We start from the raw sequence: 72,089 nt of genomic DNA on the forward strand, positions 1-72,089 counted from the left end.
GGTGGGCGGGCGCCCAGCTCCTGTTCCCCCTCGGTCCCGACTTTCTCTATTATGGAAAATGCACTTATGGTAATCCGAATAACCCCTCAGATGGAAAGTTTCGCACGCACATCGACGGGAGCAACCCGAACAACCCATAGAGGCACTCTTTGACCCCTATATATAAACAGACCCCTGACATCAGTTTTCAAACACCAAGCCACCAAGCCTTCTCTTCTTCTTCAATTAGAGCTTGATTAGTTCCTTGCTGCTCCAATGGCCGAGAAGTACCACGATGATTGGGAAGTCGTCCCCTTCAACCTCAACATGGAGCCTGTGGAAGACCCCGATGCCCGTGCTCTCGTCCCGGCCAACACAGAGCGACAGCTAGAAGCCATGCCATTACGCCAGCGCAGCTCCGCCCAATCCTACCATGCTCAACCAGTTCTCACCGCACCGCCACAACCCCTACTCCTTATGAGATCATCATCCAAGACGAAGACCACTATCAAGGTGCCAATCGGCACGAGGATCCTTCCACCAAGACCCAATGAGAGGGTCGTTGGAGTCAAGACCAACCGGAGCGGCGAGATCAGCAGCGTTCGCTACACTACGGAGGAGGAAAGACCTTACTTTGAAGGGATTAGAGCAGCCAAAGTCCGTTTCATCCCTCCAAAGGCAGCCCCGAAGCACGCTCTCAATGCTTTTGAGACACCTCCCAAGCGTCGCAAGACTATAATGGATATTGATGAGGACGTTCGCAGACTAGACAGAATTATCATAGACCTCCAGTCCTCGATTAATTCCCTCACTAGGCAGCTCTCTAACCACAACACCATTATACTAGGCCTTAGGCAGGATCTTGCTAGTGCCAACAAGAAGATTAAGGAATTAGAGCGCCGCTAAGTTATCTAGATTAGAACTTGAGGCAATGCATCTTAGTTATTTATCTTTAAATTCGGTTTAGGTTTACTATTATCATCAGTTTGCTACTAGTTATTTGTAGTAAATGCCTCAAGATTAATAAAGAGTATTATTATTATTATGTCTTGTGTGTCTCTACTTTATTTTTGTGCAAGAAAGCAGAAAACAAGTATGGGGGAGATCCCTCAACATGCCAAACACACTCCGACTACACCACTCCACGATTCAGGTACACACTCTGCACACTTTACTTTACACCTACACATATCTTAGACTATGCAGAATACTGTTTCCGACATGATAAATTAAAAAGATTAAAATATTTCTAATCATGATTAATCTCACTCTGTTATATTTCCTGAAAACTTGCAATTATTATAAAATCATTTTAAAACCTTGTGTTACTTAAGTCAATATGGAATATGTGATGGTAGAATATGAGTTTCTTATTCTTGATATCATTGCTACTTGGAGAATTTATTTCAAAATATTCAAAATTCTAGCTACCATCCTCAGTGTTTTATATGCCTGATAAAACTAAAAATATTAATTATGATTATAAAAGCTATCTACTCTGTATTGAGTTTGTTCAAAATGAGTTAGACCCTTGTTGAGAGATTTATCATGCTCCTAAGATCAAGACATTTATTCAGAAAGATTCACTCTTCCGAAGTATTATTGCATTAGAGGCATGGGCTATGCAAAAATAGAAATATTTTGAGGAAATAAAAAGGAGCAAGTGCTCGACAACCTCGCAGAAAAAATGGACAAGTGTCCAACAGTAGAATTAGGGATACCTCGGTATCCACTTAAAAAAAAGAAGAAGAAAAAGAGAAAATGATAGCCCATGGTCCCTCTAATAAGCAATATGCCAGCAAGAGTTGACAAAGATTTTAATTTCCAAGGTATTTGATCTAAGAGTATGACATTCCCTTCCTCGGATCCCGTTTTGATCAGGCAATAAATGCAAAGTAAGTATGCTTGAGAATTTTTGCAAATTAAAACAGCCTCAGTGAGATATATAAAAGATAATGAGTGATCTGAGAGAACCTATGAGGATAAAAAGGTATGCTAACTTTCTTTCAAAAATATACAAAAAACTCCAAGTAACAGGATTGAGAAGAAAGGATCTTTACTCTTAATCATATACTTCCCTGACTACAGTACACAGTAAATTTTAATACCCTACAAATATAAAGAATGTTTTAAATGATTACCCCAGATATTTTTCTTAACCATCCTTTTCTCGAGGACGAGTAAAAGCCTAAGTATGGGGGTATTTGTTGACGGTTCTTAAGTATCAATTTTAATTATCAAATAAACAAGGGAAAGGACCAATATGCAACCAACACCGAGAATTAGGGTTTGATCTGACAGAATTCCACGAGTTTTGTTGTTTATCTATTTCTGCAGGGGGTTATCAGGAAATAAGGAAGAAAGGCCCACATGTCGGGATTACATAGAGATATCAACGCACCGCACGATTTTCTACCATCTAGAGGACTCCAAAAGCCACGCGAAGAAAACAGAGGCCGAAAGGGGCCAGGCCTAGGGCGCCCGCCCTGGTGACCTGGGCGCCCGCCCCCCTCTGGAAGCCTTTCGGGACTCTCTTCGCACGGGATATTCCACCAACCTATTGGATCAAGAAAAACATAGTACCACCTCGCCTACCAACCCAAAAACGCATAGAGGAGGAGGACTATATAAGGAGACCCCCCTGGCCCTTGGAGAAGACATGAAGAAATTATCATAGAGATTGAGGGGTGCCCTCGAAGGAAAACCTCTTCGATAATTAATATTTCTTTTTAGGCTTAGCAACCAATGTAAAGTAGAAATAGATCTTCTAGTTTCTACTAGATTGAGAGATATAGAGTGGAGGTGTAGATCGGAGGAAGGCCGGCCTGTCAGTGTCTACTCCAAACTTGTACCTCCGGGATCAAGTTCTCCTAACCCGAAGCTTGCTCCTAGGATTCTTCAGTATTTCGACTTCTAAATTCTAGTAAGTTCTTGTTTTATTGTTCTTCTAGTTTATGAGTTTACTTTAATCTCTTCGCATAGAGTTTAGAGTAATCATTGCTGGCGTAAACGTGGTGTTTAGGCTGGGGTACTCATAGATATTCCTTGACTAGCTGGACCGTGGTAGTAGTGAGGAACGTGACAATTCCGAGTTACCTTTGCAGACCATATCTCGTTAGCAGGAAGGATAGGGTTTATAGGTGCAGGTTGAACATCCTTTGTGGTGTCTAGATTCCGTTAGCCTCTCCAATAGAACAGTAGATCATCCTTACCAAGGTTAGAAGGAGACTACGGTTGCAGTCTTCTCTATTTATCACTCACATCGAAAGACATTCTTTGTGCCTAAAGGGTTAGTAGTAATAGACCGGTTAGTCAGATGCACTCTTTCTCCTAGTGGTAAAAAAATAAATACGATACTCTGGATAATTTCCCGGGTGAAGTGCTCACCGATATCCGTACGCTTGCGGATCAATTCCTTATTGCGTTCCCAAATATCAACAATCTGCTTCAACCACCAAGAACTGGAGAAATGAGGGACGTCGCTCCAGCGGCCGGCCGCCGCCCGTCACACCCCAGCGCGCCTGAGCCGTCCAATCGAGGATCAACGCTCTAGATTAAAACATACCTTTTCGTTGAAAAACTTCATTAAGAGTCCCTGCAACTTTTCTATATTTACTCCGCAATCCTTGGCGTTTTGGGCGGTTTGCGCTTCTCAGTTTTGAAAGTGTAATCTAGACGGCTGGTTTCAAAATACGCTTTCCAATATTCGCATATTTGTATTTTGCTCATAATATATTCGTTTTAACTCCGTTTTTGTCCATCCAAATTTCGTTAGATTCATCTTAACGAGCTCTATATGTTAGAATTATTATTTCTCTGTTTTGAAACTTTTTATTTCTGCAGTAGCATTTAATTAATTATTTTTCTATAGGAAATCTTGGAAAATTCATAACTTCTACGTTTTAATTCTGATTTTCGTGAACTTTACGTTTGTGTGATCGTAGCGCTGCGTAGAATATTTTGATAAACTTTTATATTTGTTTTACCACTGTTTGGTGTATTGTTCTAATTATAGCTTGTTTGCTTCGTGTATGATTGTCTACATTGGATTGTGTGTGTGATCGATGATCGAGTTTAGACGGAGAGCAGTTTTTGGTGATCAAGATCAAAGCTTTGGCAATAAGCAAGACTAGTAGAACCAAGAGGATCAGCAAGAGCAATTGGATTAAGGCAAGTATAGCATTTGGGTTTTAATTCTATGACCATGATCGTGTGATTAGATTAATGTTAAGTAATAAATGATAAAAATGACTTTTTAGCCACTTGATGATTTATCTGTAAGTGATAACCGGGACAACAGTGCAACCATGAGGGCTATAATGGCTCTGGCTTTAGCTCAGTATGAAGCCCATTTCTAGCTTGTTAGAGGTTACCCGAAAGGGCGGAGGGGTTGAACTGTTTTGGGTATAGTGTGGCCTCTGTCTGTATGTGTATAGGCTGCGCGTCATTGTGCCATCGAAAGGAGGGTTCTATATCTACGCGCAAAGGAAACCTTGCGGCTCTAACAGGTTAGATGGACTTTTAAAAGGCTTCATAGTGATCCCTGCCGACCTTCCTTGGAAGTGGGTTAAGAGGCTGATCACCTCGGGCGAAAGGGTAAATCATGACTCATGGGTAAAGATGTACAACCTCTGTAGAGTGTTAAAAACTGGTATATTAGCCGTGCTCACGGTCAAGAGCGGCCTTGGGGATTCTTGCATCGACGATGATGATTTTTGTGTATTAAATATGCCCATTATTATTATTTAATGCTCTACATTATTTATGTCACATTGATCATGAGACTGTGGGATCTATACAATCTTGTTGCTATACTTATGGAGTTCGACATGGACTCACTCTTGCTATTACCCCCACACTTCAGGAGATGGTTTAGGCTTGTGATCAACCAGTCAGTTGGATCCTGTTGAGAGAAGTTAATACCCAAAGTTGGAGTTGTCTATCCGCTGTTTGCTATCAAAGGTTATCCCTTTTATACTAAGTACGTTATATTTATGCATTGTTTTTTTTATATTACCTCTTATTTATAGTTATATGTGAGATTTGACTTCTAAAACTCACATATGGTGCATGTCTGGTTTTGATCTTAAAATCGGGTATAACATATAGTTACTGTGTACATGTAACACATACACAGAACTCTTCCAATACTTTCTTATCAGTTGATACCCCAGTTATGGTAGTCCTCTTGAAATCTTCCCATGTTAGCACTGGCTTCTTCCTATTTGGTGTATCAACAAAGTCAGGATATGTGGGGGTATAAACCCCTATACCCTTACGGCATGACTTGGGCCAGGAGGCTTGGCCCATTACGAGACAAGTTCGAGGCTTGATCCGACTGCTCGGAGTTTCGCGCAAGGAAACAGGACGTGGAGATCAAACATGATTCTAGTCGGTTAGAATAGGAATTGATATCGTAGTATCTATGGCAATTGTAACTGACTAGGATTAGTTTCCAGATCTGTAACCCTGCCCTCTGGACTATATAAGGAGAGGCAAGGGACCCCCATAGGACACATTATTCTCTCGACACAAATCAATACAACAAGACGCAGGACGTAGGTATTACGCCCACACGACGGCCGAACCTGGATAAAGACCTTGTCTGTGTCTTGCGTCACCATCAAGTTCGTAGCTTGCGCACCGTCTACCGATAAACTACTACCGTGGGTATACCCCAAGGTAGACTGCCGACTTGCTTTCGTCGACAGTGGCGCGCCAGGTAGGGGGTGTGCGTACAGCTCTCCCGACGAACAAGATGGTCATCGTTCCAGCTTCCGCGGCCGTGCCCGAAGGCCTCACGCTCACCGTCGGCCAGATCACGTGGACGACTCGTGGCGACGGCCTCACGACCACGACTTCAGAAGAAACCCAGATCCAATCTGGGGCGACAACGGCGTCGACTCCGATCACGCCGACACCGACCACTCGACCACTGCTCCCTCGCTACAGGGGAAAGAAGGTCGACAGCTCAGATCTTTTCCGAGCCCTTGATCGCCTCGATCTCAGGCTCCTCGAAGCTTCCCGACTGATAGATGGGATCTCGTGCCAGTCTAATCGAATCGTGTCAATAGATTTTTTTGACTCCTGCCAGCCAACTCGTGTCATCACGCACGAACAGCTGGAGACGTCTCTGGCGATAACATCCACCCCCGCAGGGCGGTCCGTCAAGCTTAGGGCGGACCCGGATCAGAGTCCTCCTTACGGGCTAAACAACTCAGCCGTTTACTACTCACGGCACATCCAATCCCTTTTCAACAGGGCGGGTTGGGTGCCAAAATGGAACAGTCGACCGGCTCGTCACTACGTCAACATGGTGACAATCCGAGAACTACCAAACGACCAGGCTTCCAGCACAAACTCCAGCACTGGATCCGTCCCCACCGAGGTTATAAACTCTGAGGACGAAGATTACGACCTGGAATTACCACAGTACCCTCCGGGTTTCTCTCGCTTCCCGGTCTTTCCGCCCCGGCGGGGAGATCTCGTCTTCAATGTCAGCAACGACGAACCGGTTGTCGATGGAGAGATAGACGATCAGAGGCACTCCGTGAACAGCGCAATGCCGACCGTGCTCGGCGACGTGCGGACGAGGAGCGACAACTCCCGCCGCATAACCTTGGTGACGCTTTCGACATGGTCGGAGATCAACAAGTCTACAAAACGCCAAGTGCTAACGTGGCTGTTGCTATGGCAAACCTAGACCGACTCCCTGATACCCACGAGTGCCAGGGCGTCCGATCCAGCGTACGCGCGCATCTGATCGTCGTGATGGGACAGACAGCAACCTTACTCAAAAGGGTCCAAGCTATCTCCTACACAGAGGTCTCCTCCGACCAGACTCATCGTAGTCGGACCTCACCACAACCCAGCGAGCACCACCGCAGCCGCTCCCCCAATAATCGTCGGAAGAATTCACGGCGTGGCAACGGTGGTTGGGCCGCCGGCGGCAACCGCGAGCAGAACCGCGGGCGTGGTCAGGAGGTAAACCAGGACAGGGATCTACGATACAATATCCCTCCCAAAGACGCCCGGGACCACATCAACAGGCGCGCTACGGAAAGAGCGGTGCACGAGAACCTGCGGCATATTGAGTACGACGCCACGCACGGTCCTCCCGGCCTGAGACAGTTTTCCTCACACCTTCGCCAAGTCGTATGGCCCCGCAACTTCAAACTCGAGAAGCTCAAAAAATACGACGGCAAGGAAAACCTAGAAAACTTGATCACTCTCTATGAGATTGCAGTCCGTCCAGCAGCAGACAATGAGCACGTCATGGCCAACTACTTCCTAGTCGTCCTCGACCAGGCTGGTCATCAGTGGCTCCTGGGCCTGCCCGAGGACTCCTTCGATTCCTGGGAAGAATTGCGCCAAGCATTTATTGACAATTTTATCTCTACCTGCGAGCAGCCCGAGAACAAATACGACCTCGAGAGAATAAGGGACAGGAAAAACGAGCCTTTGCGCAATTACATCCGACGATTCTCAGATATGCGCCTTAAAATCCCGAAAATCTCTCACGACGAGGCCATATCCGCCTTCATCAAAGGACTACGCTTCCACGAGGCACTAAGAAACAAGCTACTGTGCAGAAGGCCAACCACGGTGGCTGAGCTCCTTGCCACAGCAAAAAACTATGCCGACGCCGACGACGCAGAAAAACTCATCCGAGAGGATGCTAGAGGTCCCGACCAGCCTCCTCGACGGGACGACAGTCGTGGTCGTTTCGATAACAGAAACCACCGTCGCCCCGACAACCGCGACCAAAGAGAAGGTTGGGATAGGCAGCGTGATAATCATGATGATTTCAGGAGCAAGCGCCCTCGAGACCACGACCACGAGGTGAATATAGTCAAACGCCCCAACGGACAGCGGGACTACCAGGAAGATTACAACAAGACGTTGAAGGGACCGTGCCAACTCCACCCCAAGTCTAACCACACGATGGAAGAATGTCGTGTCCTCAAAAGCATCTACACGCGGCGGGCCGCTCAAGATGATTCCGCCAAGAAAAACGGAAAGCAGGACGGGCGCGATCACGAAGACGAAGACGAGGACCTGGATAGGGACCCACGACACCAGTATGTCAACCCTACCGACGTGGTCCACTCTATCTTCGGAGGCAAAGTTTCCATCGAATCCAAGCACGAAAGAAAGCTCCTAAAGAGAGCCTACCTCAATGTGGACAGCACAGACGGTTTGATCGCCGATCCGAAATTTCCTTCCTGGTCGCATAGGGAGATCTCCTTTAGCAGGAAGGATCAGTGGGCCGCCATCCCGGAGCCAGGACGTTTCCCTCTGATCCTGGATCCTTGCATCAACAGCATCAGATCCAAGCGCGTCCTTGTCGACGGGGGAAGCTCCATTGACATCCTCTTTTGCAACAGTTTGCCTGCTCTCAAGATAACCCCAGCACAACTAAAGCCATATGACGCACAATTCTGGGGAGTCCTGCCAGGTCAAAGTTGAGTACCCCTCGGACAGATAACGCTGCCTATCCAGTTCGGAACGCGCGACCACTTCCGAACAGAGTTCGTCAACTTCGTGGTCGCCGACTTTGACAGAACTTATCATGCCATCTTGGGCCGACCATCGCTGACAAAGTTCATGGCCGTTCCGCACTATTCATACCTGGTCCTTAAAATGCCAACAGAGAAAGGCGTCCTAACTGTCAGAGGCAACGTTTATACCGCATACACTTGCGAGGAGGAAAGTTTCAAGATCACTGAGGAGCGCTCTTCAGGTTTCTCAGGGACAATGTAAGCGTTTTCACGTGGAAACCCGCGGACATGCCCGGCGTCCCGCGAAACCTGATCGAGCACTCCTTAAACGTCTCGAAGACCACAAGATCTATCAAGCAGAAACTACGACGGTTCGCTCGTGACAAAAAGGAGGCTATTAGGACAGAAATAACTCGGCTTCTAGCAGCCGGATTCATTAAAGAAGTGTATCATCCCGATTGGATCGCCAATCCGGTTCTTGTACGAAAAAAGAATAATGAATGGAGAATGTGTGTTGATTACACTGATCTCAATAAGCACTGTCCTAAAGATCCTTTTGGTCTCCCTCGCATCGACGAGGTGGTCGACTCAACGGCCGGATGCGAACTCCTCTCTTTTCTAGACTGCTACTCTGGTTATCACCAGATCTCGCTAAAGGAAGATGACCAGATCAAAACATCTTTTATCACTCCTTTCGGCGCGTATTGCTACACGACCATGTCCTTCGGACTCAAAAACGCTGGAGCCACCTATCAACGGGCCATTCAGCAATGCCTCCACGACGAGATTCGTGATGACCTCGTCGAGGCTTATGTAGATGACGTCGTCGTCAAAACAAAGGACGCGAGCACTCTAATCGATAACCTAGACCGAACTTTCAAGGCACTAAATAAATACAAGTGGAAGCTTAACCCCAAGAAATGTATCTTCGGGGTCCCCTCTGGTCTACTGCTCGGCAACGTCGTTAGCCGCGACGGCATACGGCCGAATCCCTCAAAAGTAAAAGTAGTGCTCGATATGCGACCACCCAAGAATGTCAAGGACATTCAAAAGCTCACCTGATGTATGGCTGCTCTCAGCCGTTTTATCTCTAGACTGGGAGAAAAAGGCCTCCCCTTCTTCAAGCTCCTAAAGGCATTAGAAAAATTCTCCTAGACAGAGGAAGCTGACGCTGCGTTCACCCAGCTCAAAACCTTTCTCACTTCGCCACCCATTCTCACAACGCCTCAACCCAATGAGGACCTACTCCTTTACATAGCAGCAACCGACAGGGTTGTCTCCACGGCAATGGTGGTCGAGCAGGACGAGCCAGGCCATGTATACAAAGTTCAGAGACCAGTTTACTTCATAAGTGAAGTCTTAAACGAGTCCAAGACCAGGTACCCTCAGATACAAAAGCTCATCTACGCCATCTTAATAACTTCAAGGAAGCTGAAGCATTACTTCGATGGTCATTGGGTCTTGGTAACCACTAGTTTCCCCCTGGGGGACATTCTACGCAACAAGGACGCCAATGGCAGAATTGTAAAATGGGCAATGGAACTATGCCCATTCTCCTTGGATTTCCAGAGCCGCACTACCGTCAAATCCCAAGCCTTGGTCGATTTCATCGCAGAATGGACGGACCTCAACGAGCCTCCCTTCTCTGATACTTCCAACCAGTGGTCAATGTTCTTCGACGGGACCTTAAACATCAATGGTGCCGGCGCTGGAATACTCTTCGTGACACCCAACAAGGACAAACTACGCTACGTCCTTAGGATTCTCTTTCCGGCATCAAATAACGTCGCTGAATACGAAGCATGCCTTCACGGCATTTGACTGGCTGTCGAACTGGGAGTCAAACGCCTCTACGTTCACGGCGACTCTGCCCTAGTCATTAACCAGCTCAACAAAGAATGGTACGCAACGCACGAAAAGATGGACCTCTACTGCAAAGAAATTTGCAAATGGGAGTCCAATTTCTACGGCATAGAATACATCCACGTGGTCCGGGATAGGAACCAGGCAGCGGATGCGCTGTCAAAGATAGGATCATCTCGGGCCAAGATCCCACAAGGCGTTTTCGTTCAGGACATCCACGTGCCAAGTGTGGGCACAGACCCGGTCGAAAAACAACCCAATGAGACAATGATCATAGACGACTCCGCTCCGGCAACCAGCAGCCATGATTGGCGCGCCCCTTTCATCAGGTACATATCGGACGGATCCGGTCTCCAAGATAAAACGGAAAACGAGCGTCTCATCCGGTGATCCAAGAACTACATACTAGTGGATGGAAAGCTTATGCGAAAAAATGTAAGCTCCAAAGTACTGCTCAAATGCATATCCCAAGGTGATGGCATCAAGCTTTTAGATGACATACACGCCAGATCCTATGGCAACCATGCCGCCTCCAGAACACTCGTCGGGAAGGCTTTCCGAGCAGGCTTTTACTGGCCAACTGCGGTCGCCGACGCCGAGAAACTGGTCCGACATTGTGAAGGATGCCAGTTCTTTGCCAAGAGGACTCACGTGCCTGCTCATGAGATTCAAACTATCCCGTCATCCTGGCCTTTCGCCTGTTGGGGCCTGGACATGATCGGGCCATTCAAGCCGGCCCCCGGTAACTTCAAGTTCGTCTTCGTGTTAATCGACAAATTCTCGAAGTGGATCGAGTACATGCCACTGGTCAAAGCAACCTCCGAGAAGGCTGTGGAATTCCTCAACCAAATCATACACAGATATGGGGTTCCCAACAGCATAATAACCGACCTGGGCACTCAGTTCACTGGCACTACATTTTGGGACTTCTGCGATGACAGGGGCATAGTCGTAAAGTATGTGTCAGTAGCTCACCCACGGGGCAACGGTCAAGTAGAGCGAGCAAATGGAATGATTATTGATGCTTTGAAGAAAAGGCTGTACACAGAGAACGACAGAGCACCAGGACGTTGGATGAAAGAGTTATCGGCCGTGGTCTGGGGCCTCCGAACACAGGCTAGTCGCAACACGGGCGTGTCACCCTACTTCATGGTTTACGGCACCGAGGCAATGCTTCCGTCGGACGTAACTTTTGGATCTCCAAGAGTCGAAAACTTCGACCAGCCTTCGGCTGACATCGCCAGGGAGCTTGAAATCAACTGCATGGAAGAAAAGCGCCTACTCTCGTGCCTTCGAAAAGCAAAATATCTCGAAGCCATTAGGAGGTATCACAACAGGAACGTCAAAGACCGTTCCTTCGTGGTCGGTGATCTTGTGCTAAAGTGGAAAACAAGCCAAGAAGGAACGCACAAGTTATCCACACCTTGGGAATGACCCTTTGTGGTCGTAGAAGTCACGCGCCCTACATCTTATAGACTGGCGTACCCAGACGGAACACGCCTGCCTAACTCTTGGCACATAAACAACCTGCGGCGTTTTTACCCATAAGTTCCAGTACATTTTATTTGTAAATCTCTTATGGTCAGCGTTAATAAATTTTCTCTTTCTTCCTATGTACTTCTTTTATATGCAGAGCTTTCGACAAAGTGCAACAACCATCTTTAGGATGAAAGTCCTTAAGAGTTATTAACCCAACTCAGTGATACATCACTCAGACAATATTACAGCGCTCAAAACCATGGTCATGACAAATCAAACTTTATTACAAACTTTATGTACAGAGTTTACAATAAACACCCCTCTGGGCGGTCCCTAGTCTATTTCTACAGACTACTCTACAGGCCTACTGCTCGGGATGATCACCCGCTCGGCCTTGTTGCCCGGTCGAAGGGGTCGGGGCCACCGGCGCCTGGCTGGTCGAGACCGCAGGCGTCGACCGCCCATCTCCGACAATGGGCGCTCCCGACAACTCCCTGGCCGATCTATCTGACCCGGGCTGGTCAGGGGGAGTTGCCGTCCCGCAGAGGTTGATGTCGCCGATCACCGTCAACGACAGGTCAAGCAGACCAGCACGAAGGTTGTCTGCCTCCTGCGGACCAACCTCCTTGGGGTACCCCCCTTTCCAGTCGTGACAGGTCGACCAGGGGATAGTGGGCGCGCACCATGCTAAGGACATGCGCACCAGCGAATTCCCCGGCGTCCTTCTCGACTGGCGTCAGCTTCGGCGCACGGGGCTGGTCTTCAGGGAGCTCGGGGCTGATCAAATCAAGAACCGGGGCCACTCCTTTCAAAAGCTTGATGCAGTTGGCCTTCCAGGAGTCCCGGTCCTTGATCAGCTCGTCAAAGTGCTTCTTCGCATTCACTTTGAGCACTACAAACCAAGTAGGAGGTCAGTTTACGAATAAGAAAAGGAACGTCGAGCAATCAAGGAAAAAAGGGATCGCACGGCTCTCACCAGACAACTCCCTATTCTTGTTGCTTAGCTCCTTGCCAGCTCGGCGCCCGGTCTCCAGCGCCCTGGCAAGCTCCTGGTCGAGCCGCTCCTTCACTTGTCGGAGGTGTGCAATCTCCTCCTCCAAGTCTGCAGGGGCAATTTCTGGTCAATAAAAAACGACTACACAGTTATATACAACTGCTCGGAATACATGACTAACCTCTTCTCTCCCGATCCTTGTCGGCTAATCGCCGATTAAGGTCGAGCAGGCGCTCTTCCTGAGCACCCATCTCGTCCGTCTTCTCCTCGGCCTCCGACCGAAGCCGGTCCACCTTCGTGGACAGGGCCTTGTTCTCGGCCACGATGCCCTCAATCTGGTCAAAGCACCTTTTCCGGTACTTCGCCGTTTTCATTGCGCCCTGCAAGAAGAATACTTAGTGAATCCAGAAACAATGCATATAAACTTTGAGCAGCACAAAAGACTACTTACCTTAACCTCGTCCACAAGCCACTTCGCTGCGCGCTCCACCCTCGTGGCCTCCTCCGTCTCCGCGAGTTCCTCATGACCGATGAAGTGGTCCCCGCGTTGGCGCCACACGTACACGTGCTGGCGGCCATCTTGGGGACGACCTTGGATCTCCTCCACTTCATCGTCGGAGGCCGTCCGGGCTTCCTCGCCCTCCGCACTACCCCCGGCCATGGTCGCAGGTATCACTGGACCCTGATCCAGGCCAGGGGAGCCTACTGGTGAAGAGGCCCCTGCTCGAGGCGGGGTTGGGACTCTCCCTTCTTCCGCCAGCTCTGCCATTTTCCTCTGCAACGTTGCTTGGGGGAGGCGTCCTCGCAGCCTCTCCATCCCTTGTAGGGGTGCCCGCTCTGGCCCTTGCCAGCGCCGGATGCTCCTCGGCACTCTCAGCCGCGGTCGTCGTCGCGGGCTGCTCCTCGGCATGCTCCTGGGTGGTCTGTGGCACGGCGTCTCCAACGACAGCTATGGGCTCGGCCGTCCTCTGGCCAGCGATGTGGTCAGGGTCAACGTCCGATGCCGCGCTAACAAAATATGACATTTAACCAATGTCAAAAGCAGCAATAACAAAAACAAGATGAAGCGTAAAAGTGAGATTGAGCAACTTACAGATCGGAGCGCCTGTGCGTTGCGGTGAAGAACCTTCTCCTGGTCCTACCAGCCGCCGCCGCTGCTCCTGTCTCTCCAACACGCGTCGGCTTGGTGTGTGGGGCAGGTGGGTCGCTAGTCATTCGACCAGCAGTGGCCGGCGCAAGGTCCGGATGACTACGCGGCCTTCGAACCAAAGATGGTGCCGCCTCCTCCTCCTCGTCGTCGCCGGTGATCCTGACGAGCCGACGACGTTTCGGCGCTTGGCTGCTCTCTGCCGGCAGCGCCTCTGCAGGGGGCGGATCCACTGCTAGTGGCCTTTTCCCCGCTACCCTATCCTCGGTGGTTGGGGCGGGACGGTTCTGCTCCTCCTCGCTGCTGGTGTATTGATGACACCGAGCAGCGTCGTCCTCTAGCAGGTCCACCCCCGCAGGATTCTCCATACCAGGCGCCAGTGATATGTACACTGCGCACCGATCAATGTCTCCAATCTGCAGTAGAACCATCGACAAGTCATAAACTAGGCGGACGAGTACTCAAAAAGCAATACTAGTCAATAACACTATTTATTTACCTTAGGAGCTGGTCGCCCCAGCTTGAAGGCGTGCACCCGATCACTACTTCGAACGAAGTTGTCATCCGTAAAGTTGAACAACTCGTTCATCAGCTGTTGCACCTCCGTCTTCTCCAGACCGTCGGGGCTCATCTTGGTCGGGTCCAGGCTCCCCGCGTACTCGTACGCCGAGTGTACCCTCCTCTGGCAGGGCATCACCCGACGTACAATAAAGTTCCCGACCACCCCTGGCCCGTCTAAACGGGACCAGTCGATCAGCTTCATTAGGTCTGCCACTTGACCGGAGAAGTCTGGGCGGTCTGTCCAGCTGACCCTCTTCTCGAGGATGTAGCCCACGTCGCAGAACGTGGTGCTACCCGGCTCTTCCCTGATATAGAATCACTTCTTGTACCACTCGGTAAGAGAAGTGTTCCACGGGCAGTTGAGGTACCGGTTCTTCATTCCATCACGCAGATTGAGGTATACTCCACCTGCAATCTTGGAGCCTCCAACTGCTCCCTTCTTCCTCAGACAAAACAGATAACGAAAAAGATCGAAGTGCGACTCTATCCCAACATAGGCCTCGCACAAATGAATAAAGGTGGAGATAAGAAGAATTGAGTTCGGGTGCAGATTGCAGATCCCGATCTCATAGTAAAGAAGAAGGCCCTGGAGGAAAGGCTGGACAGGAATCCCAAAGCCCCTTTTGATAAAATCTTCAAAAACCACGATCTCACCGGCACGAGGGTCGGGGTAGCTTTCCCCTTCCGGCGCCCTCCAGGCACCGAGCTCCTGGTTGTGGAGTAGCCCCATTCCGACGAGGTCGTTAAGGGACCTCGTGCTGCTCCGGGACTTCTTCCACTCTTTCGCCATCAGCTCGGCCCTTTTCTTGTTGTCACTCTTCGCCATTGATACTGCGGGAATGACTGTGAGCTGGGAGAACTGGTGGTGGTTGCAGAAGACAGGAATGGCAAGAATGGAAAGCTCGAAGGCAAAGGCAGGGTAAAGATTATGGGTGTAATGTCAGGCTTTTATAAGCAACAGCTCCACCTCTTCCACTTCCCGCATTCTTGGGAAGTGGGCGGGCCCAGCGGCGGATGCAGCGTTTCGGTTCTCAACAATTACCGGCAGTTAATACGGCGGCTTTTTTGTATAATTGATGGTTTCCTTTTCTTGAACCGCGCCAAGAGCGGCTGCACAGTTACCAGGCGCACCTTTTCACGCAGCCATCTGACAATATGCCAGGATGCTTCGTCACATCACACATTAATGTGGCAAGATGCTTTTTTCAAAATAACAGGCAGAATTGGTGGAGGACTGACATTCCTGGGGACTGTACCGACCACCGAGCACTATACGCTCGGGGACTGGTCGACAAGTCTGCTAGTTTGGAGACCTGGGGGCTGCACCGACCACCGAGCACTATATGCCCAGGGACTGGTCGACCAGTCTGCCAGTTTGGAGACTTGGGGACTGCACCGACCAATCTGAGCACTATACACTCAGGGACTGGTCGACCAAGCCTACAAGATGAAAATTCGGGGACTGTACCGATCACCGAGCGTTATATGCTCGGGGACTGATCGATTAGTCTATACAATTGCAGACGAGCATGATATGCTCGGGGAATGGTAAATTAAATTTTTAGACCATGCTACAAGGCTCATACTTCGCCTTCCAGCAAGCTCGGGGACTACATCGGTACGATGCATCTGGCGATGCATCTCAGTTTTAGAATTTCTATGAAGACTTTTTTGACCCTGGCACCACGTGCCTACGTCACCTACTACCAGGCTCAGGGACTAAGTGGGCACACTTCACCTTGCGGTGAACATGCTTGCTTTTTGAAAGTCTCTACTTTTCAGAAAAGTAAAGTAGGCACACTTCACCAGGAAAGAAATCTTTTTTGATTAAAGAGCACCATGCATTCTTCGAACAACCTACTTCTTCGATGTCAATGTTGATCAATTGTCTTTTGAGTTGGTCAAGATACAATTGCAACTGTTTGGGCGACTTTCCTGCTTATTGAAGATGTCAAGCCTTACTGGTCGAAGAAGCTCAAGACGACGTGTTACATCACAATACATGGTGCTCGGGGACTAGCTGTGGGGGTATAAACCCCTATACCCATACGGCAAGACTTGGGCCAGGAGGCTTGGCCCATTACGAGACAAGTTCGAGGCTTGATCCGACTGCTCGGAGTTTCGCGCAAGGAAACAGGACGTGGAGATCAAGCAGGATTCTAGTCGGTTAGAATAGGAATTGATATCGTACTATCTATGGCAATTGTAACCGACTATGATTAGTTTCTAGATCTGTAACCCTGCTCTCTGGACTATATAAGGAGAGGCAAGGGACCCCCCTAGGACACATTATTCTCTTGACACAAATCAATACAACAAGACGCAGGACGTAGGTATTACACCCACACGGCGGCTGAACCTGGATAAAAACCTTGTCTGTGTCTTGCGTCACCATCAAGTTCGTAGCTTGCGCACCGTCTACCGATAAACTACTACCGTGGGTATACCCCAAGGTAGACTGCCGACTAGCTTTCGTCGACAGGATACATCTCGCGAACTAGAGCACCAATTACAGTTGGGGGTTTGCGAGAAGTTCGATAAGGATGCACTTCCCAGTTCCTGATAATTTTACATAAAACAAATGACATCATCATATAGGTATAAAAGATATATGATACATAAATGAAATGTTAAAGAAAAAACTCATGGAACCGGCCATTACTGAATACACCCAGCCTACAGAAGATGTGGAATGTTAAAAATACAACATATTTTTTTTAGTCTTTGCAAACTTTTTAAATAACTATGCTGGTGCATACAACTATCTATAAGTAGGCTACTAAACTAATGACAAGACATTTTGTTCTCCATCATGGATAAGCTGTCCTTGCTAAAATTTAATCTAAACAATGAGCACTTGATTAAATTGCCATTACATCAGCACTTAGAAAAAAATAGGACATGCTACATGCTAAACACTAAACAGTTCTGGAAGTCTTTTACTTACTCTCCAGCAGCCTTGATTGTGGGTCTTTCACTTTCTGGAAGTCTTTCACCACTATCAGTCCTTGATCGAGTTTATATGTCGAGCTCTGAAGTCTCTACAAAATTCTAGCCATGTGACAGGAGGAGCATTGTTGGGAAGAGCAGCTTGATATGACTCCCACCATGTCTGAGCTGCCCCCTGAAGCTGTCCAGAAGCATACAACACCTTCTCCAAGTCATTGCACTGGGCTATGTTCAGTTGCCTCTCCACAGCACGTAACCAATCATCTGCCTCCATGGGATCAGCTGAGTGTGTGAATACCGGAGATCTTCCATTCATAAACTCCCCACGCTTATCCCTCACATGAACAGGTGGTGGTGTTGGTGGAGGTTGCTGCTGTAGGTGCTGAAAGAAAACGTGCATCATCTCATTTTGGGTTTGCATGAGTTCCTCCACAGTGATTGGGGCATTGCCACCATTGCCATGGCCTCTGCCCCTGCCTCTTCCCCTTGCTGCCATCTGCATTCCAAGGTATATAAACACATCTTAGTAATGCCCAACATGACAATTACAAGAGTTAACGGAATCTGAAATTTTCTGGGTAACATCCAACATCAGTAGATCAGAAAATCAATCATATCTCGAGTTCCAGAATATCAAAGGATACATGCTGTAAACCGTTGGAAAGATAAAGAAATTGTCTACAACTTTCATTTAGATCATATTAACAGATTCCAAAGCTGGTTTAATCAAAAACTGGGTACAACCGAAACTGTTCCAGAATTCCAGACTGCGCAGAAACTTCAAATTTAAACAGCCATAACTCACAGCTCATAACAGATAATCATGACATTCTTGTGGCATTGGAAATATGGGAAAGTCTACTTGTTCCCAGAAAACATTGATGAACATTACACGAACATAATTTGATTTATACCAGAATCATTGCAGACTGCTCCAGAAAACAGCAAAGGACAGAAACAGGATATGACCCCAAACCACTATTTATTCATGTTCTTACTAAAGGTTCTTAACTAGGGAACTTGTGGATATACCCACAAGGTTCCAGCACTCATTACAAAAATTCAAATCAAGCATAAGCATAATAACAAACCAAACCAAGCATTAAAAGTTCACACTTCAAGCATTGACTCAACTTGCGGTACTAACGTTCTCTTCCTATTAAGGGTGAAGATCCTATAACTCCTATTTCAATGACGTTAGAAGGTGGTAAGAAAAGTTCTAAAAGCATATTCAAATCAAGGAGTGGGGATGAGAACAAGTCTTTAAAATAAGCAACAAGGTGAATATGAATAGCAATGGGAAGGATATAGTATTGAGGAAAAATATCAAGGTTTATAGAACAAGGACTTTATAGTAATTTCAAGACCTTAAGACGGCCAATTTCTAACTAGGCTTGCGTCCGAAAGTCAACAAAGCTTTGATACCAATTTGTCACACCCATATTTTAAGAACAAAATAGGATATATAAAAGACTCATATGTGCCCCAGAAACAGTCGCACACATAAGTAGACAAATCTCAAATGTATCATTGCAGTGTTTATTACATAGTGGAACATTAATAAATCACATAGTGTTACACAAAAATAATATGAGATAAACAACGCTCTCGACGGAAGCTCCACACAGGGACACTGTTGACTGGTTGACTCCAAACCTAATACTCATAGTGATAGTCCTCATTCCAATCATCATCATTAGCATAACCTGGGGTGTTGGGAAATTACAAGAGTGAGGACATATCGTACTCAACAAGTATAACCAGGGGTTCATGAGGCTCAAATAGCTGACACAGGTTTGACTGCATTTAGCTTTTAATAGTGGATAGCATGTGTTGATATTTGGTAACGCAATTAGAAAATAATCCGCAAGCGCACGGATATCGGTGAGCATTTCACCCGGGAGGTTATCCAGAGTTATCGTATTTATATTTTTACCACTGGGAGAAAGGGTGCATCTGACTAACCAAATCTATTGCTACTATCCCTTTAGGCTACAAAGAATGTCTCTCGATGTGAGTGATGTATAGAGAAGACTGCAACTGTAGTCTTGTTCTAACCTTAATAAGGATGATCTACTGTTCTATTGGGGAGGCTCACGGAATCTAGACAACACAAAGGATGTTCGACCCGCACCTATAAACCTACCCGTCCTGCTAACGAGATGTGATCTGCAAAGGTAACTCGGAAATGTCACGTTCCTCGCTACTACCACGGTCCAGCTAGTAAGGGGATATCTATGAGTACCCTAACCTAAACACCACGTTTACGCTAACAAGTGATTACTCTAATACTCAACCGGAAGAGGATTAAAGTAAACTCATAAACCAAAGAACAATAAAACAAGAACTTACTAGTATTAGAAGTCGAATTACTGAAGAATCTTAGAAGCAAGCCTCGGGTTAGGAGACTTGATCCCACAGGTACAACTCGGAGTAGACACCGACAGGCCGGCCTTCCTCCGATCCACACCTCCACTCTATCTCTCTCAATCTAGTAGAAACTAGAAGATCTATTTCTACTTACATTGGTTGCTAAGCCTAAAAAGAAATATTATTTAGAGAAGAGGTTTTCCTTCGAGGGCACCCCTCAATCTCTATGATAATTTCTTGTCTCCTCCAGGGGCCAGAGGGGGTCTCCTTATATAGTCCTCCCCTTCTATGCGTTTTTGGGTCGATAGGCGAGGTGGTACTATGTTATTCTGGATCCAATAGGTCGGTGGAACGTCGTGTGCGAAGAGAGTCCGGAACGGAGTCCAGAGGGGGGCGGGCGCCCTGGGCCTGGCCCCTTTCGGGCTCCGCTTCCTTCCCGTGGCTTCTGGAATCTTCTAGATGGTAGAAAATTGCGCGGTGGGTTGATATCTCTATGTAATCCCGACATGTGGGCCTTTCTTCCTTATTTCCTGATAACCCCCTGCAGAAATAGACAAACACCAAAACTCGTGGAATTCTGTCAGATAAAACCCTAAGTCTAGATGTTGATTTCATTTGGATCCTTTTCTTTGTTTATTTGATAATTAAATTTGATACTTAAGGACCGTCAACAAACTCCCCAAAGCTTACCTCTTGCTCGTCCCTGAGCAAGGATGAACTCAAGAGTTTCTGCAGTGGTTTCATTTCTTAGAAGTACACACGCATTTAAGCAAGATCTCATCTCTGACTTAGAATAAACTGTTAAGACTTAAAACTTACTTACTTTACCTACACCATAGGACTTGTAACCGTCACTTCTGTCTTGAGTGGTTAAAAGATAGAACAGTCTAGCCAAGTGTCATGTCTCTTATTCTTGATCAGCTATAGCTCTGGGGTTTTTGCAGATTTTCAAATAAAACTCAGAAATTCCTTATATGATTCTCTCAGGTCTCTCTTTTGTGGTATTTTTGGATCCTTACCAAGGCAGTGATGGTATATGCCTTCTCTCAAGATATGTAGTATTTGTGGTATGAAGCATAGTGACATTGTCTTCTCTCTCACCCTACTCTAATAAGGCTTTAATATCTGGAGCTCATAGGTGGGAGATAAAGTATACATACTTACAAGACATTTATTGCATAGTCAAACCATGGATCCAGAGAAACAAGTCAATAAGTCAAATCAAGATGTGCATGTGTGGCGAATGTATGGTGTATGGTGATGATGGTGATAACAATGGTGAAAGTCTAATTCTACTTTTGCTCTTTTAAGGGGATACATACCTTTCTTGCACTTAGAAGCTTTTTGGGGAGAATGAGATGCTCCATATTTTCTTTTTCTTACCTCTCAGGTGGGTATCTTGTACCCCTAATTCTACTATCGGACACTTGTCCATTTTTACCTCTCGTCTCACTTTTTCTTTTCTTCGAGGTTCCGGGCACTTGCCCCTTTTTATTTACTCGTATATTTTTTATTTTTTTTTCTTCTTCTTTTTTTTTCTCTTTTTTTTTTCTTTCTAGAGCACTCATCTCCTGAAATAATGTAGCAAGTGGTAGTAACCAAAATAACTAGAGCATTTATTTCACAGGGAATAACAGGGATAGGAAAATATTTTTGGCTATTCTCTCCCGGATTAGGAGTAGAATAATTTTGGGTAAAACTGGAGATAGAAATGAGTGGATATATGTGGATGATATTTCCGGAGTAGAAGTAGCATGTATGAGTAATCGTGCAAGTGAATCTTGATTTTAACCACATGACAAGCTCCTAAGGGTCTACACAGCTTGACCACACTCAATGCTCATAAGCAGTAAATGGTAAATGTGTGGCTCAAGGTCTAGCAAGCATGTATATATGGCTGTGGTAGGAATTTAAACTCTCATCATACAGGAACTCATCATGCAACATTTTAAAGATTTTCAAAGATAAAATTCTCCAGAATTCTAGCATCTCTAGGAACAGATAAACAGCAGCTCAACCTTCCCATATCGTATCCGTTAACAACTTAGACTTCAGCTCAAGTTTTCATCCCACAAGTTTAGGTCTAGAGCAAGCCTTAAATTATAACAGTTATATCTAAACTTGAGAGAGAACTTCAAATTTGCAAATTAGGCAGAGCAACTATTCATCATATCCATGCTTAAGTTTTATTAGATACAGATTAGCATAGCCACTTTATTTATTTATTAAACATACTAAGCAAAATATATATAAGCATAAAATCTTTATTTGGTTTTTCATAGTTATGTGTATTTATATTCTAATATAGTATAAGTATAAAGATAGATAGAAATACTTATCGAGATAAAAGGGGGTGCTCTCCCCCAAGCTGAATTTTGACGTAATTTCTCTTGATGTAGCTAGCAGGTGGCAGAGGTGTGTTTGAAAGTCAGCAGTATTTTGACAGCGATTAGAATGTCCTCCGTCTGCTAGTCTTCTTGATTCTTAAATTCTGTGGAGCTCAAATAGACAACAAAGCTTGTGGAACTAATTAAGTGTTAGCATAAATATCTAGCCTTCATCATGTTGAGCTTCCTTAATAAATGTTATTTATTTAGCAGGATCATACACTTATTATTATTATATATATATATATATATATTTATATATTTTTAATTTAAGATGAAAACTTATTTATTTTATTTTTATGCCACAACAGTGAATGTACTTATGGGTTTTATGCCATGAGCATACTCACATGGGGCTTACTATTTTTTAACATTTTTAGTATTTTTATTTTCTTTTCAAGATAGCATGAACCTGATTAACTAAGCAAACTATAATTGAATAATTGAAAGGAAAAGGATAACTACCAAGTTTACCTCTTGGCAAGGCGTTCGGTGTTTTTAAGTCCTCCGAATGGGACTCCTTGTGTTTTTAGTCGTCCTGGAATTCGCTAGGTGGCGTAGTCGGTGATTCCGGTGGCGCCTCCTCTTTGTGTATAACTATGTTCTCTTTCCATACCTGACTCGGTGCTACGGTCTCCTCAGGACAGTTCTGTTCGTTGTATGTCTTCAGTCCTTATCACTTCTCCTTCGTAGTCTACCCATCCGTCCTTGATGATTTGCCTCCTCTGGTTGCGGTTGTGTTGTCTTCTTCTTGTCCTGACCTGCTTAGAATCTTCAACTATATAGTTAGAATCATTAAAGTAGTGGCGTACCTTCTCAGAGGGGAAGTGCATGTGGACTTCTCCGGTTCCAGTATAGATAATGGCTTTGATAGCGCTGAGGAACGGTCTTCCAAGGATGGTGGATGGATCATACTCGTCTTCTCTCATGTCAATGACCTAAAAATTGCCTGAAGCTGAATGTATCTTGGTTGTAGGAGCATGGTTCCATACAGGAGCTGATAAGTGACTGCGGCCATTATGTTGTCGTTAGATCCGGTGTCGTAGAGTGTCTTCTGAAAAGAGTATCCGTTGATTGTGCACTCGATGCTTGGAACACCAGGGTTGTCCTTCTTGATCAGGAATGGCGACTTGAGTCGACGATCTTGACCTCTTTGAACTGCAGTGACCATCTTAGCTGACTCAGTCCACATTTGCTTGTTCCTGTTCCTCCTGTTGGTCCTCTTCCTTGGTTCATGTCGGGTTTGCTCTGAAGCTTGTGTAGTCTTGTTCTTGAAGGAAACTCTCCTTCTTCCCCTTGATGTAGAGACTGATCTTGGCAGCATTAGCGTAGATGACTCCTCTGGTGTTTAGGAATGGCCTCCCTAAGATGATGGGTGCTCTCTCCTCACTACCAGTCTCTATCACCACGAAGTTTGCTGGAGTGTACAAGGTACCAACTCAGACACAGAGGTTCTTCAATATTCCTTTGGGAAACTAAGTGTCTGATCTCCATTGTGTTTGTGCTCGTAGATCTCGGTTCTTCACTTGATGGAATCTGAGAGTTGTAAAACGCCTTCACGTTTCTCAAAATGTGTCCTGCTCATAGAGACAAGACAGAGATCAAGTGCATAGGCCCTGTTGGTGGAAAACACCAACAGAACCAAAAGTGTATTTGTTCTTCTCTAACCTTAAGCATATTGAGCAAGACAAAGTTGATGGATCATGAGTGTAGCATTTAAAACATTTGTTAGATCAGATGGCTCAACCTAATGGAAAGATAATCTATCTATATTTATGTTTTGTTTATATCTTCTAAAGATTGAATGTGCAACATATTAGCTTATATGATTAGGAGTGTGAGATCACGAAGGTAGTACTAAGAACAAGGATTAAAGGATTAAACATGTTGAATTAATTGAGTTGGTTAATTTGGAGTTATAAATCATACATGTTTGTCTCTTTATTTATGTGAATGCCAGAACCAAGGAGGAGGTTATAAAAGTGTTAGTCAAGTACCTTAAGATGTTACCTTACTTGAAGAGTGATGGTACAGTATCACCTTGTGGAAGCTTTCCTTTCTTAGCGGTTGTGCATCGTGTTTGTGGCACCCTCCATGAATCATCTCTTATGAGCTACGTCTTTCTTGTGCAAATTGTTAAACTTCATGTGTCACTTTCTTCATCTCTAATGAGTTTGCATCTCAGGACTTCCCAGGTTGTTATTGAAAGTTTTCCTACAGGGGTTAGTCCAACAAAATATACCAATATCTACTCAAGCAGTTTTTAGTTCAGTAACCAAACTAGACTCCATGTCTAATCAGATTAAGGAAGGCTATTTAACCTAAGCACCACGCTTAATTTAAATGCCATTGGAAGTGTGACCAATACTTCCAAACTAACACTTACTAGGATAAACAAAGGTAGCATGATGGCTTTTATAGAGATCTACTCAAGTGGAGATGAAGTAGTGTGATTAGTATTTAACAAATTGAGCATGTCTCAAAGGTAAGGACAACCAACATAGCAACATGGCAAAGGATGTTTTATGTAAAGTACTCCCCCAAGCTTGAATTTTGCAAAATTCAAGATTGGATGAATTTAATTTAATGTTGCATGATGATTGGTTGGGCATACCTTGCGCTTGTCATTCATCCGATCTTCTTGCTCCAATCCTAGAAAGGTTAGTGGCAAGAATACCCGAAGGAATATTTCTACAATTATCTTTATATGCTCAATACACAAGGCAATGTTGCAAATAATTAGAAGTGCTTGTTTTAGGACACTAAGCTTGTCCTTGGGGAACCATCAATTAACTCAACGAGATCTGCAATATTTATTATAGACATATGCATCGACAACCGCCCTTTTAAAGTTTTTATAAATAGAAAAGAAGAGGGGGTTGGAGATCTCAAATGTGATAAGGATGGAGAGACCAATTGATTGGAGAGATGTTTTATATGAGCAAGGACTGGGTGAGGTATTTATGAAATAACTTCCATGCTCACTGCTGTTTCTCTCATTCTCAAACTCCAAAGATGATTCTTCATGAATGCTTAAAATTCCTCTAGGATTGTCTCTCAAATTTGTTTTATCTATCCATTCAATTGTGATAGCACATGGATTTTTAATGCCCTCTAGCCATTGATGTTGCTCTTCTCGATCCTCCTTCTTATGCATGGGATGTCTAGAGAGATTCATAGGATTATCGGGAGGTTCAAGAGAAAGAGCATAGTAGAATTTATTAAGCTCAAGGATGGGTTGGATAGCCGAATCATGGGATTGAAATGTTTGGAAATCGGCTATTGAAACTTCCTCTCCTTGTATGGGAGATGATTCCTTCTCTATCTCTAAGATTTTTCTATGAAGACTAGTACAAGAAGGATGTCCACAAATGAAGACATACCTTCCTTTACTAATAGATAAAGAAAGAAAGACTCTACCAAAAATTATATGATTAAGACCAATGTGAAAATATCTAGGAAAAACATGGTCTTGTAGGGCTAGGTCTAAACCAGAATTTATAGAAAGATTAACACATTCCCTAGGTGTAGCTAAAAGTGCATTATCTTTTTGATTAAAAGATAGGACCTCGGCTATAGAAAAGGGTTGGTTTTGACCTATTGCAATCAACTCCGGACACAGATCATAATTAGGGGCAGGACGTGTTGACTCCCATGGTCTATGGCTGGTCTCCGAAGGTGCAAAGAATTTAATTATAGGTATGGAATTCAAGTTATCCATAAAGATAAAAATAAAAAGATAAAAGAATAAATGTATAAAAGTATAATACAAGATAATAGCAAGACTCAAAGTTATCTCAGCAAACCGTCTTTCTCCCCGGCAACGGCGCCAGAAATGCTTGTTGATATTTGGTAACGCAATTAGAAAATAATCCGCAAGCGCACGGATATCGGTGAGCATTTCACCCGGGAGGTTATCCAGAGTTATCGTATTTATATTTTTACCACTGGGAGAAAGGGTGCATCTGACTAACCAAATCTATTGCTACTATCCCTTTAGGCTACAAAGAATGTCTCTCGATGTGAGTGATGTATAGAGAAGACTGCAACTGTAGTCTCGTTCTAACCTTAATAAGGATGATCTACTGTTCTATTGGGGAGGCTCACGGAATCTAGACAACATAAAGGATGTTCGACCCGCACCTATAAACCTACCCGTCCTGCTAACGAGATGTGATCTGCAAAGGTAACTCGGAAATGTCACGTTCCTCGCTACTACCACGGTCTAGCTAGTCAGGGGATATCTATGAGTACCCTAGCCTAAACACCACGTTTACGCTAACAAGTGATTACTCTAATACTCAACCGGAAGAGGATTAAAGTAAACTCATAAACCAAAGAACAATAAAACAAGAACTTACTAGTATTAGAAGTCGAATTACTGAAGAATCTTAGAAGCAAGCCTCGGGTTAGGAGACTTGATCCCACAGGTACAACTCGGAGTAGACACCGACAGGCCGGCCTTCCTCCGATCCACACCTCCACTCTATCTCTCTCAATCTAGTAGAAACTAGAAGATCTATTTCTACTTACATTGGTTGCTAAGCCTAAAAAGAAATATTATTTAGAGAAGAGATTTTCCTTCGAGGGCACCCCTCAATCTCTATGATAATTTCTTGTCTCCTCCAGGGGCCAGAGGGGGTCTCCTTATATAGTCCTCCCCTTCTATGCGTTTTTGGGTCGATAGGCGAGGTGGTACTATGTTATTCTGGATCCAATAGGTCGGTGGAACGTCGTGTGCGAAGAGAGTCCGGAACGGAGTCCAGAGGGGGGCGGGCGCCCAGGTCCTCAGGGCGGGCGCCCTGGTCCTGGCCCCTTTCGGGCTCCGCTTCCTTCCCGTGGCTTCTGGAGTTTTCTAGATGGTAGAAAATTGCGCGGTGGGTTGATATCTCTATGTAATCCCGACATGTGGGCCTTTCTTCCTTATTTCCTGATAACCCCCTGCAGAAATAGACAAACACCAAAACTCATGGAATTCTGTCAGATAAAACCCTAAGTCTAGATGTTGATTTCATTTGGATCCTTTTCTTTGTTTATTTGATAATTAAATTTGATACTTAAGGACCGTCAACAGCATGTTTAGTCATTGGATAGCAAATATCAAGGTAGCATAATTAATCCCATAACCACATGATCAATGTATACAAGAATTAAGAATAACACATATAAACAACATAATAAACCATCAATTATCATCATTAATCATATTCATCAGTGTCCATCTATTGTGTCAGTTTTCCGGGCCACCCGTATCCGTGGGCACAGCTAGTATACTAGATTTAACACTCTGCAGAGGTTGTACATCTTTACCCATGAGTCATGATTTACCCTTTCGCCCGAGGTAGCTAATCTCTTAACCCCCTTCCAAGGGTGGTCGGCAGGGATCAATGACGCGCAAGGTTTCCTTTGCGCGTAGATATAGATACCCCCTTTCAAATGGCACAATGACGCGCAGCCTATACACATAAGGACAGGGGCTCGCACTATACCCAAAACGGTTCAGCCCCTCCACCCTTTCGGGTAACCTCTAACAAGCTATAAAAGTTCTTCATACTGAGCTAAAGCCAGAGCCATATAGCCCTCATGGTTGTACGAGTTGTCCCAGCTTTTGCCAAGGGATAAGTCCTTATGGAGGGTCAAGATCAATCCAGCAAAAGCCAGAGTTCTTTCCACCCTTTATATTCAAGTTGCTAGAGAGCTTATTTTATTGATTATTGTATATTCAAATATTCATGTCACAAGATCATGGATTAATAATCAAGCACTAGCAAGAACTACCCATATGCATATCCAAATAGGTAACAAGGAATTCAGGATAACAATCATCTATGATTTTGCTAAGGTCATCAAGGTGAAAGCATGCATATGATATATATTGTATTAATTGTGTATAGGTAACAAGGATAGTCCCAAGTTATACTTGCCTTGATCAAAGCTCTCTTGAGCCAGCTGGTCTTCAAAAGCTTGATCTTGATCACCAACGTACGGCTCACCGTCTATTCCCAAACATCAATCAACAACACGCAATCCAATGTAGACAATCATACACAAAGCAAACAAGATATAATTAGAACAATACACCAAACAGTGGTAAAACAAATATAAAAGTTTATCAAAATATTCTACGCAGCGCTACGATCACATAAACGTAAAGTTCACAAAAATCAGAATTAAAACGGTAAAGTTATGAATTTTCTAAGATTTCCTTTAGAGAAATAATTAATTAAATGCTACTACAAAAATAAAAAGTTTCAAAACAGAGAAATAATACTTCTAACATGTAGAGCTCGCGAATACGAATCTAACAAAATTTGAATGGACAAAAACGGTGTTTAAACGAATATTTTATAAGCAAAACAGTTTCAGTGGCAATTTTGTGAATTCTGGAAAACGTATTTGGAACTCACTGAGTCGGTTTACGCTTTCATATCGTCAAAACGCATTTACGAAAGGCGCCAAAGGGACCGCGGGTTCTAATGCCAAAAAGGAGGGGGGCTCTTTAGCAAAAACACATGTGAAATGTTATCTTTTAATCCTGACCGCTGGATCGCGATCCGACGGTGGTGGTTTGATCTGGGCGCCGAGCTAGCCGACGGCGGCTGGAACAGTGACGCCCGCGGCGGCGCCATGGCCGAGACATCGCCGGAGACGCGAAAACCACGATTTAGATCACCTAAAAAATGAAAGGAGTACATGGGACGGTGGAGAAGCTTACTGCGAACTCACTAGGGGCGAGATCGGGGCACGAGAAGGAGCAGAAACAGCCGGGCACTCACCGCGGCGGAGAGGACTCTCGGCGAGATCTAGTTCTCGTGGAAAAGGAAGCTAGAGCTCGGGTTGAACGGCTTAAGTGCGGAAGGAGGTCTACGGGGTTGATTTGAGAGCTTTATAGGGCATAGCACGCGGATTTGGTAGGAATCCCGTCGTTTTCAGAATCGGTTGGAGCCGGTTCGTGAGGAGGCGTGTTCGGCCACGCTGGGGAAGAAGGAAAGGTGGGTGGGGAGGCTGACTTGCGGGTCCCGCGTGACAGCCAGAGAAGGAGGGGGGAGAAGGCGCGCGCCAGGTGGCTCTCCCTTTTCTTTTTTTCCCTTCATTTTCTATTTTATTTTCCAAAGCATTTTCAATTAGAGAATGAATTCAAATTTTGGATCAAACTAAACCACACAGCACAGAACAAAATTATGGCCAGCATGAATGCAAGGACATGTTACTAAATTTATGGTGAATTTTAATTTCAACAAAAAATATTTATTTACTATATTACATGCTCATAAAAATATTCAAATAAATCAAATTAAATCCTATTATTTGAAAATCAAATTTTTGGGTGTTACACTCATCCTGCTTCATACATGGAAATTAGTACGTTGCATAAAATATTTATTAAACAAGATGAGGTGGCACAAAAAATTAGGTGATACACAAGTAAAATAAGTGAACTAAATCATCAATCGAACAAGCATGCACCACATTCAGATTGGGAAGACATATTTCTTGTTCGACATGAAAGCTAAATAGTAAGATACTAATGTACATATTAAAATAAGGATTCAATAATCATCATGATCAAATTCTAAGGAATCATCATCTGTGGTTTCCTCATCCTCGTCAATATCTTCCTGGTCGCTATTTTCTTCAAGTAACTGTTGCTCTTCGTCACTACTACTCCCATGATAAGAAATGGCATCATCCAATTGATCTTCAGTGCTGCTTTGCTTTTCTATAGTTTCAATGTCTTGGGGATCAAGGACATCATCCATGGCCTCTGAAGATACAGGTACGTCATCAACCAAGCCATCAACATCAATGGAGAAGCTTCCCTGCAGCTCATCTTCTTGGAAAAATACATCTCTAGTAGGTGGCTCATGTGCAGCATCTCTGTCAAGGTTGGTCAAGGTCCTTGGTTGGATCTTGTTAACAACACACCAATCACGCAAATCAGGCCTTGGAGATGGGTACTTCAAGTAGTATACTAGTGTGGCTTGGTGAGCCATGGCAAAGGGTTCAAAAATCACTAGCCTTGAAGATGGCTTGACCTCCACCAAACCTAGTTTTGGTTCAGATCTAAGACCAGAGATGGGATCAAACCAGCGGCACTGTAAGAGCACCATTTCAATTTTTCTACCAGCACTAAAAGACAATTTGATAATATCCTCGACTACACCATAATAGTCAAGTTGTTGATCATCTGAGGTGAATGATGTCAAACAAACCCCTGTGTTCACTGTGGTCACCTTTGCACAAGAAATCTCATATCGCTCTGATCTGAACCTATAGCCATTAACATCATACGAGCTGTATGATAGTACTCTAGACTTGCATCCATTGGCTAAATTCCACAAGTCTTCATCTGCTTCAGTATCCTTTCTACACTATAAAAAATGATTATTAGAAAAATATATATACACATGTGTTGATGAAATTTGGCTAATTAAGGAATAATATGACCTTACAGTGTTCTTAAACCAGTCCACAAATTCATTTGTGATCAATTGGTCCAGGGCCTTCACTGACAACCTAGGATTATTAGCACACTTCTGTGCCACAAATGACCTACAAATATATACAGTTATAGAACCTCTGCTAGAATAGTTAAAAAATTGTTATTTGAATCACTTACTCAAGATGTCGATCTACAGCAGAGCAATTGGTCAAAATATATAGCCTCACTGCATTCAATTCTTGTTCTGAGAGATCATGAGGCACGCCCCTACCATGAAGGGTGCCTTGGTATTGGAAAACATCTAAAGTGCAGCCACCATTCTTCACGTGTGTTCCTCTACTATTGTATCTGTCAATCTTTTTCCATCTAGTACGAACATGGTCAGCAAAATATCCAGAAAAAAAGTCAGTTATCTCTTTCACAATCTTGGCCTCTACAATAGAGCCCTCAACTCTAGCTTTGTTCTGCACTTTCAGGCCCAGGTCATGCATGTACCTAGCAAAATATTAATAGAATGTTTAGTGACATAATAACAAAAAAATGAACCGAGCTGAACTAACTGATTTAGAAAAACTAAATAATTACCTCTCATGTTGGTACATCCAACGAAATGCCACAGGTCCGCCTACCCTTGCCTCATATGGAAGATGCACAATTAGATGTTGCATTGGATTAAAGAACCCTGGTGGAAACATTTTCTCTAGCTTGCAGAGAAGAACTGGAATCTCCTCCTCAAGTTTACGCATTATCTCTCGATCAATTTCCTTGGCACATATTTGTCGATAAAAAAAACATAATTCTGCTATATCCTTCCATTCCTTCTCAGGGATGAAACCCCTAAGTGCAACTGGCAGTAGGCGCTCGAGGATTATGTGTAAGTCATGGCTTTTTATACCAATAAATTTATGTTTATCCAACTTTACAGATTTACCTAAATTAGCAGCAAAGCGATCTGGAAACTTCAATTGCTTGAACCACTTGAGGATAACCGATCTATCATCCTTACTAACACAATATTTTCCCCTCGGTATTGACCATGTGCCATTGGGCTTCTTAATCAAGTTAAAAGTTGGGCGGTCACAAAGCATAGCCATGTCAAGACATGCTTTAATATTATCCTTAGTTTTATCTGCGATATCTAGAGTTGTGCCTAATAGTGCCTCTGCAACATTTTTCTCATTGTGCATGAGATCAATGTTATGTCGGAGAAGCAACTTTTTGCAGTATGGCAATCGCCACAAACAACTAATATCTGTCCAATTGTGGGACTTCCCAAACCCTTCATATTTATTCTTGCATGTCCTATCAAGAGTTAGATGATTTAACTCTTCCAATATCTCAACACCAGATAGGTGCTTTGGTGGAGGATCTGTAACTTTAGTTTTCTTACGAAAACATTTCACACTTTTGCGGAATGCATGGCTAGCTGGAAGGAATCTCCTATGACAATCAAACCAGCAAGGTTTTTTCCCATGCTTCAAATTAAATGTATTAATGTCAGACCCACAAATTGGACAAGCTAGCTTCCCGTGTGTGCTCCAACATGCTACTAAGCCATATCCAGGAAAATCATGAATGGTCCACAACACCATTGCCTTCATGGTGAAGTTTTCCTTTCTATAACAGTCATAAGTAAGAGAACCTTCTTCAAATAAATCCAGGAGCTCATCAACTAGTGGTTCCATGTATACGTTAAAGTTCTTCCCCGGGTGTTCACGGCCAGGAATAACGAGTGCAAGGATGATGTTGCTCTTTCTAGTGCGCATTTCAGGAGGGAGGTTATATGGAACAACAAAGACAGGCCAACAAGAGTATGGGGCAGCATGAGCACTAAAAGGTGTAAAACCATCAGTTACCAAACCAAGACGCACGTTCCTAACCTCTTTATCAAACTCTGGATACAACTTGTTAAATTCCTTCCAAGCTTCTCCATCCGAAGGGTGAGCCATAATATTACCATTGCTGCGGGGTTGTGCATGATACCCCATGTGCTTTGCCGTCTTCTGTGACATGTACAGGCGTTGTAGCCTTTGAGTAATTGGAAGGTAACGCAAAATTTTTTTGGTACTTTCCTAGATTTCTTTCCTCTAGTTGGCTCCTCATACCGAGATTCACCACAAATAGAGCAGCTTTCTAAATTTTCTCTATCGGCTTTGTAATATATCATGCATCCATTGGGGCATGCATCAATCTTCACATAAGGCATTCCTAGGCTATGCACAAACTTCTTAGACCTATAAAAGTTTTTAGGGAGATCCTTGGCAGCCTCATCTCCAACAACTTCATGTATAAGATTCATTGTTTCATTGTAACCAGCTTGAGAAAGATTATACTGTGATTTTATGGTCATAAGTCGTGCTACAATGGATAGGCGGGAGTGAGATGTCTTATCATGCAGCGGTTTATCTACTTCTTCTAGGAGCTCATATAACTCCTTTGCTGCTTTAGTTCGTTCCTCACTCTCATGGACACCTTCAGCACCAATAGCATCAATTACCATTTCATTCATCCTATCTGAGCTACCAATGTATTCATTGTCTACTTGATCATTTACATCAGACTCCCCATGCCTAGTCCATCTCTCATACCCCAACTGGAAACCATTGCGGCATAAATGCATCTCCATTTCATCCTTTTTTCTCTTGTGGCAACAGTCACACTTAGTACATGGACACTTAGATGTCCCATCTATAGCAGCTTCAGGTAATGAAAAGGCATGGTTCAGAAAAATGTCCAAACCAGCTTTCCAAACTGGGCTAAACAAGCTACCTTTCCGCTCATTGTACATCCAACTACGATCCGCACCCATGGAAAGTACCTACCTAAATATTAGAATTCACGCTTTAGGAAAAATCAAATTACTTTCATGAAAAGAAAAGAAAACTCAAATATGCATATGGTTCACAAGTGTCAAAGCAGTCAACTTTCCACCCAAATAGAAATAATAGAAGTGTTGCAAGAAAATTAATTTGCTGCACACAAAGAGGGATGGAGGGAGAGAGATGAATTGTAGAACCAGACCTTACGTTCTCTGTTTGCGTTCATGCAAACACTGGTCACCTGCCCAAGCTCCAATCACCGGCACCTTAGCACACCTGCCAGCACACTAAAAGAGAAGATGATTGGAGCATCAACAAAATTATTTTAAGAGAGAAAATATGTATTGGGAAATAATGAGTATTGGAAAATCAATTATCAATAATGCAAGACATGCTCCTATTCTAATCTTCACACCGGCCAGCACACAAAAATATTTCACAGTAGAATGTAGACAAAGAAGATAGCAGTCTAGACATTGCTCTTCCACCCATTTACCCTTTTATCTCCAGGTCTTCTTTGACTTGGACAATTCTTAGTCATATACACGTTCAAAGTTCATAGTCATAGATTGTTTAATAATTTGCAAGTCATGATCCAGCAAAGTAGCTAATAATAATAGAGAATTTTTATATTTGAACCAGCCTGAACACTAGCATTATATAGCACTAAGAATGTTCTGAATTATATAGCATTAGTTCTAAAATAGTTCCATTTTTTTCTAGTCATAATTCTGAATTATTTCTTTTATCATGCAGAACTAGCCTGAGTTGTCTTCAGTATCAGCAAGCAGACCCTTACTGCTCCAATGAGTTTTCCCTGAAATCTGAATACATGGAAGCCCTTACTGCTCCATTTGATAGCACTAATTTATTCATAAGATGAAGACCAAACAAATAATGTCTCATAAGTTTTCCCAATTGCTAATGATCAGATGGTACATCTAAACTACCACATACTGAGAATCCACTGTTCATACTAATATTCAGAAAAAAATTGGGACATGCTTCACCCAGAACACCAAATATTTCACATCGCAACATAGACAAACAAGATAGCAGTCTAGGCAAACAAGATAGCACAATTCAGATCAGGCTTTGCTCCTTCCACTTTGATTCCACCCTTCAGATTAGTATACATAAGTAATTCACTTTCCATCTTATTAGTATAGCACTAGTCGTCCAGTCCATATGAGAACACAAATTAATTAACATCGTCCAAACCATCTCAGAACACAAATTAATTAATCGAACCACCAATTGTTGTCAGACAAAGATGAATGCAGTGCAGATTGAATATCCAAAGAACAACAGTAGGGTTCTTGACCATGGACCATATGACACAGAGTAGGACAGGGCTTCGTATTGTACCTTGTGAAGAAGATAGCAGATGTCTGGCGGCACAGATGCTGATTGATTTAGTCCGCGAGAGCTCGGTGCCTGCGAGCGAACGAGATGTTCTTCACCCCGCGAGAGCTCGGTGCCGGCAACTAGATGTTCTTCACCCCTCCTGCAGGAGGATCTTGGCAACCAGCTGCACCCTATGATCACGGTAATTAGATTCAATCGGAGTGGGCGGCGATAAAACCTCTTCGGTTGGGAACGTGGCCGAGAGATTCGGGATATGCGGAGTGCGGCGGTGGGAGATTAGAGCATATCCAACAGAGTATCTAAATCATTTTGTAAATGTAAATTTGGCTAATATGAGGAAAAAACAGCTCCCAACAGATTGTCTAGATGAGTCTTCAAATTGGATAACACTCCTTCCCGGATTTTTCGGTATCCAAAGATGGATATCATGCGCCGCTCGCTATTCGGCTTCCGCGCGCGCCAGCGAAGCCTTCCCGCGCGCCAGACACCTCCTTCCCGCGCGCGAGATGCCTCCTTCCCGCGCACAAGCGACCACGCACGCATCAGCTTCCACCGCCACAGCAGGAGGGCGCGTTCCTAGCGGGCTTCAGCTTCCTCCGCCACGGCCTTTGCGGCGGTTCCCCAACCAATCACCGGCGACGGCGCGAGATGTCACTGCCGCCGCGACCTCGTGGTCTGGCACCTGTGAGCGGGGAGTACAGCAACCTGGCCGGGCGGGCATCTTCTACGATGGGCCAATTTGCCGGCGGTTCCGTGCCTCAAGGAAGCCAGGAATTTGGCCATGTGAATCTAGGATGGATGGAAAACAGAGAGGCTGGATTGATACAGCGTAGAGTGATTCCTTCCACTGACTTCAGTTTCCAGCCATCGCGGGCCCCCTCCCCAAACCAGCAGCCACAATTCCCCTTCCTAGATGCATCACAGGGTGTCGTCGAGGAATTATCTGGTGAGGTCTTGGTCACTCTATTTCTTTTCTAGTATATTCCTAGCAGTGGATGACTATTGCTATTCTCTGTCTAATGGATTGTCATGATTGATCTCTATATTAAGTACTGAAACTGAGACTTATTTGTTTCTGCAAACTGAGATTATGATAACAATATAACATTACTGATTGTGTAGACTGCAGTATATACCTTGTAGCAAAGCAACTTGTTCTTGTTGCTTATCTGATTCAGTGTTCTGAAATGTTATAGGATCATTGGTACTCCTCTCCAGTAGTACGAAATTCTAGTTCTGTCAGTTGGTTGATAGTGCATGCATACTACTTTGCCAGCCATAGAATTTGAAACACATTTGATAAATCGTTGTTATTTGCAATCATAGGTGCCATGGATTCAAGGGGATATTTCACTGGTCTGGTGGAAAATGGCTTAGGTCTTTCTGGTGAGTTTGAAAACCCACCTCCTTCTCAGGAAGTAGTAGCACAAGATGAGGTTGAAGCAATAGGGAAAGCAAACATGAAAAGAACAAAAAACTTCACAATTGAGGAGGATGAACAACTAGTGAAATCATGGCTCAACGTGAGTTTGGATCCAGTAAAAGGTGTGGACCAAGCACGTACCACATATTGGAAACGGATACACGCACATTTCCATGCCCACAAGGATTTCTCATCTGATCGCACACAAGGCTCTTTGGTAAATCGTTGGTCTGGTATACAACATGATGTGAACCTCTTTGCTGGTTATCTTTCCAAGATTGAGAATAGAAATCAAAGTGGCATGACTATCGATGACAAGGTTTGATGACACACCTTTCCATTTCGAATTGTATATTATTTAGACGCATCTTACAGATTATTCGTTGCCTACTATGCAGCAAGCAGATGCATTGAAAATGTTCATTAAAGAAGACAAGCACCATAGGCAATTTCCATACATGCATTGCTGGAAATTATTGAAAGGCACAGCTAAGTGGGCAGATAGGCAGAAGCAGATGCAAACCCATAAGACAAGCAGTAAAAAGCAAAAGGTTGTAGCCAATTCAAGTCCTGCATCAGCTCCTCCATTGTTGACCACTGCTACTACCGATGACAATCAACATTCAAATAATACACTTCAGAGACCTCCAGGGCAAAAGAAGGAGAAGCAAAAGTTACGGCAACATTCTAGCATCGAAGCATTGGATTATCTTTTGGCAAAAAGGAAAGAAGCCGATGCAGAAAAGGAGTTGAAGAAAGAGGAGAGGTGCAAGAAAGCCTTTGCGTTGCAGGAAGAAAGAATCAGGTTGGAGAAAGAAAAACTTGAGTTACAAAGCAAACAATTTGAGTTCAACAAGAAACTAGAAGAAGAGAGGGTTATGAATGTCGACACAAGGCACATGAGTATTGACCTACAAAAGTACTACGAAGTGCTCAAGAAAGACATATGTGCAAGTCGCCTAAATAATTAGTACTTGTTCTTATATATTTTGTAGAACTTGGTCTCAGATTACCACATTTGCTGTCTCTATTAATATATTTGTAGTACTTGTTCTCATATTGACAACACTTTGAGTTCTACATGGCTGTTCTGGTCACAATCAGTTTGACACATGGCCTTGTGAAGTCTGTTCAGTAACTCAATGAGATCAATCATGAATATAAGATAATATTCTAAAGGTAAATAAAATTATCTAACAATTATTTCCAAATAGTAAATAAATTCATTCAACAATAATATTCTTATATAGATCTGGATATATGATGTTGCCATAAGTGCTCAATAAGGTCGGCTTGAAGCTGTGTGTGAGTTTCCTTGTCCTAGATGTTCTTGTAGTTTTGAATGAATTCATCTAGTTCAGGTGTACGAGCATGGGATATTTTCACTTTTTCTCCCATATCATCATAATTGAAATCATCTTCGTCAATACCCTCATCCTCGACAATCATGTTATGCATAATGACACAAGCATTCATGATAACTGCAAGTGTTTCCTCATCCCACACACGAGCTGGCTGTCGAATGATAGCAAAACGAGCTTGTAGAACCCCAAATGCTCGTTCAACATCCTTCCTACAAGCTTCTTGAGCCTTGGCAAAATATTTCTTCTTGTTCCCTTGTGGCTCTGGTATGGTTTTCACAAATGTAGCCCAAGATGGATATATGCCATCTGCAAGATAATAGCCCATTGTATAGTCGTTCCCATTGATGTTATAGATGACCTGTGGACCTTCACCTTCAGCAAGTCTTGCAAATATAGGAGACCTTTGAAGAACATTGATATCATTATGTGAGCCTGGCATCCCGAAGAATGCATGCCAAATCCAAAGATCTTTAGATGCAACTGCTTCTAGAATTACAGTAGACTCCTTTTTGTGTCCGCGAAATACACCTTTCCATGCAACAGGATAATTTTTCCAGGTCCAATGCATGCAATCTATAGAGCCTAGCATTCCCGGAAAACCTCTACTCTCACCAATTGCAAGTAGTCTAGCAGTATCTTGCTCATTAGGCAATCTCATGTACTCAGGTCCAAATACCTCAACAACAGCTGTGGCAAACCTTCTCAAACTTTCTAGAGTAGTACTCTCCCCAATTCGTACATAGTCATCTGTAGCATCAGCTGCTACACCATAAGCTATCATCCGAAATGCGGCCACCACCTTCTGCAAACAAGATAGTCCTAAGGTACCGGCTGCATTTCTCTTTTGCACAAAGTAGTCATCATGCTCCTCAACCGCATTCATTATACGAACAAACACATGGCGCCTCATTCGAAATCTATGGCACAATACAAATTAATTTTTTTAGTTAAAGACAATACAAACTAATTAGCCATACATATAGTATATGTACAAAACAAAATCCATAGTACGAGGAAAAATTTAAAACCTGCGCCTGAAGTGGTCCGGCCCATATGTAGGATCATCTGAGAAATAGTCTTGAAAAAGTCTGGAGTGCCCAGATTGCCTATCTCGATCCAATACACGATGTCCCTCGATAGATCCTCGACGATTTGGTTCATTGTCATTGACCTCTCCAACTATGTGCGCAGCAGTATATAAATCATCCCCATTGTCTGAAGATGAGGACTCAAGTATTTTATTCTGTACAAATGTATCGAACTCATCTTCAGAATCCATCGTTGACACAACTTGAGCTATACGGAACAAGAACAAATTCCTATGGTCAACCAGACTAATTCAATGTCAGCCAAATTATCTGTACAGATAGGGAAACATACCTTGTAGATGGCTGCAATCAAGGCCCCGTGCAGGCTGCCGCGTGATGCCTGGCCAACAGCGACGTTGCTATGGCGGCGGTCCGCCACCACGATCAGGCTGCTGCGCGTGTTGCCTCTTGCCGCCGTGCCGTGCGGCCGTCGAGTGCTTTGCCTAGCTAGCAGATCCGGCTTCAAATAGATGAAGGGTTGCAGAGTTCGCTTGCGGTGTACGAGCCAGACCGGATGCGGTCGATGCAATCCAAAAAAGACGGGAGATCAGGTGACGTGGCATGACTTTGAATATAGAGAGTCTTAATTTAGACAATCTGCTGGAGTACTCTAGTTTTTTCAAGTAAAACTCATTATACAAAATAGCTAAATGGCTAAATTTAGATAATTAGTTTAGATAATCTCTTGGAGATGCTCTTAGGCTTCAGTTCGTGGTAAAACCTATCTGGCTAAAAGTGTGGAGGATAAGATTCAGTTTGTTTAGAACTAAAGAAATATACTCTTATAAGGAGAAGCAAGCAAGCATTAGCCTAGTGTTAGGGCGTTTTCCTGGGCAATAGATTGTCCTGGGTTCGAGTCACCATTGCTACAATGTATTTTTGAACTTTTTGCACTTTTTTTTACTTATTTGAACATAATGTTTATCCATGTTGTTTCTTTCTTTATTAAGATAACAAAAAAATACTGGAAACAAACTAGCATTTATTCTCACGTAAAGTTCTTCCATGTTATTAATTTTTTTATAAAAAATACTGGAAACCAAACGCAGAAATTTAGAAGTGTACAATTATGATGTCACTAAAAATTATGTTTAAATTTATTCAAATATCAAAATTTACGCCTATGGTAAGTATTATCTTTTAAAGCACATGCAAGTTCTCTAAGGACAACGCGCGGTATAAGAGAGAAATTATAATAAACAAAATAATTGTATTGTGCACTCACAATATTATAAATTAGGCACTAAGAATAGAATTTTTCAAAATGGTCTCGGATGGGGAAATGACCAAAATAAAATTTGTAGATATCAAAAAGTTATGAGTCTTTGTTGTTAAGAACTTTTCTATTTGAACTCATTTAATTCTCCAAATTGTTGCTCCAAATTTAATTTCACATTATTGAAGAACAACAATTTCTTTTTTAATCTATGGCTAAAACTTGTAACTAGTCTCTCTCTCATACTAACTCCAAATTTGATGGTTTTTTTCTAAATTTTTCTAAAATCATTGTCTATCAAGATATTGTGTTCTTACTGATATTCTTTTTGTCATATTTTCTTGTGTCCATTTCAAATTTTGAATATAAAAAATGAAAACTTTGGACAACATTTTCAAACATCAAACAATTTTGACCGAAGAAGTCATGAACATAAAAGTTGCATAACTCATCAAGATCTATAATTTTTGTATTGGTCATTTTTTCATACGATAAAGTGAAAGTAATATTGTTCAGAAATCTTAGATATCTCTCTTGTAGTTTATGAAACTACAAGAGATATATAAGATTTATGAATAATGTTACAACCACCATATCGGATGAACAAATGACCAAAATAAACTTTGTAGATCTTCTCAAATTATTGCATTTTGCAGTTGACAACTTTTTGATTTGAATTTATTGTGGTAAGGAAAACGTCGTTTGAATTTATCTAATTTGAAATTTGATTTTTCAAATAACCTCTGATGAAAAAATAACCAAAATAAATATTGTAGATCTTAAAAAGTTATGAAACTCTATAATTTACAACCTTTTGATTTGAAATCATCTTGTCATGCAAAACTATATTTGAATATTGAAATATAAAGGCCGACAGTGCCACTAAAACCGTTGGTAATTGTTTGTACAGTCGGCTATTCAATGCAAAGACCGACGGTGTCACTGAGACAGTTGGCAAATAACCTTGCCCTCTCGGCATTCTAGTATAGTGCTCGACGGGGCGACATCTAACGCTCGGGAATAGTGTGTACCGTTGGCTATTTGATACAATTAACGAAGGTGTCACTAAAAACCGTTGCAATTTATTTGGCCTGTCGGCCTTCTAGTGCAGTGCGCGATGGGTCGACATGTAACCCTCGGAAATAGTGTGTACTGTCGGCGATTTGATACAAAGCCCAACGGTGTCACTAAGACCGTCGGCTAATATACTTCCCTCTCAGCCTTTTAGTATAGTGCCCGACTGGTCGGCATCTAACGCTCCGGAATAGTGTGTACCGTCGGCTATTGGACATAAAAGCCGACGGTGTCACCTAGACCGTTGGCTATTATACTTCCCTCTCGGCATTCAAGTGTAGTTCCTGACGGGTTGATATCTAACCCTCGGGAATAGGTTGTACTGTCGGCTATCCTACACATGAGTGACAGTGGACCTTATAACCGTCGATCACATATTCACTGTTGGCATTCACGGTTTGGCCAACTAACCGTCGGCTATTATACTTCCCTGTCGGCAAAGGTTGTGTTTCTAGTACACAAACAAAACAAATATAGCGCACCAGCTTAACTCATTCTAACTACAAGAGCTTCCAACACCAACACCAGTCATCTAGCACATCACTGAGTGGGAGCAGTGAAACACTCATTTCTACTTCTAACAAATGGAGCTAGAGAGCCGATTTGTACCAATAAAAATGCAGGTTGGATTATGATGAAATCACTAGTAAAATATCTAGGGTTAAGATGGGGTTACGGTAGAACCACAATCCATTAAGTCTTAAGTATGCATGAAAACTCTCTCTCTCTCCATATATACACCAAATACCTTGGTGTGGCCCAGATAGTACAGGCCACTGGATTCTGGTGTGTGTTGGTACAGAGTGTTAATATATGAGCGAACTGATTATAGATTATCTAGTGGGGTTTCTTGTGGTGGAACCTGTTCACCCGGGTTTAAGTCCCTGATTTGATATGGGTGCTCACATTTTCGTGAATTTATTTCACAATTTAACGGCATTATGCTTTCAGTGGTAGGCGACGTGCCCGTTGACAACGAGGCGCCTATAGTGACTTCGTCAATCTCGAGATTTACCGGTCTAACTCGGTTCTTCAGAGGTGCTCATTGGGGTAGGGTGTGCGTGCGTACATTTATAGGGGTGAGTGTGCACTCGTGTTTGTGAGCCTCTGTGTATGTCACCGGGTCTCGCAAAAAAGAGTGTTGACATATGAAGCAACGTCATTATATTAGGAATGAAGTTTTTTAAACAAATGCAGACCAAATCTTTCTTGCATGTATTGTTTAAGAGAATGCACTGACTCTGGATGTGGGTGCAGTTACAATGCTATGAGGAACACAAGCGTCGGGTGTAGTACCACAATTAGGGGTACGTGAAAGGACCTTGATGTCGCTTAGAGAGCGGTGAATAGGCGTTTCTGAAATATATTAACAATTTAAAACATGCAACGGACTAGTAGAGCATGGAACCTCCGGGCTGATACGCGGAACCTCCCGGACACGGAACCTCCGGGCAGCACAAAGTACTCAGCTGCTACACCTAGAGATCAAGAACTCAAGCCGAACTTGAAGATGTGTTTGTTGATACCCAGTGGCAAGTCCGCGAAGTACCTGAACTCACAAACACTCACAACCAAATAGATCGAGTGAAACATAAATAATACAATTTGAAATACGAGACAAGATACATGATTTATCTCGTGGTTCAGCTCGCCACTAAGGCTGACCCAGTCCGCATTTTTTAGGAAGCCACAAAGGCTTTGGGTCTCTTCCAACCCTATCCTCTTCTCAAGTTCAACACCGAGATTGAGCTTGAGGGTTTCACTAAGATCTCTGGGTAATACAGACTTTCCACGGCTCAGCTCAAGAGTAACAAATACGCAACGAATGCTTGACGCAACCCAACAAGTGCTCAAGGGTTGGTTAGCTCTTAATTGCTCTCTAACACTTGATTAACCACTAATCACCCACTCTCACCAGAGGGGTTAGAGAGAGCTCTCACAAGGCTCGACATAGGTTGAGAATGAAATGGGAGCCAGCAGCACGACCAAGAGATGTGGAATGGCAAAAACTAGTTGTTGGAGGTCAAAACTAGCCGTTATGACCTACAGACCCTGGAACCTCCGTGTATAGGCACAGAGCCTCCGTGCAATCACGTGGAACCTCCGCAGGTCTACAGGATAGCACAAGTCACCATACGGAAAAATTCATAACTTTTTACTTTAAACTTCGTTTTTGGTGAACTTGGACTCTCTAGAAAGCTTATTTCGAGGGCTATCCAGCCCAGCAGGGAACAAGCCCTAAAACCAACAAGTGCAAGTGTTATGCAAATGTGTTTCTCTCATGTTAGTACTTGGGTTTAGTTAGTTTGAGCACTTGAGACTTGTCAATGATTCGTATTGTGTTGGTATTTTTAACAACACTTCACGTTAAGTTGTTATCCCTAACATGATGTCAAAAACTAGAGGTAAAAATTAATCTACACGCAACAACTCTAAATATAATAGTATAGAACATATCCACAAGCGCACAGATAATTCTCCCATTGTAGCACTTCACCCACTAAGTATTCCGAGTATCGTTGATTTATTTTATGCCAAAAGGATAAAGATATAAACTAGTGGATCAACAATTAAACCAATGAACATATGGATAAACAATTTAATTATAGGCATTAATAATGAAGATAAATGTGTAAACATAACCAATAACTCTAATACTTTAGCAATGATAAGTCAATAATGATATGATAAATGATAACTGAATAAATAAAGTAAATGGTATTCCAGAGATAGAATATAGAGACTCACTAATATAGATAGACTATCTTGAGATTCAACTAGAGTAAAAGAAACCTATGTAATTACTAAATATAAAGTCTACAGCCTACGCTATATTACACATTATTATTTATAGAAGAACCACTCAGAAAACATCATAAGGAGCATCATTTAATGAGGATATTAAGACACGGGGGTCACCTCCTTCATGACCGCGCTCTGCTAGTCCTACGTACGGGGGGTGGACTATAGAGGAACCAACGTAGCTATCACCTACTCGGACTACCACACGACCTGGCACGTCAGGGTGCCTCCGTAGGTACAATATGTATCTAACACCACGTCTACATAATATGCACCATCTAACTCACTCGAGTACTGAACTAGGCTCTTTACGATCAAATGACAATAATCATCATGAATTACAACTATATCAAAGATGCAACTAGAATAGACTAAGTGCTGAATAAATAGCAATATATTGAAATAGAGCAAAGTCATTTTGAGATACAAGATATAATACCGATCTCCCAGACGAACGGATCTAGAATCCTGAGCGTAGCGCCCAACTCTACTTGGACCTTGCTAGACGTCTAAACTATGAACTTGAAGAACTAGAGCTCTACTTCTAATCTCTGGAAACCCTAAACTTCTATCTACTCTTGACAAATGAACAAGAGGAATTGTGGCTCTCTTCTGGAGGAGGGTCTGCCACTTTATTTATAGTCCAGTGGGGTCGGTGTGCGCCATAGGATCAAACCAACCTAACACACGGCCGAGATGCATCCTAGGAGGCGGTGGAGGAAGCTTCCAGAAGCGAGGGCCAGGAAACCCTAGGGGGCGCCGACCAGTGCCAGGTGGGGCTGGCCGGCCACACCCTGTGGGTCCCCATGCCTCGCCTTTTCTCATGTGTTCCAGAAGGTTCCCCCGATCTGATGGCGGTTGATTTGCTTCACAATCAAGTTTTGTGATTTTTATGCATTTTAATCCCTCTTTTTGGCCTTTTCTAGATGAATACCTGGAAAACAGACAATTCACCGAAACTCGTGGAACCTGTCAGTAATAACCCCTATGATTCTATTATTGATCTCTTTTTAGCATTAGTTGACGGTATAAAATTGGTACTTAAGAACCGTCAACATATTGCATCCTCCTTCATAATACGACATACCTATACTCAAGATAAAGAGAATATAACTATTTCAACCACTTGAGTCTTCAATGTATTCATACGCCATTTCTTCTCAATATCACCTTATGAGGGTTTGCAATCACCTTTGTCTTATCTCTTTGAGCAAACTCACCTTGAGCATGTGACTTGAATCATTTTCACACATATGAGTTTAATTCATGGCTTCAAGTCACTTTCACTAATGATTTTATCCTCAACATGACATGACTCCTCATAGCTTGATTAGTTCCTTGACTCAATGCAAGTACTCTCTTCTTCACCTTAGCCATGGTACCTCAGTCCTCAAGCCATCGCTTGCTAGTCCCTTGAAGCCCTTTCCTTGCTATCTTCATCTTATAAAGCTATATTCAAGTCACATCATACTAAGCATCCATTGAAAACTATTTAATAAATATTGTGATCCTTGATTGAATATCTGGATATGAATGTTGAGATCAATCAAGCTTCAATTTGATTCACATAGAGACATATATGAATCAACATCAATATAATCAACCAATTCATGATTCCTTATATCCTTTTCATTTTGGCTTGATATTTCTACACTCACATCAATCTCTATCTTCATACTTCTGGCTTGATCAAATCAATGCAAAGTGATTTTTGAAATCTTTATCCATACAAGCAAACTAGATATAGAGATCAACTTATCATATACTCTTATAAAGATAAACCTCACTAGATGATTTCTCTATTCATGCAAGGTGTCCACATCATTTTCCACTAAGTCATCACACTCAATGTTATATATCTTCATGCAAGGTGTCCACATCATTCTCCACTAAGTCCATGTTATCCCATATTAATTATAAAAAATATTTGTATCATCTCTATCATGTGAAGTACTTTAAATCTTTAATCTATTAACATACAAGTCATTTACATACGCTATTTGTTTCATCACCTATTCCTCTACTATATAAATATTTTTTTACCAAATCTGATATAATAAAATAACATGAAAGTCAAATTCATAATATTATATAGTAATCGTATGTATATAACAAATTTATTTTTTAAGAAAATCCCACGGCAACACGCGGAGTATACTCCTAGTATCCAATTTTAGTTGTGTCATTTGTCATTTGACCTTTGCTTGACATTTCCTCACTTATGCATTCTTGATTCATCTTCAAAGTGATCAAATCTCATTCACTATCAAACTCTTCTTGTTCATGCGAACCAAGCCACACTTGAGACCAATCCAAAATCATTCACTCATGTCTCTTTTGCCATTTGCCAAATATGCTTACTTTGTCATGATACTATGATATCCCACAATATAGAAGCCATTTCATCAACTCTATTTGCATTGTTGTCTTCTTTTTGAACTAGATTATTTCCATAATCTTCCAACATAACAATACTCAATTTTAGCTTTCATTTCAACATTATGTGGAATACCATCAAACTTGCCTTCTTGCTGAACTTTTGATACATCTTGTTATGCAATATTCATGTATATGCAATATGCTTAATTTCCTATTCAACACTTAGCAAACTTATTAGACCTTTAATGGTGTTGTCATTCAATTCACTAAAACCCACTAAAGGGATAGATGCACTTATAATACCCAAAGTCAGGGTAGAAACTCCCACATATTCACCTTAGGGGGTCAACCCAAATGAGCACATACTACTTGCTGTCTCGCCCGAGGCCGAGCCTTGAGGCCTCAGACTCACTTGAGGCTCATTACTTTTTCCGCCTCACCCGAGACCGATGTTGTACGAGACTAACGAACTCTGACTCGCTTGAGATCGTCCCGGACAAGTCAGCCACACAATCTCTGCTCCCCCACCCCAGGACTCAAATACCTTCCTACCATTGGTGTGCTCAAGACCCTCTGTGACGTTAACCATGATGCCACGATAGAGACGCAGTATGACCCGACGAGACAAGGGTCAAATCACCTCTCCTCCCACGACTACACAAGACATAGTCTGACCACCACTATGCCACCGACTCCCATCACTGTGTGTACGGCTAAGGTCCATGCGGACATGCAGGTGTGAAAGCCCAAGTTTGATTTTGGTAATTAATGACACCTAGTTGCTAATGTCAATGTGTTAAGTAATTTGAGTTAGGAATAGCAACATAAGTGATGAAGGAGAAATATGACATGGAGTGGTGGACACATGATCATAAAGAGATGAAGCATGAAGTGGAGATCATGGTGATAGACAAGAAGTAAAGTGATCAAGGCAAAGGTATAAACATAGGGTTTTGCTTTTGTCGATCTAAGTTGAGTAGAGAAGTGACTGACCAGATTTAGGATAGATAGCTGACTATTGAGAGGGGAAATCATGGTCATCTCTCGAATCAAGTGCTACTAGGTCCATATCTTGAGCATATGTATTAGGATATAGTAAAGTGCTAACCTAACTCCTTTGATGAAAATGTTTGTGAAATGCTAAACACATGCACAATGGTGGTGGACACTTGGTGGTGTTAGCATATTTGCAAAAGGAGGTGAAGTTCTTAGGGTAGAGAGGGGTTTGGGTTCCTCTCTCCCTCCTGCCAAGCTTGCGAAGTGGGATTCGATGCTTCGAAAAAATGAAATGCATATTTTTCATTGCACTGGAGGAAGTTTTCTGAAAAGTCATGTGAGTGTTTCTTAGCGAGAAACACTCGTCGAACGCTGGGCCAGATAGCGTCAGATGCTAGACTCGTGTCCAACGTATGCAGCATAGTGAGGCGCAACTCAAACTGTGTGTCAGAGCATTCGATACTCACACTGTAGCAGTAGGGTTTCATCTGTGAACTCACCGAATGATGAGGCTGCATCTGATGCCCCTTTGTCGGACACGTTTGATGGCCCTACTAGTTTGCAAACCTCTCTAAGTAGCGTCTGGTGTGAGGCGGGGCAAACCTCTCTAAGTAGCATCTAACACGTCCGACGCATGCTCCAAAAGTTTGTTAATGTTTGTTAATGCTCCAAGAGATTAACGGTCCAAGTTTAAGGAGAGACACATGGTAGCGCTCTAATGAGCGAGGTAGGTGAGCGTGAGACGCTCAACCGCATCTGACAGGGTGGCATAAGAGCATCTGACGCCCTCGCAGAAAGCCCTAACGGCTAGTTGTCAGGCTAACCTCTTTAAATAGAAGGTGGCCAGCCTTGGGAGCTTCTCTCTTGCACTTTTGAACACTTGAGACATACTTTGAGCTAGAGAACACTCTCTCCACTCATCTCCTTGCTTGATTGCTAAGTGAGATTCAAGTGCATTGCTTAGTGAGTTGCATCTAGTGGCACTTGATCCTTGAGTTTGCTATGGAATTCTTGTTACTCTTGGGTGTTTCCTGACATCCTAGACAACATGGAGTAGTGGAGGTGTTGAGCTCGTGATTGGAGATTGTTTTGAGCCTCACCAAGTGATTTGTGAGGGGTTTTTGAGCCTTCCCCATAGGAGATCGCAATTGGCTACTCTAGTGGATTGCTCATGGCTTGGAGGATCCCCATCTTGTGAGTGGATGTGCGGCACCCGCTGAGGGTTTGGCTTTAGATTGTCAATAGCTCGTGATCCATCAAGTGGGTGTATCGCCACAACGAGGACTAGCTTGCCGGAAAGCAAGTGAACCTTGGTAAAAAATCTTGTGCCATCTCTTGCCGGTGGATCCTCTCTTGTGGTTGTGATTGTTAGTGATTCTTTGGATATATCTTTACTCTACAACATAGGTATAACAATCACTCTCCACTCGTTTACTTGCACTTCTTACTAGTTGTTTAGCTTGTGTAGCTTAGTCTCCTTGTTTAGGAGTGTTGCTAGCCCTTAGTTGTAGTTTGTTGTTGTGACTTAGTGTTTAGGCTTCTTGCTAGACTTGTGTAGGTGGCTTACATAGTTTAGTTGTGTTAGTGCTAGAATAGCTTCGCCATTTGTTTTACTAACCAACTTGTCTTATTGAGATTGTAGAAAATTTAAATAGGTATTCACCCCCTCTAGCCATTTGAACCTTACTAGGTGTCATTCCAAGCTCCTGTGCCCACGAACTCGCTAGAGTTAGAGCACGGCTTCCAATCCAGCATGGCTCAAGACGACGACTAAAGCGCGAGCACGCCATGCACTATCGCCATAGGTGCCGCGGAGAGTGAAGGATAGAGACCATACCTCTACTATGTCACGCCATGCCTCTACAGTGTGAAGATACAGGGCCTCGGATCAGATAGGAAATAATATGATACACATACATGTAAATCCTGCCTCTCCTTGCAACTATAAAAAGAAGGGGCAGGGGTCATTCCTAAGGGGACTCTTTTGGTCTTTTGGTTCACAAACGCCACAACATTCCCAAATCTACAGATAACACTCAACCTCAAGACCTAGGAATAACTCCCTCTCTCACTGAGCTTGTAACCCCTACTACAAGCACTTCGGTGCAATATAAAACAAGACGTCCTCCCCCACTAGATGTAGAGCATTCCTTGTCTAAACCAGTATAAATTGTTTGTGTTCTTCTTGCGCACCATACGGATCGAAGGCACGCATGTAATACCCGATTTTAAGGACAAAATCAGATATGCACCTTATGTGAGTCTTAGAAGTCAAATCTCACATATAGCTACAAATAAGGGGTAATATCAAAAGACAATGCATAAATATAACGTACATAGAATTAAAGAGATAACCTTTAGTAACAAACAGCGGATAGACAACTCCAACTTCGGGTATTAACTTCTCTCTATAGGATCCAACTGACTGGTTGATCACAAACCTAGACCATCTCCTGAAGTGTGGAGAAAATAGCAAGAGTGAGTCCATGTCGAACTCCACAAGTATAGCAACTAGATTGTATAAATCCCACAATCTCATGATCAATGTGACATAAATAATGTAAAGCATTAAACAATAAACAATGAGCATATTTAACACACAAGATTCATCACCCTTAATATAGATGTCCCGAAGGCCGCTTCTGACTGTGAGCTTGGCTAGTATACTAGTTTTAACACTCTGCAGAGGTTGTACATCTTTACCCATGAGTCATGATTTATCCTTTCGCCCGAGGCCCATCGACCTCTTAACCCACTATGAAGCCTTTCAAAAGTTCATCAAACATGTTAGGGCCGCAAGGTTTCCTTCGCGAGCAGATATAGATACCCCCTTCCGAATGACACAATGACGCGCAGCCTATACACATAGGGACAGGGGCTCGCACTATACCCGTGTCGGTTCAGCCCCTCTAGCACCCTTTCGGGTAACCTCTAACAAGATAGAAAAGGTCTTCATACTGAGCTAAAGCCAGAGCCATTATAGCCCTCATGGTTGCAACGTTGTCCCGGTTATCACTTACGAATAAATCATCAAGTGGCTAAAAAGTCATTTTTATCATTTATTACTTAACATTAATCTAGTCACACGATCATGGTCACAGAATTAAAACCCAAATGCTATACTTGCCTTGATCCAAATGCTCTTGCTGATCTTGCTGGTTTTACTGATTGTCCAAAGCTCACTGAAGCAGTGTGGTTCACCAAGGATTGCTCATCGTCTAATCTCAATCATCGATCACACAAACAATCGAAGAAAACATATACGAAGCAAACAAGGCTACAATTAGAACAGTACACCAAACATATAAAAACAGTATGAAAAGTTTATAAAATGATTCTACGCATCGCTACGAGTTCAAAGACGTAAAGTTCACAAAAATCGGAGTTAAAACGGTGAAGTTATGAATTTTCTAAGATTTTATATAAAATAATAATTAATTATATAGGGTCACAAAATTAAAAAGGTTTCAAACTGAGAAAACAGTGTTACTAACATGTAGAGCTCATGATTATGAACCTAACGCAATTTGAACGAGTCAAAACAGAATTAAAATGAATAATTTATGATCAATTTAAATTCAGTGGTAATTCTATAAATAGCGAAAACGTAATTAGAACTGAGCCGAGAGAAAATACGCTTTCAAAATTGAGAAACGGCTTTCCCAGGTGACGCCAAGGACCGCGGGTTGGACATTGAATCTTCCAGGGCTCTTTAAGAAAAAGACGCAGCGAAGGGGTACGTTTTAATTTCAGCCATCCGATCTACATCCGACGGTTCAGAGTCCTTCCAGTGACTACTCCGGCCGGCCGGCTTCCTTCCTGAGCTCCGGCGCGGCCAACCACCATGCCCGCCGCCGTTGAAGCTCACCGGGGTCGGCGTCTTCTTGTTTCCGTGCACCAAAAACAAAACCGCGACCATGGAGAGATGGAGGAGCGTGCGACGAGCTCACCTAGCCACTTTGCAAGGGCCGAGAGGAAGCGAGGAGCTCGCGCGGCGCGATGGATAAGCTCGGTCACGGCTAGATCCCGAAACGCGAAGGTGACGGCTTCTAGGGCTTTGATTCGCGACTTTAGATGCAAACAAAATCTGTGGCTTTGGAGGAGGAGCTTTATAGGGGCTTGGTTGGCGAAAAGGGCAAGGCGATCCCACTGTTTTCGGAATCGAAATCGGCTGCGCAGAGTTCATGTCGACCACGGTGCAGGGAAGGGGATGGAGGCGCTGTCCCCGGGGCCCCACGCGTCAGCGATAGGAGAGTGGGACCCGGTTGTCTGTCACCGAGAGAAGAGGGAGGGGGAAGCTTGGGCCTCGGCTGCTGGATGGGCCGTCGCTGCGACATGGGTCGAGAGAGAGGGGACAAAAGCTGGGCTAGGGGAAAACGGGCCGCACGCTGGGTGGCCAGGCCGCCCGGATCTGGGCCGTGGTGAGGAACTGGGCCGCGCGAGGGGGAAAGGGGAAAGGGAGGGATTTTGGTTTTTTTATTCTTTTATTTCAAAAGCCATTTGAAACACATTTTTTTTAAAAAAAATCCTTTTAAATCATTTTGAGTTTTGAGTTCAAATACACTCAGCACAATAAATAAAATGCAGGAGCATGAGTGCACAAAAATGTTGCTACACCCTATGATAAATTTTATTTTGATGAAGAATATTACTTTCCTATGTTTCATGAGCACAAAAATACAAAATTAAATCATTTTAGCTCTATTTTCCAGAAAACAATTTTTAGGGTGTTACAACGCACATACAAATTTACTAGTTGATGTAGAGACTGTAAGTCTAGACATCGACAACAAAGATGTACTCGAGGAGTCCGCCTTGTTGTTCTTCACATCAAATGGATGATTGGCCTTCATTAGTCTAAACTTTCGGGTGTCCCTTTAAGCTTCGTGTTTACTTGTAAGAACTCAACGAACTTGTGTTGGGTGTTGCAACTCTGTAATAATGGCCTAATTCTATATTATGTACTCCCTCTATACCAAATTATAAAACATTCTAAGAATCTTTGAAAATCAAAGCATCTCGAGTTTGACCAGGATCTATATGATAAGATAATAATATTTATTATACCAACTAAGTATCATTAGATTCTTTATTAATTATATTTTTATAGTAATACTTATTTAATGTTATAAATCTTTGTAAATTTTTTTATAATTTTAGTCAAACTTGAGATGCTTTGACTCTTCAAAATTCTTGAAAATGTCTTATAATTTAAAATAAAGGGAGCAGACAAAGTTGGATATTAACTATTAACTATTCTTTATCTAAAAAAATATAGTTTGATAGGCACATACCTCTATGTACGTTTTAATTTGTCATTCTCATAATGGAGCAGTCAAACAAACTTAACTTTAATCCATATATATATATATATATATATATATATATATATATAGAAATTCCTTTGTACACGTACGTGTAGTTACTCTCATCTTCAATAAACTACATTGTGTATGTATTCATACTTGTTTATCAGTTTGAGTATGTTTATATACTCATATTAAGATACTCTAGATCTTACCACGCGAAATTTTTTTTAAAAAAAATTATATTTTAAATATATTATTAAAATGCCACTACTATATTATATACAATAAGTATAACTATATACTCTATGTATGTATGCATATTTAATATACATATCACTTTAGATAGTCTAGTATGATCATATACTTTGTCTATATACATTTTGTCCGGTCATATACACTTTAAATCTAAAGATACATAGATGATAGTAACTACACGCGCGTGTAAAAGAAACGCGTCTATAATAAATATGATTGGATTAAATATTATACATATACTTTTAATGCCCTTTGTTACAGTGTCCACTATTAACTGTCTGCTTCGCGCCAAAGAAATGCTTTGCTGATCTTGTTAACGACACCTACTCGTAAAGCCTAATATTGTAGGTAGCTTCGAGATATGGCAGTGTGCATTCCATCGAGCACGTGATGAGCAATTTAGCCATACCATCGAGCACGTGATGAGCAATTTAGTCGAACACATGCATCAACGAGCAACGGAAGACCAGGCGAAGCTTTGCTCGTGTTGTGCGGATCTCGCTCCTCATCTGGGAGGAGCTCCGGCATGCCACCACCACGAGCAGGTGCGCTGGCCGAAAACAAGAGCACACGCGAATCAGGGCGCCCACATCCTGCATCTGCGAGGAGTGAGATGGATGGATCCATGGCCGCCGTGCAGTTTTTCACCTCTCCCTCTCGCTTTTTACACTTTCCCTCGCGGAGCTTCGCCATCCCTGGTGAGCATCTCTTACGTCGGTCTCCTCGCCCTTCCCCTGGCGTGCGCCGCCATTCCGCAGGTCCTGCCGCCGCCGCCGCCGCGCGGCTAACCACGCCGAGCCCCGCGGCCGTGCCACTGGGCTCCGCCTCCGGCGCTGCGGGCACCCGCCGCGGACGCGGGGAGGCCGGCTGGTGACCGCCGTGGCCGGGGAATCGCCCGGCCGGTCTCCCTCCTCTGCTCCTGTGGGTTGGGGAGAGGAGCTGGGGCTCGAGGTGAGAAGGAGGGTAAACTTAGAGGGGGGTTTTGCAAATTCGCCTGACAGGAAGAGTTTTATTTTTTTGCACAAATCGGTTTGTGATTTCCTCGGGGTCCATCCTGCAAAGTGCTCGGGTAGGAGCTTGGTGGGCTGCTGGCCGCGCGGGCCTCTTCCTAGGCCTCGCCCTCGTGGGCCGGCTCACCGCGTTGGGGCAGTGCGGCTTAGGCCACCGAGGTGGGGCAGGCGCAGGCCGCGGGCCTGGCTTTCCATAGGAAAACTCGTTTTTCCTTTTTCTTTTCGTTGGAAACTTCAATAATTGACCAAAAATCATAGAAAATTTAGAAAAATGCCAGACCAGTTTTGTTAGCTTCCTACAATTATGGTCTATCCATAAATATTTATGTACCTTGTTAGGATATGTTTTTTCAATAGGTATAATAATTCATCCTTGCTTTGCTGCATGCATATAGGTAGGGATGAAAACGGATCACATACGGACGTATATCCTTGATATCATATTTGTTTTTATATTTCTGGTCGGATTCGAATTTGAATACGGATAATGTCAACCATGTCGGATAAGATACGATTGGATGTCGACATCATAAATATACAATTTAAATATTCGGATTCGGATACAGTATCAGATATTGAATATTCGAACTCGGATACGGACAGATCTAAACCCCTCTAAACGAATTCGGTCTCAAATACGGTCGGAAAATAACCGTACCGCTTTCATGCCTACATATAGGTGTCGCGGTGACAAGAACATGCCAAAGGCAGACCTAAAATACGAGCAGGTGTTAGAGGAGTATGGGAGGAGTTACTTGTTGAGATGTGTTTAAATCCTTTCTCGATGCATAACCCTTATTTTTATAAGTAATTATTATAAACATGTTATAGGACTTGCGTTAGAGAAGTCGTGTGATGTACTGTTACTCGTGAGAGATAGGTCCTACTGTCTCATGGTTTTGGACATGGATAATAATTAGAGACACGAAAAAACCGATACTTTGGATTGGAACTTAATTGAGCAACAGAGCGAGGCTCTGGTTGCATTAGTCTTGCATGTGTTGATCAGGAAGGTATGGTTGGGTAGACCGATGGAGCATCTCTAAGAGCTCCCAATATCCACTTTGTATTCTATATTTTTTTGGCAAAACCATAAATTCTCATCTCCAACAACTTGATATATGCACTTGGTATTTTGTCAACTTGGAAAAGAGGAGGCTCCGCGCGCGTATCCTTCCGCACGCGTAGAGAGCGCGCATCGGCGTTGTAGTACTGAAATGGCCGGCAAATATATGTGCATGCATCGATCTGCTGCTGTTGACAGACTGATGTCCGTCAGTACTGTTGGACGGCAGTTGCAGGTGGACGGCAAATCTGCTTGACGCGACTGACATGCTGACAGATTGCGAGATAATATTCATCGACAGAAAGTACTTCCTCCGTCCCAAAATAAGTATCGTTTTCGTTTTCCGAGAAATAACTTTAACTAAATATATAATAAAAAGTATTAGTATTTATAGTACATAATTAGTATCATTGGAAAGATCTTTAAGTATAGTTTTTTAACAAATTTATTTAGAGATATAAATATTGCATATATTTTTTATAAATCGAGTCAAACTTGTGGCACAAAAACCTAAAACGACACTCTTTTTGGGACGGAGGGGGTACAAAATATTCAGCGACAGATATCCAACCCTGATCCTGACAACGACATATTCAAATAAAAAATACAATAGAGTGAAACTGTGGCCTTGTTTAGTTCACCCTGAAATCCAAAATCTTTTCAAGATTCCTCGTCACATCGAATCTTACGCCACATGCTTGGAGATCTTTTAAGCCTAGTTACTCTATGATTGGATAATGTTTGTCAAATAAAAACGAAAGTGCTAGTTCTAAACAAGGCCACATCATATGTGAAAATGAAGATTATCTCATGCATATTAATGTTGTCTCATACAGAGAATATTGTCTCATACATCGAATATTATCTCATACATAGAACATTGCAACTAGGAACATTGTCGCATACAAAGATATAATATTATCTTTGTAACAAGAGTCCACTATCGCAGCAGCAGATGCAATGAAAGAGTCATCATCATCGGACCTGAAACGACGCCGTAGGAAGGAGGACGGTCGCGCGGCCTCTGGATGGAAGAAAAGACCGAGAATGGAAGGCCCAAGTAACGGTTTGTTAAAGGTGGGCCTATTTTTTTCAATTTTTACCAAGCGAGAATACAAAGTTGTTGGAGATACATCATTTTTCCACTTGCAAAACAAAATACCAACTTGCTAAAACACATGATATACCAAGTAAATTTTAGGGAGCTCTTGGAGTTTCAAATGTACCGAACATATATAACATAGGCCTTTAAGTTTTTAACATCACACACTATATCTATTTTTACCGTTAATCATGAAGGCATTCAAAAATGATTAATGGAGGCGGGCAACTCAACTGCCTCCAATCATAGGCCTCAGTTAATAATGAACAACCGAGGCGAGTAAGTTTGCCCGCCTCTATTAATCAATAACTTTTTTAAAAGAAAAATCCAACAAGCCCATTGATGAGGCCCATTGAGCCCATGGGCGAGCCCGTTGGAGTCCATCTGGGGCGTGTGCCACCGCCGCCCACCAGATTCTTGCCTATGCCGCCACCAAGCCAGATCTGCGACGCCACCATGTGAGGTATGATGTCTGGGCCCACGCTGCTATGCTGAGCGAGGGAGGGAGCGAGGTACGACACATGCCCACTGAAATGTCGCCGCCACTGGAAGGCCACGACCTCCACGTGTGGGAGTTGCCTCCGTGGGTTGGGATGCGAGGCCAGCTTGGATCCACCGCCGGGGCACGAGGCCGGCCTAGATCCTCTGTTGGTGTGCGTGGCCGACCTAGATCTGCCACTAGGGCACGTTGCCAACCTAGAACCGTCGCTGGGATGTGCTATCAGCCTAGATTGGCCACCGAATCAAGCTGCTGTAAGGATGCTAGCACCGACTGGTGGCGCACAACTAGGTGGGGGAGGAACGCCACTATGGGAAGGGGGTAGGAGAAGGGCATTGTCAGGTGGAGCACCACTAGGAGGGTTGCCGCCAGGTGGAGCATTGCGGGGAGGGGAGGCACGGCGAGGGGAGGTGAGGGTGGTGGTGCCATTGGGTTTGGAGGATGGAGGACGCCGTCGGGTTAGAAAACGGCTTAGGGAGAGAGTGCACGTGTTAGAGGGAGGGGATTAAATGAGAGTGGGCTAGGGTTTGTGCTTGTATATATACTCTTAGTCAGAAACTAGGCTAATATGGGCTTCACCAATCGTCAATGGGTTGACCAATATAAATTGAGGTGGGTTAATTAAGAGGCTCGTCTAAAAAAATAGCCTCTACTTTTGGAGGCGGTTGAGTTAAAAAGCTCGCCTCCATAAATGGATTTTGGGAGGCAGTTATCTCTTGACTGCTTCCGTAAATCGATTTATGGAGATGGGCAAGTTTGACCGCCTTGGTAAATAAAATCGCTCGCCTCCGTTAATCATCATGTATTTTGGAGACGGTTAAATTTTGCGACCACCTCGGTTAATAAAATTGCACCGGCTTGCAAACTTGTTTGTGTAGTAGTGATAGCAAATCTTAATGATATTGTGTAGTGGCTTTGGACATGCCCTAGAGGCCCCGGCTGGTGGGCAGGCAGTGCGACTGCTATAGTCCCATAGAGCTAGAAGGCCCAACACCAAACCATATAGGGAGTTAGTATATATAATTTTTTATTTGGTATAACTAACGACATGTAAGTCTTTAAAAGTCTACCGCAAGCCTCTTTCAATGTTGCTGTTGTATGTAACTTGAAAGTATTGGAGCACAGGCATCGAAGTCAAGAGACTAGAGGACGATTTATTTTCTACCAGCGCCAAACCACCGATGCTTCTTAGTTCAGCCCTATTTAGTTTCAAAAAAATTATTTTCGTTCCATCACGTTGAATCTTTAGACGCATACATGGAGTATTAAATATATATAAAAATAACTAATTGCATAATTTATATGTAATTTACGAGACCAATCTTTTGAGCCTAATTATTTCAAGATTGGACACTAATTGCCAAATAAAATGAAAATGCTACCGTAGCTAAATTAAAAAAATCGTGAACTAAACAAAGGCCTTCCTATTCTCTCCCAAATTCCCAAATTCCAAAATCTCCCATCGATTGACCAAGGCATCAATGCACACGCAAACACGGATGCCGAGTCGGCAACGGCCGATGCTAGTTGCCAAGTCATAAATTCACTATATCACTGTGGCACCGTGACCGCGAGACAATGCAACCGACAATGATGGTGGACAGCAGATGTGATCTCATTCAATATGCTCTTATATTTTATTGCTTGTCTAAAGAACCTTCAAATTATAGAGCCGGCCCTAAATGCCCTATGGATGGCTTAGTGTTCATCGAGCATCCAACACATTAATCATATGACGAAGGCCGCTGGACCCAATCGATAGGAAACTAAATTTAAGGGCATCTCTCCACCAGAAGCTCACGTGGATGCGTCAGGCCGACCAGTGCCAGTAGCTAGCGCAGCTTCATCATCAACGGATCGCCATTCGGATGCGCATGCGTAGGCGCGCACACGATCATCGTCTGTGTACTATATAGATTATCGTTTTTATGCATGTGTGTCCGCGCGCGCGCGACGAATAAATTCCGCTGTGGATTTGGACTCTGGTTGTTGCGTTGGGTTGGGCAGCGGATGTTGCGGGATGTCGCGCAGTCACCTAACACGTTATCGATCGTCGCACGCTAGCACTGTACCGTGTATCTGATCCGCATCGCCCCACCGATATCTCCCCGCGGCCCTTGCCACGTACGGGAATAACAGCGTCAGCGTACGTGTTTAATTGTTTCATGCATGGATTAGGTCCCTCCAGCATGATTTGCTCTCGCATGCAAGTCATTCTCAGAACGGGTTATGGGTTCATGCATCCTGCATAATCGTCTTCGTCTAGCCGTTGCCTTGCGTAAGCTCTGCACGGGACTTTGTGATGATGGATCTCGCGCTGCAAACCAAACAGTCCGAACCAAAAGCACTAATAATTTCCAAGTCACTTGCCCCCAACTGCATGCTTTACATACAGAAATTATTACGTAAAATAGCTATGTCACTTATAGGTCTTTAAACTTTGAAAATGTATTGAATTTATAAACTTCTTAAATGATGCACCGCATGCCCATACTAGCCACATGAGCATTTATTGCTGATGTTGTCGTCAACATGATTTATATATATATATATATATATATATATATATATATATATATATATATATATATAAAATCCCTCTCCTTTTCTCTTGTTAATTGTTACACGAAGAGATCCTTGTTTTTCTCTTCTCTCATGCTGGCCCATTATCTCGTCCGGCGCCACAGTTGTCCACACGGGCAGTAGCCATCGTGGGAATGAAAAGAGGAAATCTAGGAGAAGAAGTGATCTATTCATGAGGAAGATGAAAGAGGAACGCTTAAACATAAAAATATGCCATGCTATAGTAGGCCACATAAGCAAGAAAAAGGTCCATGTGGTTGGCATGAACCTGTGGTCCATTACTTAATTAACAAGTTTAGAGATCTAAAAATGTATTTTTAAAGTTTATTGACCTAAGTAACACACCCTTACAAATTTAAGAACCACTTGCGCATTTAACTCAGATACTCTATAGCTGTGATGGTCATCAACGGTTAATTAAATTATATAGAAACAGCCCTTGTTACCAAAGACCTGTCTAGTTGGGAAGATCTCTGATATCTTGTTATTAGTGACCTTTTCTATTTACTAGCAATGCGTAAGTACGTGTTACTTAGGTCTATGAAACGTGTTCTGTTTATATGTCGGTATACATTAGTGAAACGATTTGATTCCGCGTGCTATTTCGGTATAGTGAAATAAGGTGAGCAGCATAACGCTCATCCTCCTCGACTCCTCGTGACGTCACTGGCAACTCTCCAAAAAGTATAGGCACATTTACGTACAATAAAAAGTAACAATATAAACATGTCATCTTGTGTACTAAGTGATGAGCAGAAATTTAATGGCGTGTTTGGTTTGTAGTCACTCCATGCTTCATGAGGTGATCCATAATGAGTTCATGCCATGAATTTTGGTATAATCAATCATTCCTTCTATATATACTAATTATTAGCTTATGAGAAATGAGGTGCGTGGTAATGGATTAACTCATTGTATTCCGCATACCAAATACAAAAAGTAAGGAGTAATAAGATAATGGATCACCTCATTCTTCAAACTAAACACACCCAAACCGGTCACCTTGTGTACTCAAAAGTCATAGCCCTTACTTTTGATTTGCTCGCACATCAATATAAATTTACCCTAGCGTGTTTGTATTATAGATCAGCTAGCTGGTTGGGTTTCTTGTGGTGGAACCTACCCACTCGGGTTCAAGTCCCCGAATTGACACGGGTTCTCGCATTTTCCTGGATTTATTCCAGGATTTAACGGCGCTATGCTTTCAGTGGTAGGTGGCGTGTCCATCAACAACGAGGCGCCTGTGATGACTTTGTCAATCTCGAGATTTGCTAGTCCAACTCTGTTCTTTAGAGGTGCTCATAGTGTGGTGACTTCGTCAATCTCGAGATTTGCTAGAGGTGCTCATAGAGGTAAGGCGTGCGTGCGTTTATGTGATTCTGTATCTAGGTCTCACAAAAAATATTATTAATTTACCCTATCTCGTCTACAACCTTATCAGGACGCACATGGAAACAAAATTTGTAAGTTAATAAATCGCAGGCACCTAGGACCTGCTGGATAACTTGGATTAAAGCCTCTCCATCGTATGAGTTAAGCGCGCTACGAGTTCTATAAATTTTTGTAGCTGATGGCTCTTGCAATGGCACCATTTTGTCAAGAACGTACTTATCCACATTGAGTCAAGTATCAATGACATAAAGCACGTCAGCATCCATGCATATATCCTTGTTCATATGCCTTCCTCACTGACCTTATCCTTCTAACCATTTTCCTAGCTTGCAACAACATGTGACCAGATATCAAATGAATAACCTTTTAATGTTTTAATCGAAGAGGAAAATATATGGATTAGAGCAGCACATACAGGAGTTGGTTGGTGGAGCTCTTTTGTCAAATATCTAGTTGCCGTGAAAGACACCCTATATATCGAGCAAACATCTTTCTCTGTTGTAACCAATCCTTACTTTCCTATTCAATATTCTTAGATGTTCACGAAGCACAAGACTTACGCAAGTACAGTGGAAGATGAAAATCAGGAGTGATGGGCCGACAATGAAGATCAGCTCTGTAGTAGTGCTTGTCAAAGTAGTCTATCGAGGACCGCTCCTCACCCCCAACAACGAAGTTCGTCATGTCGTTTGCGGAGGCCTTCATGCCACAACCCAAGTTGCTCTTTGAGGGCCAACAAGGAGGCCTGCCGGAGCCACAAGCTGTCAGGCCACATACTACGCTGCGAGCTAAGGCAACCTATGCCACCGTCGGTGCCCACACCGCTGCCAAGATCTACGCTGCAGCTCGCAGTGGCCAGCGCCGCTGCGTGCACCTGCTACCACTGGTGTTTGTGCCTGCCCTGCCAGTCTCACCATCTGTGTGCCACTAGGATTGCCACCGCTGCCCATGCTGCCACGCCGCGCCATCATATCCTCCATCATGCACCGCTACTAATGTATAGTGCCCTCCTCTATCACACTTGAAAGAGAGAAGGAGATTGAGAGGTAGAGGTTGGAGATGGAGAGAGAAGAGAGGTTGCAGATGGGAGCACCCTTCGGATTCAACAACATCACTAGCAGTTAGTATTAACAACAACCAACAATATGATAGTATCACCGCTGTGGTTGTAATATAATAACCAATAGTGATGACTCATTATCCCTACTGGCAGTGATAACTTATCCCAGATGGTTTCAAAATAACCAGAAATGATATTATTACGGTAGCCAGCTGTGTTGCAGTGATTACTAGAGACAGTAGAGAAGCTATTGAGCTCCAGCACGAGCTCAACCCGGGTGTTCTCACCTTTGTCTTAAGTGGAGGCTAGCTTCTGGTGTATATTAGTATATATCATATTTAACCGCACAAATATAGTGAATAGTGATGCTCTTGCCACCTAATGTGTGCTCTAGCACAATGAACTGTGGACACAGTCTCCAGCGAGCCGGCCACCACATGACAAGCTATCTAATCTACCAGCCAGTTTGAAAACTTGCAGGGGCATCCATGTAATTAGCAAATCAATGGTAATACTTGTGTGCCTGACGCTGAAATATGATATGTTGACAACAGGAACCCGGCCAAACTCCCAAGTCAATCGTGGGGCAGGTTGTTGGAGGAACGGTCCGCGTCGCGGGGCCTGCGGCTGCCGCTAGTCGCTGGGGGAGACTGAGCTGAGCGTTGGAATTTCTGGTGCTGGCCGCGTCGTGTGCGGACTGCGGAAGCGACGTCGACCAGACCAATCACCCGTTCGCGGTTCGCCGGAAAGCCTGGGCCTGTGGTCGCAGCACGAACGAGCTAGAAAAAGCGCCAAGCGAGAGCAGCAGCGCCGGTGACACGACGGCAACATTCTGTTGCGCGCACTGCCGTGCTTCATGGACGGCAATGTATTGGTCAGCGGGTGTCATCTCGCTGCCCCTCCGGTGGTTAATGCGTCCCTTGTCCTCGTCTGTCTCTGATGCCGTCGTCAATTGTCTCAAACGTGTCTGACGTCGGGGTGGGGCAAATGGCTAATATAGCTAGTTACCTGTAGCCTACACAAATGGCTATGAAGAATGCATTGGAGCCGTATATCGGATATGACTGCATACTGCATATGCATGTGTCTTGTGATTTGCTATTGCTACTTGCTAGCAGTCTCCTCCTTTTGTGCTCTTCTCACCGCTGTCGGTGTGGCATGTCAGCAGTCAGCACTCAGCAGCTGTCAATGCTGAAATTAAACTACATCTTTTAAAAGAAAATTGTATAGGTCAAAATAACCACCTCCCTGGTGCCATTGGATGAGTATCACTTTTTTTTGAAGATTTCAAACCGTATATCCGATGGAGGAATACCGGTGACAGTGAGATTATTGATATCGGACGACTCGCCCCTGCGTCGTCCCAGCGGCGACACAGGTGTCGCCCCAACCCCACCGCATCCACGCGCCTTGCCACGCCGCCGCCGCCGCTATCGGAGCTGCCTGCCGGTGGTCAGGTGAGCAGCAAGAAGGACAGTGGCTGGGCCATCTCTCTGCTCTTTTGCAACCTCTTTCTCCCTCCTCTCGATGGTTGCAGTTCTTTCAGCTTGCTTTGTTGTGGCCGATGGACGTTTATCAACGCCGGGTGGCCAGATTCGCGTGCTTATCGGCCGGATCTGGTTGCCGGTGGGCAGATCCGGTGGTGGCAAGTTCGGGCTCGCCTCCCTAGCCCTTCGAGCGACTGCTTCCATGCGGTGACATCCGGTTCTGCGGTCCTGTAGTGCTAGGGTGGCTCGATCCACGCGGTGGTGATCAGATTTGAGGCATCCGAGCATGGCAGGGGTGTAGGAGTTGGCTGGTTGGGTGGCCAGGGATTCAACTTGCTCTTCTGTGGTCCCCTTCCATCTTCTTCCTTGCCTGGCTATCCAAACTAAGCCTGGCTAGTCCAAGCCTGTCCCTAGCTAGCCAATCCTTGCTTGTTTGGTTGTGTGTACTATATCAGCCTAGCTAGTCTTAGAGTATGTTTGGTTGCCTGATTTGTTGAGATAGAGTTACCTCTTTTCTCAATTGGTAGGATTACCCTCTTTCAGACATTTCCTCGAGTAGGCTGAGCATGGAGGTCACCGTCGTTTGCCTCCTCCTCACCGCCATGAAGTAGGACGGAGGTTGGGGCTGCTGCGCCACCGGCGCCAGCACGTGGTGGTGGTGCGACGGCGCATGCGGTGGGGGCGGGGACACGGACCGCTCCTCGTCGTACTCCGAGCCCTCCGAGTGGGAATCGGAGTCGTCGGCATCGACAACCCCCTGGGTGGTGGCAGTCCTCGACCGTCTCCTCCCCACCGCGGTGGTGTGGCTGGCCGTGCAGCACGCTCGCGGCGGCGGCGGGAGCGCCAGTGGAGTGGGGCAGGAGGCGGCGAAGGGGAGATCTAGGGCCTTTGCCACCTTCCATGTGGCGCGGGCACCCCCCATTGGGCTTGACGGTGGGGAGAGCGAGGAAGAGAACATCCAGGGCCTCTGCCACCACCATCACCACCACGTGGGATGCGAGACGGTTGGAGTCCTCAGCACCAGTGATGGTTGCGGTGGGCGCCATGGGATGTGGGGGAGGAGAAGGTGAAGTTGGGGGGAGTTTGGGGGCGACAACGCCACCTCCTGCTCGGACTCCGCCTGCATGTGCAGCGGCGGGGGAAAAGGGGCACGTGCGGAGTAGAGCGGTGGTGGCGGAGGAGGGACGGGATGGTGAGGCCGAGCGTAGCCTGGCTCCAGAAGAATCACCAACCTGGTGATTCAATCTAGGCCTGGCTAGGGGGGCACTTTTGGCTTTCTAGAGCCTGGCTAAGTAGGTTGGCCAGCCAACCAAACAATCCACATTGGCCCAGCTAAACCAAAAGCCAGCCCAGGAGACCCAACCAAACACACCGTTAGTGTATGGCTTTGGATGGTTCCGGCGATAGGCATCCTCCACGGTGTGCTTTGTGCGGTCCTCCTGGTTGAGTGGTACCAAGTCTGAGGGCGGGTGAATCTAGCATCCCCCACCTGGATGAGTCCCCGCCACGCGTTCTGTGTCGAAGCGGGTCGGGGGTGGAGCTACCTCTCCGGCCTTCATCGTTGGCGGGAGCGGCAACCCAGGCCATGGAGCCTTCGGGGCCTAGTTGGGCCAAGAGGATGCGGTGGTGGCGGTCAACTTTGGCCTCCTTGCATTGGTCAGGGTCGGTGTTCCTCTGCTGATTCTAGTGTGCTAGTGGCAGAAGTTCGTAATAGGGGCTGCTAGAGGCTCTGCGTGGTGGGCATTGATGTTGACACTGCTTGGCAGAGGTTGGGATGCTGGTGGGCTGGGTGACTGGGACTTCTTCTCTGCCACCTTCCTTCTCTCTTGTTTGGGCTGGTTTCTTCAGGTCAGGCTACCTTTGTGGGTCTCCGGCAGTGGCGAATGTGGAGGTTGCACAAGGTCAGGGTGAAAGCTTGGACAACGATGTCTGTGGATGTTGTGCCCTTCTTGAAGGCGTCCTTTCCTACCTCTCCGGCTACAGCGCTACATTTTGTAGGTGAAAATCTTCCTTCGACGGGCTAGCTTGTCGACACTCTGGACATCGTTTCCTTCTTGGAGGCTTGCTAGGCAATCCAATTTCCATTGTGGACCTCTTGCCATCTATCATATGCTTCCCCAAGGGTGATGGTGCTTAGTACATAAGAGGGTGCTCGGTTCTTTAAGTTGTCTTTTCTAGTTGAGGTGTCTTAGTTGAGTCTTTTTCTTATACCAAGTTGTTGTCAGTTAGGTCAATTGAACCAAGTTACAAGTGGTGGCTTGAGTTGAGGGTGTTGGTTCTTGGTACATAAGAGGGTGTTGGTGTTCGGTTCTTTAAGTTGTCTTTTCTACTTGAGGTGTCTTAGTTGGGTCTTTTTCATAGACCAAGTTGTTGTCAGTTAGGTCAATTCGACCAAGTTACAAGTGGTGGCTTGAGTTGTGACAGTTGTACCAAAGCAGTATAGGATAAGTGGACCACTCTACTCAGTTGTATGGTTTGTCTAGGCTAGTTTACATTATTGAAAAAAACTGAGCTGACACTTGTCTATTTTTTCTTTCTTCGCCTAATAGAAATCGAGGCAAAGCTTTTGCCGTCCTTTCTAAAAAAATATCTGATGGAGGAGTCCAATGCAAGGCAGACTTCTAGTTCTTGCTCTCTCTGTCCTGCCATCTCCCGAAAATCGTTTCCTTTGAAGTTCTAACATCACTCTAGTACTATAGTTTCTTTAGTAAAAATAGGAGGACTTTGAAATTTATTATGACCATCATATATAAAGGATATCCTATGAATCTTTAGACTCATCATTCAACGAAATCCTAACTCTTATAGCTCCTCCCAACCCACCCATCCACGCACAACTATTGTGACCTCTAGCTTCTCTATATGAAATGTGCTAGGTTGTGGCCGGCCGGCATAATATGCCACGTTACATTCACGTAAGTTGTAACCAGTATCCACCTACATATTGATCTTTTCCTCAGTTGCTAAAAAATTAAACTGTATTGTTGGCGCCAGACCACGGGATTATAAGGCCAGTCTCAATGGAGTTTCATTAGAGTTTCATGCATAGAAGTTAAATATGCTGATGTGGTACCATATTGATGAAGAGAGAGAGATGATAAGAGCTTCATGTGAGTAGAGACAGTTACATGAGGATGAAACTCTTCTGCACTGTTTTCAAAATTTGGATGTATTAGAAATTGAGTCATAAAACCCCGATTGAGGATCGCCTTAGCACTAGCACATATATAATTGGCAAGCACTGTCAGGTTTAAAATGAGAATTAGGTCCGTGACACAACAATTGGCAGTGGACGGGCCTGTGTGCCTATCACTACTGGTTCAAGTATAGACACTAGTGCAGAAAGGGGCTATAGTCTCAAGTTTTTTTTTGCGATGACAGAAGAATTATATTATATGATAACTGGTTACATCAAACACGTTACATGCACTCTAGATTACAAAATAGTACTCATGCTGTGACATCGTCTCCATCTTGATGCCGTTGTGTGGAAACAAAAGTCTCCATGTCGTCATGTGGATGAAGATGCTGACACCAAAGTTATTGACCTCGTCTTCAACGAAGCCACCATGAAGAAGACAATTCCACCTCTCCCCTTTACCGTCGCCGGAGAGGAGGAGAAGAAGAAGATAAAACTCCAATACACAAAAAATTGGTATAAAGAGACATTAACCCTAAACTTGATCTACTAGAGAAAACTTATTAAAAACAATGGATTTCCACTCCCTTCAGTCCTTGGTGAGATTTCGGAGGAGAAGGGAGAGGGACAAACGGTGGTAGACGACAGGGGCTGTGGCGGCGGCAGCGCTAGGGCAGGAGTCGCCGACTCACGTTGAGGGAGTAACAAACATCACCCTGGCTATAGTCCCAGTTGGGAAACCTCATCAGTCCTTGTTTTCTATGCAACCATATATATTTTATTTAACGCTTGAGCTTATAAACCAAATCAGTTAGCCATTTAACAATGTTTCTCTCTCATAATAAATCAGCAAACAGTACTTCCATATCTTTTCAGCCAAGCGAATGCCAAGCCCATTAAGCCTAGAACGAGTAAAAAGTATAGTTCTAGAAAAGCAAGGTCTTACCACTGAGCTACAAGCACACTTGTGTATAATCTTGCGCAGATGTTTGAATGTATAATGTGCATAGTTATTTCATACTTGTGATTTTCCAGGTTACTAACATTTCCAGGTTAAGTACATAGGCCCACTTGTGATCTTCCGAATTGGGCGCTAGGTGAATATTAGAGGACTTGTTGTCATTGGTCCAAAAATTACTAGCCGAGGTGACCAAAAGGTTCTGATGAATGTTGAGATCCCGAATCCATATGTTGTTGTGCAGAGCATCGCACAAATATTTGTTCATTCTTTTATAAATCATATTGACTGCTAGTGCTATCTGCACTGATGGTAGTCCTTATGCTCAAAGCCAAATGCCAGAATGATGTCTCGTTCTGTTCGCAATTTAATTTTCATTGAAGCCACGGAAAGAAGTTTGTCCGTATTATCATAAGGGTTCCTAAAGCCTACTATACTCTCGGAACATCCGGAGACATCCACTCATGCTACAACAGCTTGTGTAGGTACTAGCAAAAGTGCCCATGTGCCCATGTGTTGCAACGGGATCATTGACGATTTCTAATTTTTGTCCGTTTCATTGTCTACATTTAGTGGTGGTGGCCTTGACCTTATCGTACGGTAGGCAGAGACAACCAACCCTAAAATGTAGACACTTTCTTCTTTAAGAATCATATCAGATCCCTCTTCTCTAAGTACTCTAAATAAGAATCTAAGCATAAAATAATAAGATATAAATGTAAAATAGTTGACGAGCCCCTTGTATTTGGATCTGAAAAGAGTAGACAAACATGTCTTGTATTTAGATTGAAAAAACACTTATGGTTAGTTAGTTATAATAGAAGATAAATTATTGGGAAGATATTATGATCGTGGGCCATGATAATAAACTTATATATACTTGTTTTTTTTCAAAAAATAAAATAACCATTAGTTTAGTTCTTAATAATATATGATGTATCTGAAGTATTTCTAGCTATTAGTCTATGTAATATATGTATGCCCCGCCACTTCGCCACCACATATAAATATCTATTTAGATAAAAATATTTAGAAAAAAAATGATATATGTATACTTTTATGAAAGTATTTTTTAAGACAAATCTATTCATATAATTTTCACATTTGCAAACTCAACAATTTAAAAGTTATTGATGATTTATATTCCCAATGTTTGACGCAAACTTTGTCCAAAACGACTTGTAAATCCTATACGGAGAGAGTATTGTTTTGAAATTCTAAAATAAATTTTAAAAAATACGATGGATCCAGATTTTTTAAATTTAGGTGGATACATAAGAAACCTAACCAATGCATCTACGATGAGTTCGCATCGGGCCTTGTTCTTAAAAAATATGCCGGGATAAAGAAGGGCTAGCTGCACGGCTGAAAGAGAAAACTGAAAAGGCAAGGCGACCTGGCCCACCCAACGCAGAAAGATGGCCCAAACCGAGGAGGACCTGCTGTGGCGCTGCCAATCTTACTCCAATTGTTGGGAAATGCGCTCTGCACGGCCTGTTCATGCGCAGCAGTGAACGACCTGATGGTAGCAACCGACGGGCTCAGAGCCTTAGGACAGTAGGTAGGAATAGTAAATGATCTCTTATCTCTCTCTCTTCAAGAGCAGTTACACTCCCCTTATATAGGGCACGGACGCCGACCTAGGACTATTCTAGGAATGCCCCGTGATGGCGAGGGAATATTCTGACATATTCTTTCATTACAGTCTACTGTCTACAGGTCATTTGAGTAACTTCACACCGTGAGCTCCACACGCACCTCCTACTTGGGACACCAACCTGCCAGGATTCGATCCTCCGGTCGGCCGCCGATCCTTCGGCTTGGAGGCGCCAAAGGTTCCTCGGCTCTGAGGCGCCAAAGGTTCCTCGCCGTCCCCGCGGCGCTTGCGGCATCCTCAGATACGCTTCCGCCTATCCTTCGTCACGGGGGAGATCCGATGGACCCCTCCTTCATCCCTCGCGGTCTCCGCCACCGGTTTGGTTCCTGTATTCACAAAACATCATACGAGATGCGTTACTGTTAGCTCCAACCGGGACCTTCGTACTAAAACGTCCGGAGGTTTACGATGAAGGCAATCCTCCAAAGCGACTAGGCAGGGGAAGGCAAGGTTGAGCCCCCAACACCAATCTCAAGTGAATTGGCCAAAACCAAGTCAATTTATGATTATATGTTGGATGAAAATCTAAGGTGAACTGGAATTTTGCCTCTTTATTATTATGTATAGATATAGCTGATGCATTCTTCAGGAAGTTTAAAACTCCAAACACCGGCCCTGATCAAGATGTTGGCTAACTATTGTCCAATTCACTTTGCTTTTTCCACATGTTACTTTTTCTTCAAGTGCATTGAAGTTGTGCACAAAGTTGCACAGTTGTACATGGACAATAAGAATTAGGCAAACGTGTTCAGGTTCAGCTAATTGTTTGTATGCATATAGAACTAATAGTTAACTTTTTCCCCATGTTTGTATGTATAGAACTAATAGTTAACTGTTAATAATTAGCTACTTTGGATCCAAACTTGTTCAGCTAATTGTCTAGCTATTATAGCTATACCCAACTAACACAACTATCTATAGTTAGGAAAAATTACCTAGCTAATATAGCTTTGCTAACTTTTAGCGGCTAATGAATCCAAACAGGCCTTTAGTCATACGGATACACATAATCACATACTTACATATATAGACAAGTATTCTTTAGACACATAGCTCTCACATGAGTAAATGTGTCAATACAAATTACAATCGACAACTAGACACTCATTTGTCATAATGATACAACACATGTCACATAACAAACTTCCATAACACATTTGAGTACATGTTTGGCTGTTGTTTAATTATGTTGTTTGAACTACTTTTGTCTGGTTAAACGTGTCAACCATTTAATTTGGCAACTAGGGCATAAACTATATGTAGACACCCCATTTATCATTTAGGGGATGTACATGATAGTTTAATTGTGTTTAGGAAAACGGTGTTACCGCGTTTAACTCCCGCAATGAGCATGGCAAGGCTTGAAGATACTGCCACGCCAAGCCTACTGAGGACTGATTCTTCGTCCACACTTCCCATTTTAGTCATCTAAAGTAATGGTTTTGATCACTATGTGGGGTTAGTGACTAACAGAATATGATGGATATACACATAGGGGTGGATAACAAGCTAACTGTACTTCGTCTATGAGCTTCCTTGAAAATTGATATATTCCTATTTATTATACTCGTCACATGTGTCAATTTCAAACTGAGTTTAACGAGATGTGTCGAAGCTGAAATTTATTCAAAATCAACTAATATGTTTTTTAAAGAAAAAGAAATGCAATCAGGACAATTTCAAACCAAGCTAGCTGAATGAGTTATTTGTCTAGCCTTGGATGCACAGGATCCCAAAACAGAATACTCTTTTGTGCAACGTGGGTCCCAATCCATGAATCTATAGAACTAGCTAACTCTGATAACAAAAAATGCTTAGGATATAACGTGTCCTAGAAATTTATTGGTTTTCATGTTCAGGACCGGAATATGTGAACTTACTAGGACAAAAGAAAACACAAATCTACGTCCTTTACAAGTAATCCATGGAATATGGTACTGCTTATCTTCTGTACCTCTTGCTATGGAAACAAGCTATAGCTGTATAATTCCCATAATAGAGAAGATCAATATCTCACAATAAATGCGAAGGTATTATTCTCACCACATAATTCATGATTTATTTAGTACACAAAAATAGTGCTTCCATTATCATATCATTCATTCTGTGCTGTGCGCATAACATTTCAATATGTATTTTAATTTACACTGTTTGATGGAGTTAAAGTACATGGATTATGGAACACATGAGTAAATGAATAAACTTTTGTCATGATGTTTCATTAAAATTGTTTGTGCTACGAATGCACGCATAATGTATTAATATATTCCGCGCTTTTGGTTGTTATTATACACCTAAGAAATAAGGGTAATCTCAATGGAGTTTTATGGGAGTGTTTTATGGTTAATAAATATGCTGACATGACACTGCATTGACGAAGAGGGAGATGACAAAAAATTCATGGGAGCGATGAGAATTTTATGGGGAGAAACGTTTCCAAAATATGCTGACACAGTACTTTTGCACTATTTATAAAATATAAAATTAGGACATGAAACCCCCGACCCACTGAAACTGACCTAATAGCTTAAACCCACAGTGTACTCAATGAGTCAATGCTATAATAATAATAATAATAATAATAATAATAATAATAATAATAATAATAATAATAATAATAATAATAATAATAATAATAATAATAATAATAATAATAATAATAATAATAATAATAACAACAACAACAACAACAACAACAACAACAACAACAACAGCAACAACAACAGCAACAACAACAACAACAACAACAACAACAACAACAAGAGATGCAGATGAAGTCCATTCTTGGTGCACACTGATGAAGCCAATGCAATGTTCCAGCTGTAAGATTGCATAACTACTTATCAATGAACGAGTCCTATGAACATATGAGCATTTGACGATCATTTATAGCTTTTAGAATATTATTTTTCAAGAAACAAATATAGAATTTATCTAAAATTTTTTCAAGAATCTTACACAGTTTTTTTTTAAGTAAGCAGATTGACATTATTAACTTTTTTTTTGAAGAAAGACATTATTAACTTTTACAGGACAGAATAAATGAGCACACAGTCATGGATTAAACAATTTTATATTAATAAAGTCGACGACTAACAATTAATACATTTGACGAGTGAAGATAGTTTTCTTACTTTTTGCATTTGATATCATTCAACAAAAAGCAAATCAGTGCAGTGACAGCATGACCCTCCCCCTCCCAAAAAAAAAGAAAAAAAACTGATGCATATGTAAGCATGTAATACACAGAGAAAAACAGTCCGTAGCTAGCTAACTGCGCGTCTCATTGAACATATAGATATGTATTTATATGTGGTCTGGTCTGGAACATGCATGCATGGTTAACTTAAATTAACAGTCTTATTACTTA

At 43.3% G+C, this 72,089-nt stretch overlaps 5 protein-coding genes across 5 annotated transcripts in view; 1 reads left to right on the forward strand and 4 right to left on the reverse strand.

Annotated features, from left to right (window-relative positions):
• On the reverse strand, positions 13,464–28,859 carry LOC110431159. The gene is made up of 3 exons (XM_021449876.1): positions 28,771–28,859; positions 13,910–14,266; positions 13,464–13,824 (listed from the first exon to the last, which is right to left on the reverse strand). The coding sequence occupies exons 1-3, from the start codon at positions 28,857–28,859 to the stop codon at positions 13,464–13,466; spliced, it is 807 nt and encodes a 268-aa protein (XP_021305551.1).
• On the reverse strand, positions 29,598–34,988 carry LOC8061924. Its single transcript, XM_021450318.1, has 6 exons — positions 34,861–34,988; positions 33,695–33,779; positions 31,259–33,495; positions 30,851–31,168; positions 30,684–30,783; positions 29,598–30,602 (listed from the first exon to the last, which is right to left on the reverse strand). Exons 3-6 carry the CDS (start codon positions 32,683–32,685, stop codon positions 29,781–29,783), a joined length of 2,667 nt encoding a protein of 888 aa, XP_021305993.1. The 5' UTR covers positions 32,686–33,495; positions 33,695–33,779; positions 34,861–34,988; the 3' UTR covers positions 29,598–29,780.
• On the forward strand, positions 35,509–37,363 carry LOC8061925 (glutathione S-transferase T3). The gene is made up of 3 exons (XM_002437073.2): positions 35,509–35,806; positions 36,187–36,602; positions 36,682–37,363. The coding sequence occupies exons 1-3, from the start codon at positions 35,509–35,511 to the stop codon at positions 37,252–37,254; spliced, it is 1,287 nt and encodes a 428-aa protein (XP_002437118.2). The 3' UTR covers positions 37,255–37,363.
• On the reverse strand, positions 36,918–38,937 carry LOC110431336. The gene is made up of 2 exons (XM_021450368.1): positions 38,676–38,937; positions 36,918–38,564 (listed from the first exon to the last, which is right to left on the reverse strand). The coding sequence occupies exons 1-2, from the start codon at positions 38,924–38,926 to the stop codon at positions 37,604–37,606; spliced, it is 1,212 nt and encodes a 403-aa protein (XP_021306043.1). The 5' UTR covers positions 38,927–38,937; the 3' UTR covers positions 36,918–37,603.
• The window catches only part of LOC8072684, a 2,644-nt gene continuing 2,537 nt past the window's right edge, over positions 71,983–72,089 (reverse strand). The window contains exon 6 of the mRNA XM_021448931.1: positions 71,983–72,089. This exon is cut by the window's right edge and continues 486 nt beyond it. The gene's annotated coding sequence lies outside the window, so the exon portion shown is untranslated.

This window comes from Sorghum bicolor, chromosome 10 (genome assembly GCF_000003195.3).
Source record: "Sorghum bicolor cultivar BTx623 chromosome 10, Sorghum_bicolor_NCBIv3, whole genome shotgun sequence".
Lineage (NCBI taxonomy): Eukaryota > Viridiplantae > Streptophyta > Magnoliopsida > Poales > Poaceae > Sorghum > Sorghum bicolor.

What these genes read in the sequence shown, in the direction of transcription:
- LOC110431159 (XM_021449876.1), bottom strand. Translation starts at nt 28,859, where the DNA reads ATGGCGCCGCCGCGGGCGTCACTGTTCCAGCCGCCGTCGGCTAGCTCG. An exon ending in CGTCGGATCGCGATCCAGCG is followed by an intron (nt 14,267 to 28,770) that starts GTCAGGATTAAA and finishes TCAATACACCAG; the next exon opens with CAGCGAGGAGGAGCAGAACC. An exon ending in ACGCACAGGCGCTCCGATCT is followed by an intron (nt 13,825 to 13,909) that starts GTAAGTTGCTCA and finishes ATATTTTGTTAG; the next exon opens with CGCGGCATCGGACGTTGACC.
- LOC8061924 (XM_021450318.1), bottom strand. Translation starts at nt 32,685, where the DNA reads ATGTCACAGAAGACGGCAAAGCACATGGGGTATCATGCACAACCCCGC. An exon ending in TGGATGTACCAACATGAGAG is followed by an intron (nt 31,169 to 31,258) that starts GTAATTATTTAG and finishes ATATTTTGCTAG; the next exon opens with GTACATGCATGACCTGGGCC. An exon ending in TGGACTGGTTTAAGAACACT is followed by an intron (nt 30,603 to 30,683) that starts GTAAGGTCATAT and finishes CATTTTTTATAG; the next exon opens with TGTAGAAAGGATACTGAAGC.
- LOC8061925 (XM_002437073.2), top strand. Translation starts at nt 35,509, where the DNA reads ATGTCACTGCCGCCGCGACCTCGTGGTCTGGCACCTGTGAGCGGGGAG. An exon ending in TGTCGTCGAGGAATTATCTG is followed by an intron (nt 35,807 to 36,186) that starts GTGAGGTCTTGG and finishes TTGCAATCATAG; the next exon opens with GTGCCATGGATTCAAGGGGA. An exon ending in GCATGACTATCGATGACAAG is followed by an intron (nt 36,603 to 36,681) that starts GTTTGATGACAC and finishes CCTACTATGCAG; the next exon opens with CAAGCAGATGCATTGAAAAT.
- LOC110431336 (XM_021450368.1), bottom strand. Translation starts at nt 38,926, where the DNA reads ATGGATTCTGAAGATGAGTTCGATACATTTGTACAGAATAAAATACTT. An exon ending in CCGGACCACTTCAGGCGCAG is followed by an intron (nt 38,565 to 38,675) that starts GTTTTAAATTTT and finishes ATTGTGCCATAG; the next exon opens with ATTTCGAATGAGGCGCCATG.